Source organism: Diabrotica undecimpunctata, chromosome 4 (genome assembly GCF_040954645.1).
Source record: "Diabrotica undecimpunctata isolate CICGRU chromosome 4, icDiaUnde3, whole genome shotgun sequence".
Lineage (NCBI taxonomy): Eukaryota > Metazoa > Arthropoda > Insecta > Coleoptera > Chrysomelidae > Diabrotica > Diabrotica undecimpunctata.
In genome coordinates, this window is record NC_092806.1 from 10855475 (window position 1) to 10927563 (window position 72089).

The following is a 72089-nucleotide window of genomic DNA, read 5'->3' on the forward strand; positions in this document are numbered from 1 at the left end:
TAAAATGATTTCGAAAATTCGAAACATAACTGTTAAATTGTAGAGGAGGAAGTGTAGATATGATTGATTAATTCTTCAAATTTATGAAAATATGCAAAAGAACTTTTTCATATATAATGCATATTTTTTTCAATTTTTATATTTGTATCAAGCTTTAGGTACCTATTTCTTACTTTTAAGAGTGTCTTTAGTATTGACGCCAGTTAAATCTACGATTTTCTATTTTATAACAGTTTTCTTCTCTGTATCTGATTGTTTTAATTTCATTTTGTGTTTATATTTGTCAAGTGCTTACATCCTAATTTGACATCTTATTTGTCAAATATCTAATATATTGTTAACTTCAAAGGGTGCTTTAAGAAATTATTCTGCATTTATTTTGTTCAAATAAAAACTTGCTTAAAAGTAGGCAACCCAATCTACAATCAATTATTTTCTTACATGATACGTACAATACAAAATACAATCAAAGAAAAGGATAAGCTAAAGGCAAAGACAAGCCAAAAGGGGTATAAAAATTAAAAACATTGTAAAAAGCTGCAGAAAATTTGAACAATAAGAAATGAATTTGTCGTGACTGTTAGACAAATATAACAATATTTGTCGTGTAGTGAAACATAAAACACAACACTCTCTTTTAATTTCCAAAGAATATTTTAAGTGGAAATTAAAAAACAGTATTCTACAGAAGATATTGTGTAGAAATAAACAAACTGTTGTGTTTTTGTATTATTATTGAACATGAATTTCCATCAAGTAAACTTCAATTCAATAAATAAAATCTCTTGTATATAAAAAGCGGATGACATTTTATGAAATAGGTATTACCTAGGTGATAAAAAATAAAACTTTATTCATCAAAGCTTATAATAAATAGCCAAATTATATTTGAAAAACGTGTTTCAAAGGGCATACATATGAAAAAGATAAAACAGTTCTTTTCATTACTGTTGCAAATGCAATACATAAAAATTAGATTTAATTATTATTTTAATATCCTTTTGAGCAAACATGATCATACTGTAAGCACCTTTCTGCTAAACGGAGACGGCTTAGGAAGGGATAATAATTTAATGAAACCCGGTTACGGAGAACAGACCAAAATGATTGTAATTTTTACTATTCCTATAATATCTTCTATTTACTTACTAAGTTCGTGTAAGTCTATCTCTTTCCCCAAGTCATTGTGTTTGTTTAAGTCAGATTTAATCGATTGGAATTTTCATATATGTATCTTTTTTTACTTTTTATGATTGTTGTATTTTCCTCCTCTCTCTCTAAGCAAAGCACTGATAGAACCTGTCAAAATATTTACCTGTAAATTAATTTTTTTTATGCATTTTTTAAAAACTAACTGACATCAACACTTTACAAATATATTCTTTTGTTAACTTTTTGTTGTATTATTATTTAAATATGTCATAATCTAATATAAATAATTTTTTAAACTATTCTAAATCTTAAATGATACATCTGAAGCTGCCTTTAGAGTAAAATACTTTAGAAAAAAGGTTATATTAATTGGCAACACTGTATAAATGTTAAGTGCGCATGTTCTTTTTCTAGTGCGCATACTCCAAGGGTTTAATAGTCGTTCTCTTTCATTCCATTGGGCGGCTATTGCAGTTCCGATAAGTTCGCGTAATTCACTACACTGTTCTTTGGTAAGTTAAAGTTTTCTAATTCCAAAGTTTTTTCTTAATTTAAGTGTCATCGGTGTCGAAAAAGTAGGTATTTGTAACAATATGTGCAATGTTTATATCTTCCTGTTAAAATTTTCATAAAAATTACTCTAATTTAGTTATTTTCTTGGATTTACCTCTTACGTAAATCCAATTCGACTTTGTACAACCCGGCCATTTCCAGTTCTTAGTATACCTACTTTTTCATAACAAATAAGTTATTAAAGGCAATTATAAAGCATTTAATAACTAATTATTGTACTGTTAATGTTTATTTCACTTAGTTTTTAAGTATACTTTCTGCTTAATCCTTAATATGAGTTACGTAATGCTGAACTTTACGTATCTCCTATGACTTTGACAGATGTACTCGGCTGCCATTTTCTTAAATATACTTCTTTTTAGGCTTGTAGATAGCGGACGTAATATAAAATACAAAAATGTTTGCCTGTGCTAGACTGATTGCCCCTGCCACCAGAAGCGCAGTAAGTATAAATTATATTAATTAATATAACTCATACACTTTTAACATAAAGTATTATGTAACTCCATGGGCTGTATATTGGATTAAGTTTTAGTCAATTTTCTCTAGTACTACTCATATTAAATGCTTAATTTACAACTAGAAATGTTCCTTGGTGCTTTTGAATAGTTTTTGTATTGTTTTTCTGTAAAAGTTTTTGCTTTTGCACATTTTCTGTAATTGTGTGATCTTGAAGTAACTTATTACACAATGGAGTACTTACTCCCTTGAGTTGTTAATGAATCAAATTGTTTCATTCCTCTTTATTTTTTCATTCATATTTTCATATTTTGTTAATTTATGATCTAAGTGCTGACTCAAAGGAGAACTTTAAATGTTATAATTCATATCAGCATTGAATTCTAGTTCTTTTATGCTATGATAATTTCTTGTTTTTGGTGATATTTAAAAATGTGAGTCAAAAACCGGGATTATGTAAGAGTGATTTAATAATCAGCTTCAGAGATAAAAACAGTAACCTTTACTTTGATATAAGTGAAAAATGCCAAATCTTTATAAGTCTTAACTGAGAAGTTTTCCTAATTTTTTTTATTGTTCATATCTAGTACTATACTTAATCTGTGTATGGGATTACATAATTTGAAATAACTAATTTTTGTGTATTTCATTTTTTAAAATATACTAGCTTGTGAATATTATTCTTCAATCCTAGTATTATTTGAATTAATATTTTGTATGGCTGAATGTATTAAGAAATAAGGCAGAGAAAGAATCTGGTCAGACTTTTTAATAAAATTGATGTCTTTCAAAGCTATTGGAAATAATTAAGGATAACTTGAAAAGCTCTATATAAAGGTTTTAAAGATAATTAAAGAGAATAATAGTAATATTTCTTTTCATTTCTTCTTGTGTCTATATGATCTTCCTGTACAACTTTACCATGAATATTGTAATGTTAACATTCTTTTATATTTCTGACCCCATTGTGCAATATGGATGAAGTTTGTGCTGTTTTCGTTCAATCACGATTTTCCTACTTATTATTTTCAGCATATCTATCAATATCTTTTCTTCTATTCAATATATTCTTTGAAGTTTTTCTAAGACTCCATGTCTTCTATTCTTAGGCATTTTCATATATGCATTATCATCATCTTTGCTATATTTCTATTGCTTTTATGATGTGATGTTACCCTAATAATTAATAAGCTTATGGCCTATGTGAAATATTAATTTTTTTTTTGAGACTGCAAGACCTATTTTAAAAAAAAATTAGTGAAAATGAACTTTTCACAGCATATTGCTCATTTGTTTTAATTTTCTTATTTTTTATTTCATTACAAAGTATAAAACATAGTTTTAAGGATGTTTTCCAATAATATTCTAACCTAATCTTTTTATTGCAAAATTGGTAAATTATTTTTTTTGTTGCAGCTCGTTGCCAACACAAAACAATACTTGAGGCCACTGAGCAGTGTAGTAAACCAAAGTCAAATACAGGTACAGAATGTGCAACAACACAAGCAACCTACCCTCCTCCCCGCTATCCGCAGTTTCCAAACTACACCAGTCAGCAGAGACATTGACTCTGCGGCTAAATTCATTGGTGCTGGAGCTGCCACAGTTGGAGTAGCTGGATCAGGTATGTAAAATGGAAAAGATGGTGCAATTGTTAAGTTGTAATACCATATTTTTAATCATAAGGATATTTATCAGTTGTTTGTCATCTTTACGTTACTATTTTATATTTCATCAACATCTATTCATGGTAAGCAATAAAATGCAAGGTTTTGGTATAGTTGGATCTGTTAAAGAGGAAATCACAAATAGAAGAAATTCCCAAGGAAACTGTAAAGAGACATATTGAAGATTTGGGTCACATGGGCATAATAACATGTCAAAAAATATAATGGAACAATGCACAGTCATTGCTGAAAAGGTTAAAATCAAAAGAAAAGAGAAAAATACAAAATGTTTATAAAAAAAATTAAATTATATATTCAACTCTCCCCGTGATGCCTAAGTGAACAGTTAATGTTTTAATCAATACATGTCAGTTTTAAAAACAAACCAGTTTCCAATTATAACATAAATAACAAGATGAAAACGTTAAAAGACAGAAACACTTGTCAGTGATTATAAAAATAATTTCATAAACAAAAACATATTAGTTCAGAGAGAGCGAGAGAGAGAGAGAGAAGTTAAAAAACAATAAAAATCCAGTGAATAGAGAATTAATAAGAATCATTAAAGGCACATTTTTCTGAAAAAAAGTAAAACTCCATTAAGATTACATTACACATTCCCAAATGAGTTTTAAAACCTATATATTCATTTCCTTCTACTACTTTTAAAAAATCAGCTATTAGCTACATGTATTTGCTTTCCAACTTTTGTTTTTGCAAAGAATTTCTTTTTGCAATATAAATTCATTAGAAAACAAAAAAATATTCCTGTTGTGTATTCCTGACAGATGTCAATAGAAGTCACAATTTATGTAGACAGACTTGGAAAACATTTTTAGGGTACATCCACAATGAATGCTGGTTTCTAGAGTCAGACAGTCAGTGCCCATCATATCTGAGCTATTGTACGATTAATTCTTCACATTTAGGCGGGCGTAAATATGAAGTATGCTGTTAGTCTGACTCATATTTAGCTGAATAAATCTTCCATTCTAGTTTCATGTATCAGATGTTGCTCCCCGTAAATTGCCTTACTAATTCGTTTTAATATTAAAATATTGTCATTAGACTGCAAGAGCTGTTCTCTTATAAATTAAATGCTACACTGATCAATCCTCTAGGGGCCAGCAAAGTTTTTTGGACGGCTTGTTATTTTTAAAATAAAATGTTTTATGCAGGCCATACATTCAAATGTAACTTAAAAAGATCTATTGACTCCAAATTCAAATTAATTAATTTATGAGAAATGAAAAAGATCAATAAACAAGCAGGCAATTAATTTATATGAATAAATTATCAGTGTGCTGTATGGTTTATGTCAAATGTATGCAACATACAATATTAACTGATTAACTAATGCTAACACAAAGTTGAGTTGTTTCGACAGAAATCTGAATTCAAAAATTGTTCAAAATCAAAAAACCTTTGAAATCTTTGCAAAATACAAGAACCGATTTAGTAATATGTAACAGTCTTAAACAACTTAAAAGACTAATTTACTTTTTGTAGCATACAACCTCTTAATTTAATAATTTTATTTCTTACATTCTTACATTTTTTTTAACTGCTTATAGAGGTGTTTAATTTTTTGATAATATTTATTATTTTAAAAGAGTGGAATGCTTTTAGGTATTGGTATTGGAGCTGTGTTTGGTTGTTTAATTATCGGATATGCTAGAAACCCCTCCCTGAAACAACAACTATTTTCCTATGCCATCCTTGGATTTGCCCTTTCCGAAGCCATGGGCTTATTTTGCCTAATGATAGCTTTCTTAATGTTATTCGCCCTTTAGATTTACTAATTTTAAGAAATAAATTTACTAGTTTTTTTTATTAAATCGATGTTTAATAAAGTATTGATAGACTGAGTTGTTTAAACAATTAATAAGTTTCTACACAATACAGTTTAATGAAATTTGTGTTGAAAGCCAATAGAGTTGATAAATAAGTCTAAATATATATAAATTAAAATAAATAATCTTAACATGGTCAATTGTTTAAAACCACCAAAATAGTCAAGATCAAACCAAAATTATGGAAGAAGTGACAATTGAAGATCACAAATATGGAAAAGAAAGTTATTTAAGTAAAATCATGGAGAAAAGAATTAAAAACATGAACACACCATATGTAAAACAAATCTTAATGATCTGGTCTTTCATATAAAAAGTGTTGTTACTTACACTGTAGCAGATATCTATAAGGTATACCCAAAACTTACCCAATTTTGATCTATAACAATATTCTTAGTGACTCAATGATAAAGTAATCCCCATTTTACCTAAAAATGTGCCAAGAACTGTTGCACAAGGACCAGTGAATGTGCTGGCACATTAACGTGATGAAGAAACCAGTCACCACATGTCCAAACATGGAGCCATTTACTTCCCACTGCTTTTCACATTCTTGGTTGAAAAGTTAAAAACATTTTTCTTTCCTTTTGTGAGCAGTTTTCGTTTAATTGTCATCTAGAATTCCCGAAAACACATAAGTTCTATTATGTCAATATTAACGAACACAAAAACAAATATTACAAACTTAACACTTCCTATTGTTAGCTGAGTTACATGGCAAGTTCATGATTAGTCAGTCAATATGTTTGTATCCCATAGAGTGTGCTGAAACGTTATGGCATACAGTTGTGAATGAATATCATATACTTTATAGACAAACCTTGGATACATAAATATATTCCCATAAATAACTACAAAATAATTTTTTGTAAACCTCAATTTCTTTTATTTCCCTTTTTTTGGCCTTCCTTTGTAACATACCTCAGTAATGTCTCAATTATTTCTTTTATATTGTCCATTTTCTTTTACTTTTACCTATCTATGATCTTAGCAGCTAAAAATCTCTTATATTTTTGCAGTAATCAGAAATTTTCTTATCTAGCAGAAAATATCAAATGTTTAACACTATTTGTGATATTTTTACCTTAGCAAGGTTCTGAAACCACTTGTGGCATGTTTAAGTTAATATTATATTTTTTTATGGGATTAAGCCACACTTATTGGTTGTGATTGTGATGAAAATCACATTTTTAATTAACTAATATTTGACACTTTATTTTCACTTTATTTGTGGTAAAGTTCATTCCTTTAGCAAATTCCCATCTGTAAACATGAGCATGTGTTGATATTCGCCTTCTCATTCGTCAAGAGGCTATTAAATATAATTTATTGCCTTAAGCCAGACATATTCCCATGTTACAGATCCAAACTTGCCAGCATGTTTAAATTCAAATTGTATCCTGTTGATTTTTAAGTTAATATATTGTGTTATATTTTTGTTATAGTCATTGTTATTTACTGGTCGTGTTATTTTTTAGAGTTTAGTTTAATTGTGATTTAATGATTAAATTTCAAGAAATTCTTACACTAATAGTTTCAAAAGTAAATATTTTTAAAAATCATATGATACAAATCAGTACGACCCTGTTTGGCTTTCACGTGCTTCTGTTGACAATTGGGAATATGTATAGTGAATGAAGTTTAGATCGTGAATACCACTTTCTAAGACTATAGAGCCAGGAAATGCTTCACCTGTCTAAACCTTTTCTGTCATCACCTCTCTGTATCAGAATGTCTTGGATCAGTTGGTTGTCTCTCTTGATTTTTGCTGTTTGGCCATAATACAGATTGCTGATTATTCTAAAAATCTTTGTCATCTGCTGTCATGTTTATCATGTTTTAAGGGCTTTCCCACCAGCACAATGAATTGCCCATCTATTTGTTTACATTAACTATGGCTTATCAACTGTTTTGTGTTCTGTCAAGTGGGTATGCTGGCAATAAACACTAATACACTCAGTTTGTTTCCTAAATATATGCCACCAAAGGGTTTTTGAAAGGTAGGCATTGTACGATATTATTGCAATTGTGTTACTGTGTTAACATTTCCTGTTATTTTGTCATAGTGTGTGAATGTTGTTTAATTTGAGATTTTAGTGTTTGATTATTGTTTGCGACTATAAAAATGCCACTCGTTCCAATATTATGCAGCTAGAGCAGTGGCTTTAGCTGATGCTGGGTACATCCAATGTCCTATCACTCATACACTCTATGTACCCAGAACTACGGTATGGGATGCTATCATACGAGTTAGGGAGACAGTTTCATACACCCACAGGTCAGGTAAAGGCAGACATCGATGCAATGCAATTCAAAATGTCCACTTTATTGTCAGCAATGTGTTGAGAAATCGCTTTTGCACTGCTCCTGAAGCTCATACGCGTCTTTTTGAGGTGAGGAATGTTTAGTGTGAGTGAACATACCATTAGAAAAATACTAACAGAAAGAAAATGGTTTTCCTTCTAGCTCGTGCCCCACAACATGCTATAGAGCTAGACTTGCGCGAGTATGTTCTGACTGGACTGTGGCGGAATGGAAGAACATACTGTCAGCCTGTCTACAGGCGTCAGAATGAAAGGTTTGCTTCATGCACTATAACCGAAACAGTGACTTACCGAGGAGGGTCAATAATGATTTGGGGAGGTATCTCTTATGAAGCTCATACTAATCTTGTTGTAGATTAGTGAAAACTTTAGGTTAATGCAGGACAATCAACGTTGTCATACCGCAAGATCCACCCGTGAGTACCTTAATGAGATCGGGATTCAAATTTTACCATGACCGGCACGCAGTCCCTATCTTAACCCAATTGAATACATTTGGAACAATCTCAAAAGTAAGGTAAATCCTTCGTAGAGATTCATGGATTCGCTCTAACAAGTCCCAAGGGCCAGAGGCGGCAACACCCATTATTAATACTCATTATTTTTTTAAACTAGACTATAATTTTCAAAAAATTGTTTGTTTGAATTTTCTGCAAAGATTTCTAAACATTGGATTTTTGCTAAGCGTCGATTGATTAACGACTTTTTTTCTATAATTTATATTTTATATATATTTTTTCAATAATTTTATTACTGAAAATTGATTTTAAATTAACTTGGACTGTATAAATCCACTGATACTGTTTGGACTATCTTGTGTAGATCTCAATATTTATAAGTGTCCCAAAAATGTAAGTGATTGAATCTAAAATGTGTAGTAAAATAAGAAAAGGAGGCCCTAGGAAAAATGAGTAGACCAGATCATATGAGTATAGTTAGAAAAACGAAAAACATGTCAATAAGTGAAAGTATTATCGAAACTACATTTATAAATAATGTAGTTCTTAGTTTATTTTATTTTTAATGTTATTTTTTAAAGACTTATTTTTATTTTATTTCATTTTAATATGAAACTGATTGTTCTTCATGTAATTAAAATCTGTAAAATATCTAAATTGTTTTTTATTGTTTCAGGAGCTGGTATTGGAACAGTGTTCGGTTCACTCATCATCGGTTACGCCAGAAACCCCAGCCTAAAACAACAACTCTTCTCATACGCCATCTTAGGGTTCGCCTTGTCCGAAGCTATGGGTCTTTTCTGTCTTATGATGGCGTTCTTGTTATTGTTCGCCTTCTAAATAATCTGCCTTTACCGGCAACATCATCTTATTCCACCATTCGTTACGTCAACACCATGTAACTCATATTTTTAACTTAAATAAAATTCAATAGGACTTTTATTAATTTAATGTGCGCGCTCTGGATGAATATATGTCCAATTTTTTTTAATTCTACTACCATCGAGAGAATTTGGGCTTACTTTCAAAGAAGATTGGCATGTATTTATTAGAGTCATGTGTTTTCTAGGAAAATGGAAGCAGTAAAACTATTGTACATTGTTAGAAATTTTATTATACAATCCTTAGTCCTCTTTAAGCATTATTCTTCTTTTTTTTTTATAAAACTCCGTTATATACGAACAGAGCTGTTATCAATTATTTTTAAGGATAATAAATTGTTTTCATTTTATTTATACTTTTTACTATACTGGATTCAATTTAAATAGCAATAAAGATCAATCCTTAAAATTTAATATTTTTTAACCACTTTTACTAATTGCTTAAAATATATTTGATTTTAGGGTTAGTATGATTGAAAGAGAATTAAAAATAACGATTTTGCTAAAAATGACATTTTGTAAAACAAAAATATCTAGTACCTCTTCAAAATGAGCCGCCGATGGCGACGTTAGTACTAAACAGTTAGTGACTGTAAAGAGGAGGTAACATGCAAACAGCCTGAAGTCACACAAAATTCAAAGTTGAGTTAGATGTGCCAATGCATTGTTCTGTTGCAGCCAAAGTAGTTTATTTTATCTGATTCATGCAAAAAATATTACCTATGGTAAAAGCATGTTGAGCACCACGTTTACATGTAAAACAACTTATTTTCACTATACTGGTCTGTGCTAACCAGCTTATTTCCAACCAGCCAATAAAAACTCGGCAACTGCCACTCGGATGACTCAGTGAGTCTTACAAGTTTAAGGTAATTGTTGGTGAAGGAAATAAAAGGACTAGAAAGAGAAGAGTTACAGGAGGAAAAAGCTCCTAAGTCCTAGTTTTTGTACCGTTTAAGAACACTAAACGTTTCACGTACGTAAAAATAAGGCCTATTTACATCAACGCTTTCAAAGAAGAGTTCCAGACACGAAAAGACAAGACAATATATTTGTCAGTCTGATTCGTACAACACAAATCAAAATACATAGGCCAAGGTCAGTAAACAAAAAGAAAAGAACCTGGACCTGAGCGAAAGTACTCGATACACTTATTTTTCAACTGTCTAAACTTCTGTATAACTGTGTTAAAACTTGTATATTTAAAGCTTTTTTGCACTGTTATTGGTATTGAAGAAACATAGCCAAAGTGCATTTTGGATTTGCTGTTAAAGAGAAAACTATCTGAAGAACGAAACTTGGAGTACATAAGAAAGCTCAGAGGAACTGAATCACATTATACAAGATAGGAGTCCAAAAGATTATAAAATATGTTAGTGCGTTAAGTATTAGTAAACTAAGAAAAATATTGGCATAGGTTTTAATTCACCTGTCTTCGATACTTACAATGTGCTGCCTTTTCAAAGAACAAATTAAAAGTGCACCAACACAAAAGCGGATTCATTCAACAAGAGCAAAGGTGTTTTATGAGTACATGGAAATGGATGTTTCTCATTGTGTTAGCCGTTGCTTTGATCTTCAACAAATTCAGTCACAACCGAAAAGCCCAATTCAAGAAGCTTATTACGCGAGACAACTTTGACCTTTCGTATTACGGATCTAAAAACTCAAAACCACGTTCTACACTTGGACAGAGAAGCAGGAAGGAAAAGGCAGTGTGGAAATATCTGCTCTCTTTTAATTATTTAAAAGAAGCTGATTTTTAGGGTTGTTAAGTGATGGTTGTGTTTCTCAAAATAAAAATAATATTGTCCTGAGAACACCGATTCATTTTTTGGAAACACACAAAACAGCAATCCAAAGAATTTTATTGTATTTCGCTGTATGCGGACATAGTTTTTTACCCACCGACCGTGTTTTTTGAAGATCATAAAAGCAGTTGCAAAAAAAAACAAATACCATGACGTTTAAGACAAGGTAAGAGCACTAGAAGATTGGCCACTTCTTGGTACTAAGAAGCCAAGTGAATACTATAAGGACATCGAATCAATTAGTGAACTGAAGAGAATTGAAATGTGCTACCGGACACAAGAAGAAATTGAACACCGAGAAAAGAGGAAAAGGAAAGTCTTACAAAAATATATTGTTAATAAGAGGCTTGAAAAACTACAAGTATGAAGGAAAAGAGTCTTTTATATATTTGAGAAATAAAGGGAAAAAGAATCTTAGGCGAGTGAGACTGGAAGAACTCACACTTCCTCATGTGTTAACCAAAGAAAAGACAAATATATTCACAAACTTTTGAAAAAAATGTTTTTTTGACCCACGTCTTGGTTGGTACAAGATTTTGATTTTTGATGAACCCACTACAGTAGTTGCTAGTGAACAACAGGAAGTAATAAGTGACTGTCTCGACGATGAGGACTGCACTATGAAAATGTTTGTCGTTTCGGTAAGGCCTATATTATTATTTTACAAAAATGAAGTTCATTCAGAAAACCATTGTTTCTTTACTTGATTGCTATTTTACTTTATTTACATGCAAATCATCATATGACCACAACATTTTACATGCAAAACGACTATTTTCACTGAGTTCGTGCAAAAGGTCTTACTGGCAAAACAAAATCAATTTTTTAAACTATTTTTTAGCTACCCGCTACACTAACTGATATGTTTGGAACCAATACTATTGCATAACATTGATTAGAACTCGTTATCCTTTTTCAGAGCAAAGCTAAAAGTTTTTCACTCTCCCTGAAAAATTACTTATTTGTGACTTAAGCGTGTTTGCATTTTATCTCATTAAATACGGTATATGAGACATTCTTCTAAATAAATGTCACTGCTCTGAAGATGTTTAAGTACTTAAAACTGTATTATAATCAATTTTGGTAGTATTAAAAACAGACAATCAGGCTTCGCTGCGCTCTAGATACAATGACTATTAAATGTTGTTTAACACTTTCGCTGGACTGCTATAGCATGGACTAGTCCAGAAGCGGCTGTTTTTTTTGTGAAATACTAGTATTTGAATAAAATAATTAGATTTTGGACTGACCCAATTGGGGCCACGCACACCTAGGTAAGAATGTGTTGGTCAGAGTTGAACGAGCCATGCTAATGGTAGTGTTTTTACTGAAAAATTATAAAACGAAAAAAACAACTGCAAGAAACACATTTGCGTACTAAAAACAAAATAAAAAATTTTAACAAATAGTATGTATCTGCAAAAATATAAAATAAAAAAACAAACTCTGAAGAACTAAGTCTAATCAGAAGAAAAATAAAAATATATGCAGTAAAACAAAAAAAAAACGAGCAAGTTACTGTTGTTCATCCAGGTGTGAGCAGACTCGAAACACTCAAGACATTTTTCGCAATGATTTATTTATTTTTAAACAAACTTTTGCACCGCTTTCGGCTAATTCTTTCGTTGTCCATCGCTAGTATTGTGATGTTGGAAACTAGTTCGTTAGGATGGACCGGCGCGGCGTCATGGTTTGATTCCTAACGTTTATTTACATTCTAATGTAATACAAAAACTTGGTGAGCAGGTCCGGGACCTGACTGACTCGACAAATCTAAGTGTACTCGTCATCCAATGCAAATGTTTAATTTATATCTTCTAACTGGCTCAGATTCTCGGTCATATTGTTTTGATGAGATTTGATTATCTTCTTATCGCTTAAAAGTCGAGCCGGTTTCCTAATTAGTGTTGTATTTAACTCTTTATTTACATATGTAGGTATTTATAAAGAAAACAGTGGTTTTAAAAATTGTTTTCTCCTAAATGGGGAATGAAAGAGAATTAGAGACGAGACGATAAACAGCCGGCGAGATGGGACATTAAACAATTCAGTTTACTTTCAGATAAGTACAATCTTGAAAACTTATATTGAAAGGACTGGGGATGAAAACTTAGGTAAGCTGCATCCGATGGCAATCGGTCGTCTCATTTTTAAATTTATATATATTATAGTATGGTCCATTCGCTCAGCTCGAGCGTATTTTGACAGATTCATAGCTGGAAACCTACAACACGAAAGTTCCTAACTCACAGTATTGCCAGCTTAAATAAACTTTTATTACCAGACTTCTTTAATTGAAAAAGTGTATACTAAACCATAAAATTTTGGGTTGTATATATTTAAATAATATATTTCAGTTGTTATAATTTAACATAAATATTTATTATATGGTGCAAATAAATAAATATTAATTGTCGGCAATTCGTAAAGTTCTATTTTATTCACTATTTAGTTTGTTTACTATTAATATAGGCTATGAGTACGTGTGCTTGGTTTTCCAATTTCCAGCCACTTCCAGTCTGTCAAAAAGTAACTAACTTCGCAAAAAAATAATTAATAAATTCACTAGACAGTTAGGACTGGGAATAGCGAACCCACTATATTCGGGAAATCAATTGTATAGGTAGGAACAGTTTTAAAGGTAGGTACATCTTCAACAATTATTTCTGGCTCACACTCTGTTCTTTTTGTTATTCAAACTATGGATTTTCCTGATAACAATTCAAACAATTATATCCTGTTAATTAAGAAAATCACTTTTGAAATTCATAAAAATACAAGAAGAGTAAATTATTTATGGCCCATACAGAACTAACGCATAATAAATATGTTGATGGTTTGGCTAAAAAAGCCATTAAATATGGTATTTCAAATGACCATAGTTGTATCCCTGATTTAATTGATACCATTAAGCACAGTGTTAAAAATCAATGGAGTCAATCATGACGAGATCTTTGCAAACAATCAATTCTCTGTATTTACTGATTCAACCTTCAGTTCCTACAGTACTGGACCCACTAAAGTTCAATATTTCTAGCATTTATGTTTCACCAGACGAAATTCTAACTAAACCCGAATTACTTAACCTTCTCCAACAAATTCCATCACCTCGAATAATTACGTGAGATTTTAATGGCCATAACATTACATGGGAATAAAATCAAACAACACAGTGGGGAAATATGTTATTAAACGTTTTTAATACTATTCTGTTCAATGGCAGAACATCTTCTGCCATTGATCTCTCCATATGCGAACCCTCATTGCTCACAACTCCATTGGACAGCACTAAAAGATTTATATAGTAGTGAACACTTCCCAATGTTAATAAAACATACAAATACAATACCAACTTACATAAGGAAACTAAAAAAGGCAGATTGGATTGAAATTTCCGACGAATTTAACCCTATCAATACAGCTCTTAGTTATGGGAAGTTTCAAGAAGCACTTAATAGCATGAAAGATACTTCACCAGGTTCAGACGACATACCAATACAATTTATTAAAAAACTTCACATACAAGCAAAATATTTCTACTCCAAATTTTTAATATTATTTGGTCACAAAAATCATTTCCAAAAATCTGGAAAAATGCCATTGTTATTCCTATTAAACCAAATAAAGATAAATTACAACCCGAATCATATCGTCCTATATCATTAACATGTTCTTCATGTAAAAGTATGGAAAAAATAGTCAACAAAAGATTAATGTGGAACCTAGAACCATTCTAGAATATAATGATCAACTTACCACGAACAAGCTTTATTTATACCAGGTAGATCTACAAACGACATTAGATCTAGAAAACGCTATTCACGAAGCTTTGTAAAAATATGTAATCAAAAATTGATGGTAATTTGCTCCGTAACTAAACATTTGATACAGTATGGAAATACCGTATATTGAATATTCTAAAAAATATATGGGATATTAAGGAAGTATTTTGGCCTACATAAACAATTTTTTAAGTCAAAGAACAAGTCCGAGCAAGTGGTGCTATATCTTATCTTAGAGAACAACAAAACGGAATCCTATAAGGATCGATTATCAGTCCTACTCTATTTTTATTAGCAGTAAACGATATAATAAAAATCATTGCGAAACCTGTTTAGACAAGACTATATGCTGATGACCTAATTATTTACATCAAAGTGAAGAACGTTAATCGTATGGCGTCAATATTACAAGAACACTTAAATAAACTAGTAAATTGGTTCCTTAAGTACCGGTTTCAGCTTTTGCTCTAATAAAACAAAATGTATAATATTTTCAAAAAGACATCGAGGATAAACCGAACCTAATGCTTTAAAACCAAAATCTTTTCTATACAAACGAAATAAAATTCCTAGGAGTGATATTTGATAAACAGTTAAATTGGAAAAGTCATATCCAGCAGTTAGTTCTTTTATGTCGAAATGGATTTGTTAAAGTACTTAGGTCACAAAACTTGGGGTGCATTTGGTAAAACACTACTCATGTTATACAGATCCATAATTAGTTTCAAAATTGATTACGGATGTGTTGCATATGCATCTGCTAGCACAACAACGTTAAAACATGTGGATACGTTACATAACATCGTCCTAAGGATTATACTTGGAACGTGCAGAACAACTCCGATAAATTGCATACAAGCTGAAATAGGTGAACCCACGCTAGAGCTTCGTAGACCGCTATTAACCCTTAATTACACTTCTAGCATAACTCTAAATAAAAGAATTCCAATAAATAACATTTTAGACATATCCATGGCTAACGATTCTTCAAAGTTCAATCCCACATATTCCCGCAGAATTTATCATGAAATGAACCTACTTAACTGGAAGCAATTTCCACCCTTATATTAATATAAAAATATATCTTCATCTTGGGTTATAAAAATTCCAACAATCAATAGCACCAAATCTAATCTTATCATACAACTCTTACGAAATGTAATTAACTCTCATTCCGATTACATGGTATACTATACAAACGTGTCTAAAACTGAAAATGAAGTCCGAGTGGCAATAATTAACAGCACAGAAATTCTCAAATATAGAGTTCCAGATACTGCAACTATATTAACAGGAGAACTCTATTCAATTTACCACGTGATACTACACACAAATACAAATCTGTGGCTGGAAGGCAAAAGGGAATAAGTCGATTTTTTGAAAAATAGTGTTATGTATACCATTCGACAACATTTTTGATTGTGCACAATCTTGGTAAAGAGAGTTAAGTGAAAGTTTACTAATTAAAATATTATTATTGATCAAAAAGGGGTAACTTGCCTACAATTTAATCGTTACGACTGTTTTAAGGATATAACTCAAGATATCTTCTGGAGAGCAAAATAGTAATTACTAGTAAAATGGTATATGTGCACATATTTTCTAACATTATGAAATTAACTGAGAAGCAAAACGATTTAAGTCATGTTAACTTGAGAATTATTCGAAATGTGTGCTAGTAAAAGGCATTAAATCAAGATATCCCCTTTTGCCGGAATGTGATAGAAGAAATATATATGAAAGTATTGCTAGGATATACAAAGTTATCCCTTTTTGCAAGAATGCGGTGTCCACGCAAATCATATTCGTATCAGTTTCTTGTCAGTACTTGTCTAGATTGTGAAGAGAGCACACGCAAATTTTATCAAGGAACGTTCACTATGATGGCAACTCGAAATAACAATTATTATTCTTCCACGTGTGGTATAATTGTTGATTATTGATCACTACATTCCATATTTTGTTTTAGTAAAAGAAAATGTACAGCAAGATTTTGACTCAGACGACAGCGTAAAAGACCCGGCCTATGATCACATTCAAGAAGACCACCATAGTGATTCTGACACAGAACAGGAGAAAAATGGCTCAGATGAACCAAATTTTGAAAACAATGCAGAACATGGCCAACCAATGCACAAAATATTGAAACGAAAAGTAGGAAAAAGAAAAAATAGACAGGCTTTACGAAATACGGGTAAAGGATATGAAACAAACAAAGGAAACGCAATAAAGCTAGGCAGTCACGGTCATTGCGAGATTGTAGAAGAAAGTGTAAAGAAAAAATATTTGATGAACATAGATTATCTGTTTCAAAATTACTTGGAAATGGGCAACTACGATAGAAGGGTAAGTTGTATTGCCTCATTAATTCAAATTTCTGACAAGAAGATTACTACTAATAGAAGTGATACTGATAAACCTTTAAAAAATAGGGTAAAGTGTTTTACATATTTTATAAAAATTCAAGGAGGAAGAATCCAATGCTGCAAGGTATGTTTTTGTGCTATTTTTGACGAAAGTAATAAATTTATAGATACTGTTACAAAAAAGAAAATGTCATCCAACTGTGGTATTCCTATGGCTGATGGCAGAGGCAGGCATGAACCAAAAAACAAAATTTCCGAATCTAGAATGGAACTCGTCTATAGCCACATATCAAAATTTTCTGCCTACAGAAAACATACTAGTAAAAAGTATCTAGTAGCAGAATTAACAAAAGCTAAGATGTATCAATTGTATACTCAGGACATAACATCTGAACCGGTTTCTTATAAAGTTTACTCTCAATCAATAAACAATCGATAAATTAGGCTTAAAGTTTAAAAAACCAAGCAATGATACCTGTAACAATTGTGATATTTTTTACAATCATATTAATATCAGTAAGACAGCTGATGCAAGGAAAAAGTATGAGAATTTATTAGCAGATCATCATATATAGAAGCTGAAACTGCTTACGAGTCAAAGAGATTAGACAAATTAAAATGTATAAACAGCAAAAGTCAAAAAATATTTGTATTTGACTTACAACAGGTTTTTCCTACTCCTTACTTACAAACTTATACCGTGTTTTACAAACGACAATTAAATACGTATAACTTAACAATTAATGATTGTTCTGCAAAGGTCTCCACTCATTATATGGCATGAAGGTATCGCGGGACGAGGTGCCAACGAAATTGCTTCTTGTTTATTTAAGAGTTTTGCTAATTTACCTTATGAAATAGAGCACGTCATTTTATACAGTGATACTTGTGGCGGACAAAATAAAAACTCAATTGTGGCTGCAATGTTTACGCTTTTCTTAAGTCAAAATAATAACTTAAAGGTAATTAATCATAAATTTGTAGTGCCTGGTCATACTCACATGGAGTGTGACGTAGATCACGCAACAATAGAAAGATTTAGAGGAAACAAACCAAACAGAAAACAATAAGTTTACGGTAGTTGAAATGACCCCAATTCTTTTTTTTTAATTTTAAAAATTTATTCAAAGGAATGTTAATAAAGAGAAAGAAGAGAGACAATAAGACTGAAATTTGCTGGAGAAATACGAAATGGCTAAAATACACCAAGGAATTTGGTATTATAAATAAGTGAAAAAAAAGTAAGCGATCTTTCAGACCTTATTGAGTTAGTTGATGAGAGTGCAAAAGAGTTTTATCGTGGACTTGCCCAAATCACACGAAATTCACAAGATCTGGATAATACTGCTGACACAGATCCAGACATAGATAATTATTTTAGTGATGACGATTTTTAATAAAATATTCTAAAACAAATATTTGTGGAATTTATTATTTTAAAGAAACAGCTTACGAAAAATATTTGTGTTCATCAAAATTTTTTTTTCTTCCTGCGAAAGCTATTCTGTTCGTATTATATAGAATATGTGTTTTTATTTTGTGTTTAGAATGCGTCTTTAATTCTCTTTCTAAGTATCATCTTGATCAATTGTTAATTTGTAAACGTATCATCAGATTGTTGTAGAAACCTCCATGTTTAATAATCTTTTTGAAAAAATTTACGTTTTATTTCTTGTTCTGTCAATGGTATATCCAGAACAAAATATTTTCTTTGCTTTATTGTGGTTGTCCGTTGTAAGTAGAAATAACTGCAGTTAACACTACAGTGCACATATAATGTTAGCCAAGTTACTACCGAGCATAAGGGTATAAATCTACATAACCCCCTTTACCAAGATGATTTTATGTCCATTTCAACTATAACTTGACTTATCTCCTTATGCTTTCTTGAAATAATTAAAAATAATAAATATCCTAAAATATTTTTTTTAATTTATCAAAATATTGGACACATAGATATTATTTTAAGAAAAAACACTTAAATATATCTAACAGAATGTAAGTCGGATCTAGAAATATACAAACGTTACTAATATTACGTCTATAAGGTAACAAAAAGACCATATGAACTAAAAATGTCTGTACTGAAAAACTTCCAAACGAGAGTTATCCCCTTTTGCCTTCTAGCCACAGAAATAAGAAGAACAAAATATTAATCGTGACAGATTCTATGTTATCACTACAAATAATCAGGAAAATATACACGCAGCATCCATTCGCTTTACTAATAAAGGAACAACTAAATAAATTGCATACTAAAGATACAAGCATCAAGTTTCTCTGGGTCCCATCACAAGTTGGAATAGCAGGTAACGAAGCAGCAGGTAAAAATGCCAAAGAAGCTATAAACGACAACAGTATCCCCATATCACCCCAATCTGTAAGTACGGATCTAAAAAGCTACTTCATAAAGTTCTTCACTACTTCACCAGTTCGGAACTGGAACAATAAATGGAAATCCACACCATCAAAGATTCAGGAGATAAAAAATATGATTGGACCATGGCAAAAAATAATTAATAATAAAATGCCTATTACATTGTATACCATCCAGGAAAAAGTGCATCTTGTAACATGGTACTTTCAGGGTCATTCGATACAGTTAAAAATACCATTAAACATTTTCAAACTTCGGGATGTGTAAACAGTTGTAAAAAGTGTCATGAAGGTAATGAACAACGCGTTAGATCTGTCGATGGGGAGCGTCAAAACAGGGATATTGATATTTGTGCTTTTGTGGAAGCTACTAAACCCTGCAATAATGTACAAATTGCTAGGGAAGTTAACGTGAATGCTCGAACTGTCCAGCGAGTTCTCAAAAGGAATGGCTATCAGTGTTTTAAGATACAACCAACACAAGAACTGTTTCCGGAAGATAACTTTAGGCGGATGGGGTTTTGTGAATTTATGTTACATAAACAGAATGAAAATGTATGATGATTGTTATTCTGATTTTTTTTCTTCTTTCTTGTCTTATTGTTACAAGCTTTGTCCATAAAATTTGTACAATTTTCAGTAACAATAAAGCATATTACTTATTTACTTATTTATTTGTATTGCTATTAAGGCTAAAAAATAACCAAAAAATTAGTTTTAGGGCATTATAATAAATATACTCTATGCAATAAATCTTAATTCATATGGTCAACAAAACAATGTCGTTATCTGTATACGTTTCCCTCGACATCTAGCGAGAATTAAAGTTTTTGATTCAAATTTCTGTACAGAAAGTCAGAAAGACTTAAATCACATTTTTTAGTGCACAAAATATATTCCACATACCTATAATTTATTTTTATTTTAATTTTATTGAAATAATACTCCATTTCTTCTTTCCCTTAAAGAAATTGTTCAGACTGGCTATGCGGCTGACGCCTATGCCAAGAAAAAAATGTCATTGTCGTAATCCTTTCTTGTGTCTTGCTTTGCATTTTTTTAAAATCGGATTAAATGTTGATATTATCGGAGAATGATTCCTGTTGTATACATTTTATTAAATAACCCCACCAAATGTTTGTCATTGATTATCTATTTACAGAGATTAAAAGTTGTAAATTTATTCATATTTTCCAATGATCCAAAACAAAGCAATTATTAGATATTACCCTGTATATAAATCGTGTATTTATGCACCCTCCACCGTATCCGCTCCTCCTGTCTTTGAACCCGACGTTCTGATTATTGTTTCCAAGCCGCAAACAAATAAATCAATTCTCCACCCTGTTATCGTCATCTGCCACCCCCGACGGTCCAGAGAATGATTCAATGTACAAAATCGAATTTGACCATTTGCGCAGTAGCGAACATGGCAAAATATGCGCTCTGGAATGCAAAAATTTCCAATTCTTCGGATGACAGTGGTTTCCGACCCAATTGTGTCGGCAAACGCTGGAAGAAAGACTGAGAAAAGCTTGTAATAACCCCAATTTTAGTGTCTTAATGTGAACGTGACAAGCATTTCAACATGATTTTTGATGGGATACGATTTTTTGCTGGAATTTTTGTCATTTGCTGCTTGTTTAGAGGTGAGTACAAAAGTCCGGCTTGACATTCTTGGAATTCTTGTAGGTTTTTCATACTTGCTCGGAAAGCATGGGCGTGGGGTAACGTAAGTTTTATATTTTTTTATAAGAAACCATGTGATTTCAGCGAGAGTTGAATGGCAGATTAAAATACTAAATTAATTTCAAAAATTATTACTAATTATTAAAATATAACAATACAAATATGTTTAAAACATAAAATTATACAAGTTCGTTGTTAGATAAACAAACCTGTACAAAGTGCAAATTTCTGTTGATAATATAATATACAATAATAAAATACATGATAAAACTTTTTAAAAATAATTTTTACGAAACTTCGACCATTATATCGTCATCATCGCGGCAAAAGTCACCAAGTCCAAAATAACAGATATAAGAAAACGAACATGTTAGTTGTAATTCTTGTCTAAAATTCATATCCATATAAATTTCAATTAAATTACCGATGCAATTGTACAAGTCTAGTAATGCTTTGAGATGTGAATACACTATGTTATTTGAAATCAATGTTAGTTGGTCATACAGCTTTAGGTAGGTATATCGGTTGTGACAAATTATTATACTAGTAGGTAGTTAAAATTAAAAATATAATCTAATTTCCATACTGTTTGCAACTTAAAGTTAAATGTGACAGTTGTACACTGAATATCGTAGAATCAAAGAATATAGACGCTTGGTAGAATTCTGTGAGTACAAAACTGCATTATTAATAACCTTAAACTCAGAAGTTTAAAGGGCAAAATATTTTATCGATTTCAATTCAACTTCGATTATCGACAACAACTTTTTGCTGGTTCTTGCTTCTAACAAGTAATTAGGCTACGCTGCTGTTCAATTTTTTTAAGTGGCCAGGTCCGGCTTCAGATCCTCTGTGCCAATGTACGTAAATTCTCAGCGGGAAGATGAATGAACCGGAATCAGCTACTACCTCACGAAATATACCCACTACGTCACATATATCTTACTCCAATGCATTAAACAGTTTCAAATATCCTTCAAAAGACCAAGGTATTATACTTTCAACCATACAAGGAATAAAAGTTTTCGAATATGTAAAAGCTGTTGGATCAATAGTACAGCCCAAAAATGTTGTTTGGTCATCCAAAATAGCAAACAACCACGTCTGCATCTACCTCTCCTCTAAATATGTAGTTGATCAATTTCTTAGCTTCCACAAATATATAAATATTGATGGTAACCAGATTGAAATAAGAAGACTTATAACCCCTGCCCAGAGACTCATCATATCTAATGTATGTCCTACTATACCTAATAGCATAATTGAAGAGCACTTAAAAACTATGGGTATAAAATCCGCCTCCAACATGACGTTTCTACGAGTAGGCATGCAAGACTCAGAATACAGCCACGTACTCAGCTTTAGGAGGCAAACGTTCATAAGTCCTTTAGAAAATGCATCAATTCCTGACTCATTTCTAATCTCATTCGACAATACATCATATCGACTATACATTTCCATAGATGGTTTAAACTGCTCCAAGATTGTCGGACATCACGATTCTGACTGTCCTTCTTTATCATCATCAAGCAACTCAATTAATCAAATGGAAACTGACCACCACGTGAATATACATAACTCTACCAATGAAAAATATAATCAGCTACAAGATCAACCACGAAACCAATACCAAGAAAATACCGAAACATAAATGGAACCAGAACCCAATACCATACAAAATCACGCATCAGCTACAAAGGACCAAACCACTTCCTCACAAACAAACAATGAATTACAAATTTTGAATCAACCCAAAAAAAATATTCCAAGATAATTCCTTAGTAATTGAAAGCGATAGAAAAACCACTGAAATTACTCCTGCAACTAAAAGACAAATATCCTCTCCTGAAATTCTTGAAAATTACCTACCTCCTCCCGATACTCAAAAACCTAAGAAAAAGCCTAAAATCCAAGAAGATATTCCAATTATTCTAAATTAAAGAAAAAATTGAAAATAGAAACCCTCCCTTTACACTTACTTTTCATGAAATATGTGATTTTCTGGCAAATTCCCTTCACTCAAAACATCCTGAACGCATTGTTAAAAATTATTCAAATGAAAGCCAAGAAATAAAAGAAATTTTAAACTTTATATATTCTCAAATACAAAATAAAACTTTAAAAAACAATATCACCAGATTGAAGAAGAAACTGCTTCTCAACAGTCCTTCTTCTACTGACGAAACTGACTAAGAATCAAGTTCTCAACAATAAATAGTTAACACATAAAGAGTTAATGGCCAGCACATTCATATTACAGTGGAACCCCAAGGAGGCTGCTCCGATGTGTACCAAGTGCAACACTGAGTTGTCAGTGAAACTTATAATTGTTGAGTGTCCAGTGTACCAGAACGAAAGAATCGCGTGTGCCCTTAGTGATAATTTAAAAAGTATACTAACGTCAAATTTACAGTCTTTATTAAGTTATCTTAGAATGACTAAACTATATACCAGATTGTAAAAAATATTTTTTTTTATGTAACAATATGTATCTTACTATTTGTGTATGTCCCCCCCCTAATAACCCTTAGTGGTTGATGCGGGTATATTCGTTTAAATAAAAAAAAAGTTAGTTGGTCAAAAACAATATTTAATGGACTTAGTGATTTCTGGCAGGTTGGCTAAAGGTAAATTTGGTGAATTAGTTAAACACATTATGAACATTATTTATTACTTAAATTAAAGTAACTCACTAAAATAAACATATTTATAGAAATGAAAACAAAAATTCGAATACCAAGCATAAAACTCCGAAGGGATAGCCTGTTGAAGTGATAGGCTTGTGTTGAAGGTCTTCCTCGTCAATAAATACTTAGTTCAAAGTAGGGACCGTAGTGCTCATAACGATATTTGATGATTCCTGGATATTCCCTCTCCACTCTGAAACATTTTAATTGCAACCACCTAAGTTTTTCACCAGATTTATTTAATTTTGTGTTTTTTAACATATCTTTCGCAAGTAGTTTCCAGTTAATAAAATCTTAATATTGTAGCTCATGCACTACATAATGGTCCTTCTTTTTGATGCCTCGTTTAGACCTAGCTTTTATTAAAATATTTTTCCAGTCATGAAGCGTGTGTACTGCTACATACCTCTTTTCCCTCTCGATGGCGCTATGCATACTGTCGCATTCCATCATCGTATGTCCTGACTCTAGAAACTTCTGCTCGAGAACAGAAATATTATGGCCAGATTACACACGAACAAAATAATACAGCATTGCGATGACAAACTGATTTCTATTTTTCCCCCATAAGTATCGGAAAACAATGATACTGCTGTGACTCTCGTAGGGAGGTTTTTTAAACAGCGATACAAACATGTTGCAATTTCTAAGCTCTCTCTTGCACCATTAAGTTCAGTCCAGGTAAAACAGTGTGCATTATTTGGAGGAGCTCCTTCATAAATGCATAAATTAAAGGAAGATAATTTTCTACTGTAGTCTCTATCTATCTATACAAGGATTTTTACAGCTGTCGCCGCCTTTCTTCTTTCAGCCAACGTCTCCAGTCATTTCTGTTCTGCCATTCTCCATCTCTAAGGTCTCGTCTTTCCATGGCCTCGTCCACTTCATCCCTCCATGATCTTCGGGGTCTCTTTTCCTCCTTCCTATTGGCTCCGATCCGAAATCTTTGCTATCCACCTTGTATGATCTGTTCTTCTCACATGTCCATACCAAATTAAACGTTTTTCTTCGATGTAGCTGAGTATGTCTTGTTCTACTGCCATTCTTCGTTTTATTTCCTCATTTCTGATGCGATCCATTTTTGTCACTCTGCAGCTTCTTCTCATGAACTCCATTTCAGTTGTTGTGATTTTGGACCTGTCTCGTTTATTTATTATCCAATTCTCTGCTCCATAGGTTATTATACTGCGTACCAAGGTGTTATAAATTCTCTTCTTTGTATTTCTGGTAATCTGTCTATCCCACAGTACCCCGTTCATTTTTTTAATACATGTTCTTGTCTGTGCTAATCTGCTGGTTATCTCTAGCTCGGTGGTTCCATTTTTTGAGAGTATGAATCCTAAATATTTGAATTTGTCAGTGCCGTTAATTTCCCTATTATCGTCCATTTCCAAGTTTCTCACTGGTTCTTGCTCTGTTAAATATTCTACTGTAGTATAAGTGTGATATATCACTACTTAGTAATTTCTGCACGCTATGAAGGTCAAAAGAAGCAGTGATAAAATCAGGATTTTCAGTTGCTCTTTTGTTATCACTGTCCTTAACAGCATTGTTCGTCATAGGCTTGCTGTAAATTTATTTTGTCTTCACCTATTCAGTTCAAATATTCTCTTGTACGTTGCCAAATTTTTTCCGATAGATAACGTAGCTTCCAAATACTTTCTTTTAGACGACTTTCTGCAATAGTGTGATTCTGTTAGTGGAAAACTTTCGATGTGATTTTTAATAAAGTTAATATCATCTTCGGTTGTTTTATTGGCAGGTACATGTCTACCTCTTTTATCATCGCCTTCAAATATGCCTGTTATTTTATTCTTACCCTCACATGCTTTGTTTAGAGGACCACTACTGATAGACAGAGTCTTTAGAAAAAAATTTTGACACTAATTTGGGCAGCATTTAAAAAATAATAAATCTCTTTGCTTATCGTTAGTGATTTGGAACATTCTTTTCGAGGCCGTTGTCTCCTTGGTTCATGTAATTTTACATTCTGTAAAATAAAATCTTTTTTTTTTTCGTCTGTACGATTCAAGTTCCCAGTACTTGGAATACAAGTTCATCCTTTCTTTTTCACTAAAATTGTCTGTGCAGTGAAATCTGCAACGAGAACAGTTTATACGTTTCGGATCTTTTTGTGGGAATTCTTCTTCTTTTGTAACATACAATTTACTCAGGTTCCTACGTTTTTTTTTTAAATGACGCTTACACTGAGACTTATCTCCTTAACTCCATCGACTTCTTTTCCTACATTTTTCTTGCATTTCTACAAAAAATTAAGTTAAGAATCTTTCATTTCATAAAGAATCATATAGCTACCGTTATCATTTGTAGAATCAGCGTTTTCCTCTTCAGTCAGTGGATTAAAATCTTTGTCATCGTCGCTGTTGTCATCAAATTGATACTCTTGTACATTGTCGACTTGATCAGCTTCTATAAATGTTGTTAGTTGATTCGATGGTACCTTCAATATAGAACAATAATCACAAAAGAGCATGATTAACAGTTGCACTACCTTTACACTGGTATGGTGTGTTACGCAGATGATGCAGCAATTATTGCCGAATCAGAAGATGATCTTCAAATATAGCTCTTTCAAATAAGCCGCCAACTAAATATGACCATTTCCACCAACAAAACTAAATGTATGACAATAGCAAAAGATCCGCTGAGATGTAAGTTAGTTCTCAAAATGTATTTTGAGAACGATTTCCGAAGTGGAAATTGAAACGTCAATAAACGTACTTTAACCTTTAATTGTGGCTTATTCCCATTTAAATAGTAAGTACAAGAAAAATATGGTGCGATCATTTAAACAATTTAGGAGACTAATATTGAAGAAGAAACAGGCTTTAAAGCTTATATACAAGAAGGAAGAAGAAGATTTTCTTTTTTCGATATTTAAATCCAACGTTTTAAATACAACGTTTTAAGTATCTGGGGGCCGTAATCACAGCTGACAACGATGTTACTGAAGAAATAAAAGACAGAATCCAATCTGCAAACCGCTGCCTATTCGCACTAAGCTCATAAAATCTGACAAGAAGTTCAAAGATAAAAATCTATAAATCCATCGTCAGACCTGTAATAACATACGGATGCGAAACGTGTACCATGACCAAAGCAAACGAAGAAAAGCTCAGACGCTTTGAACGAAAAATACTTAGAAAAATATTCTGACCTCACCAAGACATCACCACAAACCAGTATAAGATCACTATAAGAACCAATATCGAATTAAAAGCACTCTACAATGACGCCGATATTGTCCAAGAAATTAAATCACAGCGACTAAGATGGACAGGCCACGTGCACAGACTGCATAACGAGAGACTTGTAAAACTGGTATGGGAGGAGATTCCCACAGGCAAAAGACCACTCGGACGTCCCAGAATGCGATGGAGACATAACATCCAAGCAGATCTCCGGAAAATGAACATTCCATTTGACCCTAGGTTGATGGAAGACCGAACAAATTGGAAAAAAGTTGTATAGTCAGCCAAGACCCACCCAGGGTTGTAGCGATATGTGATGATGATGATATTTAAATCCATTTATATTTTTCATTGTTTTTCTCTTTATATTTTCTTCAGTCGTTCATACAATTTGAAATTTCTCTGGTCATCCACTTTTTCTTAGCAACTAGAATGTGGTTGTTCAAGATGTTAATGGTGCCTGATAGCTTTTTTAAGATTCCATCAACGTCTTTTATTACTGTTTCTTGTGTTACCGTTTTGTTATCTCATCTTTACTAACTTCTTGAATTCTAGACTATATGATTATTTAGGACACGATTCTTTCTAATAAATTTCATTGCAGTGTTTTAATCCAGTTGCAATTGACTTATACTTTACATATCGTTTTGGCAAATACAGCTCCGTTCCGGTATTTACTGTATACATAATTGCATATTCTTTCAAGTATGTGGATATTTGTGTCTGATAAAGACGAAATTTTCACATTAAGCCAAATCTGAGATTGAAGATTTGAGTGGCTTGTTGCCAAAATTGTAAAAATGGGTCAGGTCAGGGAAAATTCCTTTCCCTTTTTGAAAAAATGCCAAGTAGATGCGGAATATAGTTCAAAAGATTATCATATACAGGTTTTTATTTGGAAATTGTGTCTTGTTCAGAAGTATTGATAAAAAACATTAGTTTATAAAATAATTGTCATTATTAAACTTAGGTAAATATGCAAAAAAAATGTGAAAAATATGCGCATAAATATGCACTAATTTACCCAAAAATATGCTTTAAATATGCATTTCTTTTAGAAAATATGCATTCAATAGGCATTGTTTTAGAAAATATGCATACTGTCAATGAAAACATATATTTAATAATAAAAGGTCGTGGCATATTATCATGCACGTTGCGTTTCCAGCACGAAGCGTTTATTTTCCGAAAAATATAATTTAAATGTTGTTAAATATGAACAACCCACACTGTCCGGAACGTATCGTATCAGACACCTCACGTTTCCGTTCAGTATATTCGAAAACAATATTTTACTGATGCCGACGGCTACGTAACGAGTCGTAACCGGTTGGTACGGATAATGTGAATTAGATGTCCGTCCGATTTTGATACAGAGTATTTAAGAAAATAATTTTCGAGGCTATTTTGTCATTTATGCATGTGTTTTTATTATTTTGTGACAATTAATCACGGAAGTGATAAACAATTAGGACTTTTGCACGGAAGTGATACCTATTCTTTTTAAGAATACTTTTTGGTTTGGTATGTATGGCTCCGTTAAATGTAGTATTTTGTTTTTTAATTAAAGGTGTAATTAAATTTAAAATATATTCAAACTGAATCCTATTCATTCTAAAATATCCATAATATTTTTCATCGTCATCAATTAATTCTTTGTATAAAGTCCAGTATTCATTTTCCTTCTTCCTTTCTCTTAGCATTGGATGTACTTCAAACCTTCTTTTTACTACAGTTTTTCTTTCTTCATCGTTAAGTAGAAGAGCAATTCCACATAATTTTTGTCGAGAAAAGCGAGATAATATCTCCACCGAACCAAACTAAAACGTTCTATGTATGAAAATGTGAACGCGCAGTCCGATTGCTGGACTGGAAACGGTACGTGCCGGAAACTATACGTGCATGATAATATGCCGCGACCTTAATGGTACAGTCGACTCGAGTTAATTCGAACTTCTCTATAATTCAACTCATCGGCGTCCAACACTCGTCAATTCAAAGTTACAGAGAGAAAGAGACGGGAAGATTGTACGTATCAGAATAAAATTTTGTTAGTCATGAGCCCTAGAAAGGCTGAAAAGAAGAAGTTAATCCAAAAAGTAGAGTAAGGTGAGAAGAAAAGTGATGTTGCATAAGAATTTAAGATCCCTCTGAGTACTCTCTTAACCATAATAAAGCACAAGGAGAAAATTAATGCTGCTCAAACTGCTGGAGTAAGGAAAAGAACTACTAAAGGTGAATTTTCTCGTCTGGAAGAAAGTTTCTTCCTTTTTCTCAGACAGTGCAGAGGACAAAAAGTGTCTATTAGCGGAAACTTGTTGAAGGAAAAAGCAAAAGAGTTCGCGTCTACTCTAAGCATAAAAAACTTTGCAGCAAGTGAAGAGTGGCTTACAAATTTCAAAAAGGGAAATGGAGTTGTGTTTAAACAAGTTTGTGGAGAAAGTGGAAATATTGGTGTAGTTTGCTTAGATTGGCACGGTAGATTGAAGACCTTGATTGAAAAATATAATGTCCGAGACATTTTTAATACTGATGAAACTGGCCTATTTTTCAAATGTTTACCGGAAAATACGCTTACTTTTAAAGATGATAAATGTCACGGGGGAAAACATAGTAAAGAGAGGTTGACAGTTTTACTTGCAGTAAATATGGACGGATCGAAAAAACTTAAACTCTTAGTGATAGAAAAAACAATAAATCGTTTCCTACGTATTATCGTGCTAACAAAAAAGCTTGGATGACGACAGAACTTTTTAACAATTGGCTTTTAACAGTTAATAGGGACATGAAACGGCAAAAGCGGAAAATGTTACTATTTTTAGACAATTGCACTGTCCACAACAATCCTTCATGCATTGTCCAACGTGGAACTCTACTTCTTTCCGCCAAATACAACTTCCAAATTGCAACCTTTGGACCAAGGGATCATCCATAATTTTAAGACGTTGTAGTGGCGTCATGTAATTTCTTTGATTATTTCTGTCCAATTATCTCTCTCCTATCTATAATCAGAATAATTAATTTAAACAAAGTATGTATATATTTAGTCGTAAAATTCACATTTGTCCGTTCTAAGGAGGTGGAAACTTTTGGCCCCAACAGTAGTTTTGACTGGGATTTTAAGGTCCCATCAGTAATAAAAGAACAATGTTTATTAAAAAATAAGGTATAATTGAAACCCTCTTTTCAGTGGAATGTTAAAAAACACTTTTTGCACAATGGGCCATTTCATTTAACACATAAAGTTTTTGTACGGCTTTCCTTCTTCTTTTAAGAATAACTGAAACATCTTCTTTTACTGCTAGTTTGTTTTGGAATGTTTTGAAAAAAGTTTAATTTTGCCTTTGGATCTCCCCAAACTTATCAACTGCTCAGCTACAGGTACTAAATAATGAAGAAGAGGAACTTTCTTCTTTTTATTCTGAATTTCCGAAAATATTATCCATAAATTGATTACAGATGCCATTAACAATTTGTAGAAATCTTTACGCCATCATTTAGTAGATTTTCTGTCTAAATCATAGGTGGCAATCTTTTGATCAGCCAAATCAACCCCTCCCATATATTTATTGTAAAAGACTAACTTGTAAAAGATGGCGAGTGGCAGTTTCATAAAAGTAAAACTTCTTTAGTGTCCTGCCATCTAACTGCCATTACGCCTTTATCATTTACCACTGAATCAGATTCACCTCTAAATCATCAATCAGCCAATCGCGTCCACTGCTGGACAATTGCCTCCCTCAGTTTTTTCCAGTATTCTCTACACTGGGCCGCTTGTAGCCAGTTTCCGGCTACACGATTTATATCATCGGTCCATCTAGTCGGTGGTCGTCCTCGGCTTCTTTTATAGTTTCTGGGCCTCCATTTCGTAATAGGTCCACCGTCCATCTTGTGTTCTGGCTAAGTGCCCTGCGCAGGTCCACTTAAGCGTCGTGGTTCTTTCGATGACGTCTTGAACTCCTGATTTGTTGGTTTGTTATGGGGTCTTGAAGGCTCACGTTCAGCATTGCACGTTCCATGGCTCGTTGTGTAAATCTGAGTTTATTCGCAAATTTTTTTTCAGAATATGGCTTAATTTGCCAAATGCTGCCCATGTCAGGCCTATTCGCCTCTGTATTTCATGTGTTTGATTAAATTGACAATATTATTCTAAAAATATTAATTTCTGGGAGCAGTATAGTAAATTTGAAATTGATTAAGGCTATTTAGTCAATACAACTGTAAATTTTTTAATTGTAAAATTGTTTTTCATCATGCTCTGCTCTTTGTATTAATTTATAAAGTTTGTGAATATTTAGAATTTTGTTTTTAGACTGTATTTGCCTTAAAGAAGTTAAAATAGATGTTCCTCAAGCAGTACTTAAAGGCCATGAAGTGATTTTGCAGTGCTTATTTGACTTGGAGGGCGAGAAGTTATATTCTTTAAAATGGTACCATAATTCTTCGGAGTTTTATAGGTAAGGATGATATTTTATTAACAGAATCAGAATTTTACAGGTTCACGACTTTAAAATTTGTTATAGTACAAGTACAAGTACAAGTTATAATAACAAATTATAGAAAAAGGTATTTGTACGAAAGATATCCACGAATTTACTGTATTTTTAATACCAACCGCCTCTATCAACGTCTGGTACTCATAGTTTGCACTGTGTCGCCTACTTTACCAGAGGGAAATTTAAGATTTGAAACATTTTCTTTGCCTATGATTCTAAACCTTTTCTAGTACTGATTCTATATTATTTTCTCTCATGCTTAAACTATCTGTTTGGATTAAAGGGACCGCTGCTTCATTTTCTTTCTGAGTCTCAAGTAAAACTGGAGGATCGCATTTTGCGATGGATCGTTATTGAATATTCTTTTGTCAGAAAACCACTGTTCGCTTTCTTATTGTTCATAATGTTAACTAACTTTGAGTTAAAACGCTTAAGCATACCAGCCATACATTCCATATTTTATAAAATAGAAGGGAATTGCGAAAAAACGTATAGCCAGCACGGGGTTGGAAATACTACTGTAGGAGTCAGCGCTATAATCGACAATCAAAATTGTAGGCAGTAAATTCTTAGAAGTAATGGTCACGTTTCAACGCTATGTTAGATCTTCCAATGGCGTACGAAAGTTTTCATAAGAAGTTACTACAAAACTATTTGTATTGAAGAAATACCTGTTGATAATATGTATCACGTTAATGTAGGAATATGATTATTTTTGACAATTGGGTTAATTACAATAAATAATTTTAGGTTCGTAGGCAATAGTTAAACCTCCCTAAAACTGCGATCGTCGATGAAAGACGGTACCTCAGGGATTCAGTTGTTTTGCTATCGAAGTAAACAGGACACGACTTACATGAACACATTGTAAATATTTCACATTTTTTACACAGTAGTTTTTTTGACAGCGAAGACAGGAAGTTGTAAAATTTTATTACATCTTTCGGTGTGAGATAAACTTCTAAAATCGCATGCGACATCAATAGAGACGGCCAATAACGAATAGTAATGGACTTTGATATCAAGTATTGAAGAATGTATCACAATTACCAGTTTAGTGGTGATTATGTATAATAACCGATAATTATGTAATTAGTTATGATTAATCATATTCACCTTAACATATGTATATGCAAGGAACAATCTTAGTAGTGAGTTTAACATAAAGAGAGACATCATCAAATCCTGGAGATTTTTTACTATTAAAATCATATATTATTTCGTGTACATCAGTTTCAGTAACTGAATCATAAAAGAATGATCCGCAGGGTGTGTTTTTAGATTAGGTTTATGGAAGCACTTGATCTGGTTATGTTTACTGTAGTTGAAGCATTTTTATATGTTCTCCATGAGATCAGTATACCGTACAGATATGGTTAGTTCCTGCAACAAGAATGGAATGTAAGATTATGGTTAGCAAACAGATTAGAAAAGGTGCCTCAAATATTCACGATAGGATTAGTCTGTGCAAATAAACGAAGATATATCATTTAATTCAAAAATTAAAAATTGTGGCAGCTATAAAAATGTCATGAGAGCTTTCTTATGTTTTTAAGTAATGTTAATGTTTAATAAATTATTTTTGCAGGTATACTCTAACTGGTGAACATCATGCAAAGCCCTTCAAGCTGAAAGGTTTCCACGTAGTACCTGAACGTTCTAACGCTACAAGAGTAGTCTTAAAACATGCCACTAGAGCCATCAACGGAGGCTACAGTTGTGAGGTTACTGCAGATCAACCCAGTTTTTTTACTGATATGAAAACTGCAGATTTAGAAGTAAGTTCCTTAACTATTTCAAATTCTTCTCTAGTTTACTTCATCTATATATTTGCGCCTTCTTCTGAAATTTGCAATAACTTTTGTGTTTACGGAGCAATTTTAACTAAGCTGCTAGACTCTTTCATGTGTAGAAGATTACGAAAAAAGTGGGAGGATGAAATGGCAGCTGACGCGCAAAATTTTCTAGACGTGAGAACTTAGAGAAGAGCGGCGCGGAACCGGCAATGTTGGAGACATAGGTTGGAGGAGGCCAAAGCTCGATTTGGCCTGTAGCACAAATGGAAAGTCAGACACTGTTTTCTCACAATATCGCAACAAACAAAAAGTGACGACTTTTCAGTTAATTATTAAAAATTTAGTAATGGCAGTCAAATCACCTCCAGTAATTTTCATAATTTTTCAATGATTGTACAATATTATTGTTTATTGTTTATTTAAAAGTTGAACGCAAAGACAGCAATTTTTCCTTATGAAAATCTAAAGTTTTTTTTATGTGATGATTCCTTTTAAGGTTGTAGATCCTCCTACAACAGATCCCTTGATCACTGGAACGAAATCGAGATATAAACTAGGAGATTATGTCAAAGCAACTTGTTCGTCCGAAAAATCGGATCCAGCTGTTAATATAACGTGGTACGTCAACGGAAGGCCCATGGACGGACCCCATGTAAGAAAATATAGAAAGACAATCGAAGGTAATTACATAAGGTAAGTGGAAAGAATTTGAAAATCTGTCATTATAGGTGATTCCTCTATATCATATGCCTAATACCTATATCATCATCGTTCTGTTTACCTTTCTCTGTTGTATATTATGTATCTATCTTTGGCAACCGCTAATTCACAAGCCGTGATCTTAGAATTGGCAACGTTGCAACAGCGAAGTTGTAATAAGAGCATAAACATATATATTAACATGTTCCTTTTTCCAAATTTCCATTAAATGGTTTAAATGGTCTCTTAACGTTCTGACTCTTTTCTTGTAACCATAGTCATATTTTCTCTCAGTGCCTCCCATTGTTCTGGTTGTTGCAAAACATTCTGACTTACTACTTGCCTCAATAAAGCCAGATCATCGTTGGCGTTGAACCTAATTCTTTTGTTCATCTTCAATGGGCCCGTAATGGATAGGGCAAACACACCCCCTAAACTAGATAGGATGTGGCTAGAGGACAGAGAACTGACGCTAGCCACACAGAAGACGGAGGCCATAATCTTTCAGGGTCCAAGAGCGAGAGAGCATATCTCCTTCCCTCTGGCAGCAGAAAATATACTACCTGTCAAGAAAGTCAAATATCTGGACGTAATACTGGACACCAAAAAGAGCTTTGGTGAACACATAATATATGTTGCGAAAAAAAGACGATCAAAGAACACCAGCTCTAACAAAGATCATGCCAAACATAAGAGATCTGGGGACAGGTAGAAGGAAGATTCTCATGGAGGTAGTCCAGTCTACCATACTATACGCAGCACCAGTATAGCCGCAGGTAATGAATACAGAAAAATACAGAAGTATCTTGGAGAAAGCTCAGACAAAGGAAGGCCGCGCATTAAGACGACTTCACACAGTGATAGCAGTGATGCCACCAATTCACCTACTAGTGAGAGAAAGGGCAATCACGTATGGCATGAGTGAAAACGATAAAGCAGATGAGAAAGGGGTGACCAACGCGAAATGGCAAGAAGAGTGGAAAACGAGCATAGAGCTGAATGGACAATCATACCGGACGTGAGAGACTGGGCACGGTAATAAGGAGACTAACTACTTCAAACTGTTCCTTACGGGGCACAGCTCTTTGAGAGCCTACTGATAAGGATAGGAAAGCAAGAATACGGCAACTGCGTTCAACGAAACAGCGGAACACTGTGTGTTCGATTGTAAAAGGTACTATACGAAAGAGTGAGCTATCAAAATGTTGTGAAGCGATATTATTTTGATTTTCATATTAGTAAACGGCGTATTTGATTGGTATTTCTTACAATTAGTATATCATGTTACATTTATGAGTCACCCTCCCCGATTTCTTGTCAGAGTATAATCATTTATTCTAATTCTTATCATTTAACCCATACAATCTCATTTTTTGTTTTTTTATTTTATTTCTCATCTTTTCCTTCTGTCTTGCCTTCTTTGTTCCATAAGATTAGTATTTTTCCTTCATCCGTTCTTGTTTCTTCTTACTCTATGTTTATTTGTTATTCTATGTTCGTCTAGTATCTTGGTAATATGTTCATAAAATTATTTCCATGTTTCGTCGACACTTTCGAAAAATGAACTATATGCATAAAAGTAGGATAAAAGACTCTGATCTTGCACAGAAGCGGTTCAATGTAATATAGGATAAAGGACATCAAAAAAGTTTTAGATTGTATGCCAAAACGAGCTTGACGACGGCATTCAAAAACGTATATACCACAACAACGAATAGCTTGAAAGAAAACGTCTCTTTCAAGGACAAAATAAAAAAAAAACACAAATGACCACAGCCGACAGCAAACATCTTTGCTGAGTTTACTATTGTTTAACTTAAAAGTTATTGTAGGACTGTTCATCTTGTATTTTGTGCAAATATTATATTTTGACAGTGATAAATGTGAAGTAGAAAGTGATCTGTCAATTTGGTTTTAACAATACATTTGGTACAGCAAACGAGAATTTTTTTTTTATTTTGTACATGTAAGCTTTCTTGTAGTTCCTATTCTACAGTCCAGTTCAGAGTATCTGAACAACTTCTAGATGAAGGCAAGCTCAAGCTTCGTTGCTCAGCTAACATATACAACGTCTGGCACAGAAGCCACGAAAAATCCATCGAACTGAAAAGGAGTAGGCACGACGAGGATGAATTTGCTCCTGCGTTTGTGCCTACGATTACCAGCACTGAGTTTGCACACGAGAAGTTTTGGCTGTACGTAGCGAGAGATAATCCAGAAGCTACAGGTAAGTTAATTGATATTTTGAAATTAAAACATTAAGGGCCGACTGTTGGAACGCTAATCAAAACTTAATTGTAATCAAATATTTAATTGAAATCAAATATTCACATTTTCAGGTTATGTTGACTGATTTATTTTATTCAATTTTATTATTTTACGTTTTAATTTAAAATAAACCATAATTAAACTCTTTTTGATGTTAATTTCATGTTTTTATATACAAATCAATAATAATAATAAGCAATTTTTAATAAATTTGACAGCTGCTGTGACGTATTTGATTGTAATTAAATATTTGATTACAATCAAGTTTTGATTAGCGTTCGAACAATCGACCCTCAGTCTGTGGTGGTCAAATATTTGATCAAATTAATTTGAGCAAATCGACAAATTGATAGTATATGACATCATCATCTTTGGCTCGACAATCCTCTGTGAATACTTGCCTGTTCTAAGATTAGTCGCCATTCTGTTCGGTTTCTGGCAGCGTGTTGCCATCTTCTGGTCTCTAGTATCCCTAAGCTGGTCTCAACTCCATCTAACCACTTAATTCGCGGTCGACCTATGCTTCTTCTTTCTATAGGTGTTTTGGTCGTTAGCTTCTTAGCAATCATGTTGTCAGGCATTCGCATTATGTGTCCGGCCCATCTAAGTCGCTGTGTTTTAATGAACGTTGCGACATCTGGTTCATTAAAGAGTTGGTGTAATTCGAAATTAAATCTTTTGCGCCACTGCTCTGGATCGTTAAAAGCTCCAAATATTTTGCGGAGTATCTTATGCTGGAATATTCCCAGAAATCTTTGGTCCTTCTGCGTCAGAGTCCATGTTTCCGCCCCGTATAGGAGGACCTGCCTCAGCAGTGTTTTGTATATAATAATTTTAGTTTTCTTTGGATATTTCTTTAGTGAATTGTTTTTGGAATCCATAGTATGCTCTATTTGTAAGGTTTATTCGTCTTTTAATTTCTTCGCTTGTTTTATTGGTAGTAATCATTAGTGAGCCAAGGGATGAGAAGCTGTCAACACGTTCAAAGATATGACTTCCAAATGCTGTTTCCAGTTCCTCATTTGCTGTAGGATCCTTAGTAACCAACATGTACTTGGTTTTGTCTTCGTTGATGACTAAATTGACCTGTTTAGCCGCCGTTTCCAATTCTAGGAAATATTGCTCAGCATCTCTCTTTCTAGGCTCAGCCCTATTATGTCAATGTCATCAGCTTATGCTAAGATTTGTATCGATCTATTGTAAATAGTACCGCCGTCTCTAATTCGTGTGTCTCGGACTACCTTTTCCAAGGCAATGTTAAATAGGAAGCAAGCCAGGGCATCCCCTTGTCTGAGTCCATCCTTTATCTCAAAGGATCGAGAATTTTCTCTCTGTATCCTAACGCTGGCTTTTAAGTTAGACATCTCGCTAAACGGATAAGTTTTTCTGGTATACTAAACTCACGAATTGATTGGTACAGTACTGTTCTCTTGACGCTGTCAAGAGAACAGTACTGTATTGAATATGAAAGTCAATCTCTTTGTTTGACAGTGTGTGATTTGCGTTTGTCTTCCTATTTTGTTATAAAATAAAAGTTTACAATGTCTTATAGCCAGGAACAAGTTTCTACATTAATTGATTTATATCCAGTAAGAAGCTGTTTATAGGAACATGTTATTCCAAAACAACAACATGCATTTGTCTCGCTCTACTCTAACCAATCTCCTACATTGTGTTACCGACTGGACGTCATCCCTTATCAGTTCGCAGCCGGCTACGTTGTTTATCTAGATTTCTCTAAAGCCTTTGACCGTGTACGTAAGCGCAAGTAAAATATTCTATGCTGATGACATAAAAATATATGCTAATTCAATCACAAACCAGCTAACCCTTCAAATGGGGTTAACCCTCCTTGGACTCTATTATAACTTGGTGTTCCCAATGGCTGCTATCCTTAAATGCTGAAAAATGTGTAGAGCTTCGAATTGGTAAAAATAACCCACTTGTGCTGTACTTTGTTAACAGGCAACCATTAGATTCTCGTATAACGACCTTGGTGTTATTGTAAACAGCAGCCTAACTTGGTCCGACCATATTACTTCTGTTTGTAAACGTGCGAACTCCAGACTATATCTTATTCGGAGGTGTTTTTCGAGAGTTTCAAAATGCAGTCATTCTGTAAACTTTACACTCTTTATGTAAGACCCATTCTTGAATACGCTGGACCAACAAGGTATTCTAATTTGGTTCGAGACAAAACTTTGTTGGAAAACGTTCAAAGAAAAGCCATTCGAATTCCTTCGGGACCGAGAAGACCTGCTTACGCAGAAAGACTGAGTATGGCTAATCTAACTTCTTTTGAACTTCGCCGACAACGTGGAGACTTAATAACCACATTCAAAATATTAAAATTCAATTTTGGAAATCTCGATGAAATGTTTACCATAAATCAAGATGAACGCCTCAGAGGTCACCAGTTTAAATTTAAAAAAATAACTTTTCTACAAGATCAAGACAGAACTTTCTACCAAATAGAGTTTTTGAATGCTGGAATAACCTTAGTGATAACATTGTCTCTGTTTCCTCTACCAACGCGTTCAAAAACAGACTTGACTTGATCACTCGTGCATTCTGCTTACACATCGATATTTCTACCAAAGACTTAGCTGCAGTTGTAGTGTTATTGCTCGTAGCTAAGCGTAAACGTAAACAAATACGTCGGTGGTCGAAAGATATATCATTTAATTCTACAAGACATTTAATTCTACATTGCTACAAGAAAAGGAAATTTTTTTTTGTAATTTACTAGTACTTTACTACTGTAATTTCTTTGTTTTTGGATATAATAGGGACTTGTCCCTATGCCCTTGCTAATGTATAATAATAATTATATTATGTTATTAAAACAAAAACTCTCCGTTTATTCAGGTATCCTAATGAGATACAAAGTTAGTAACAACCGTAAATGCAACAATATACTTTTTGAGCATGCAGAGAAGGCTTTCTATAGGAAATTGAATTCTACTGTAGAAAATGTAAATAAATCCTACCCAAGCCAAGAAATAATTCATGAGTTTTGGGGAAACCAACTTTCGACGCCAGCTACTCATAACAACAACGCTGGATGGATTGAAAACACGACGAACAACTGTTAACACTACAGGAATATTCGTTATGAACCTTTCACCACTGAAGAAGTCTCGAACATTATCAAAGAGCTTCATAACTGGAAATCTCCTGGACCAGACGGAGTTCAAAACTTCTGGCTAAAGAAGTTTTGGAGTGTTCATGAGCTTTTAACAGTGTTTGTTAATAATATTATTTCTAATTCACAGGAAATACCATCATTTCTTACTCAGGGAACCACTTATCTAATACCGAAGGATCAAAATAACACCCAAGATGCAGGCAAGTACCGCCCAATTACTTGGGTCTTGCAGGCGTCTTTTGTACAAATTGGTCACATTCTGTGTGGCCCGGCGTACCTACCAACACTGTGCTCTGAATAATATCATAGAGCCTCAACAGAAAGTATGCGCTAAGGGCTCCATGGGCTGCAAAGAACAACTTATTATCGACTCAGTCATTTCTAACCAGGCATATACAAAAAAAAGAAACCTTTTTACTGCCTTCATTGACTACAAGAAGGCTTTTGATTCAGTGCCGCATGAATGGCTTATAGATATATTGAAAATATATAAAGTCGATGATAATCTCGTGACCTTTTTGAAGCATATAATGGCAGAGTGGAAGACTAAAATTCACCGTCAAATACCTGGTGAAACCAATATCGAAACTGAAAATATCCCTATTAACCGGGGTCTTTTCCAGGGAGACTCGTTGAGTCCACTTTGGTTCTGCCTAGCGATGAACCCACTATCTCAGCTGCTGAACTCCACTGACTCAGGATTTAGCATCAAAAATAACAACACTGTTGTGGCGAAGCTTAATCATCTGTTGTATATGGATGATTTAAAATTAATGGCTTCCACTCGAAACCACCTAGATAAACAAAAAAAAACCTTTAATTGTGGCTTATTCCCATTTAAATAGTAATTACTTTAAAATGCCACAAGAAAATAGCTTCAGAACAATGCTAAGAAACACCTAGATCAGATGCTAAAAATGTAGAAACTTTCTCAAATGATATCAGTATGCATTTTGGACTAGACAAGTGCCGTATACTAAATATAGTCAGAGGAAAGGTTCAGCCCGGAGGTTTCGATATGCAAGATGGCCAAAACATCGAGGCAATGGGTGAAAATGATATGTACAAATATCTTGGAGTACAGCAAACGCGAAAAATTGACCATAAACTAATGAAAACCGAACTAACTTCCGAGTTCGTACGAAGAGCAAGACAACTAAATCGGTCATATCTTAATAGCAAAAATTTGTTTAAGACATTAAATACATACGCCTGTTCCGCGCTGAGCTACTTATTTGGTATTATAAAGTGGTCAAAAACGGATATAGAGTCTTCAGCGAAAAGTAAAAACACTTCTCACAAAGGCGCAAAAACACCATCCACGCAGTGCAGTAAAGAGGACAACATTACCGCAATATCAAGGGGGAAGAGGACTTATGGACATAGGTGAACAATTGGATAAACAGATTGCTAATTTAAAAACTTATTTTCAGGTGCAGGCTGAGACATCTACCTTACATCGAGCAATTTGCGCAGTAGATGATACAACGCCGCTAAAACTGAGGGAACAAGAAATGCGCATAAACCATCTGACTAAGCAAGAAAAAATGCGCACCTGGATGAGTAAACCTCTGCATGGGCGACATCTCAATGAGACCAGCCAAGAATATATCGACAATACAGCGTCGAACTATTGGTTGACACCAGGAAAGATGTTTCCCGAGACTGACGGCTTTCTACTTGCCATTCAGGATCAAGTTATTCCAACTAAAAATTACCTGAAATATATTGTTAAAGATACTCAAGTCCAAGATGACAAATGCCGATATGGATGCCAATCCCAAGAAACCATCCAACATCTTACCGGAGGCTGCCAGGCGTTTGTCGGAACTGATTATAAAGAACGCCATGACTCAGTAGAAAAGATTATCCACCAAGAACTAGCTGACAAACTGGGACTTCTCCAAACCGACCATCTTCCTTATTATCAATATGTCCCTGACAGAATGCTTGAAAATGACAACTACAAGCTATACTGGGACCGCACTGTGCTCACAGACCAACCAGTGGCACATAATAGACCGGATCTCCTACTAGTTAATAAACTTACCAGGCAAACGACACTTATTGATGTGGCGATACCTAACACCAATAATTTGAGTGTTAAATACATCGAAAAGATCGTCAAGTATAGAGATCTAGAAATACAAATCAGGAGACAATGGAGAATGGAAAGTACCCAGACAGTACCTATTATTCTATCTACTACTGGTGTTATTTCCAAAAACCTAGCGAACACAAAACAGCTGGGTCTAAATGAACATCTTTAAGCTGTACTCCTCGCGACGTCCAGATGTGTAGGTCACCTAGGGCTCGATAACACGGCCACCAGAGCTCAATTCTTTTAATACCGTAGGTATCTGGGATGAGTGAATTTTCCCCTTAGAGGGAGTGTGAGCCGTATGGCTAAATCTGGATATAATATCAAGCATCTATATTATTTAACCTTAACAAACTGTAATTATGACGTCAGTTTGATCGAATATTTGACCGTGTGACACGGACTTTATTTTTTTGTTCAGGAAATTTCATCTGAATGTATAATACAAATGTTTCTTTTTTTTATTTTATGTTAAATGTTATAAACATATTGGATGGACGCTAATATTGAGTTCACTTCTTCCTTTCTTTTTGATGAATGTTATTATTTTTAGTTCTTGTTCTACCTTTTTGTGCATGTGTTTAAAAATAAGTAAGAAATACCTAACCTACGTATTTATTTCAGAATGGTCTTCTGCAGGCAACAATAGTTCAACAAGTACGACTAGACTGAATCACGCAATAATTTTTGTTTCTGTTGTCGTTTATATGAGGTGATGTTTATAAATTAATCTAATATGTTTGTTCGTCATGTTTTTAGTATTCACCATTCGTTCGAAGGTGTCCAAATAATGTTTTCTTACTATGTAAATCTTATTTATTTTTAAGATGCGGTGATGTCATAATTTAAAGAATATATTTAGCCGGTTTTTAGGGTTTATGTACAGAAACATACTTTATCTCTAATAGCACATGATATTTAAAACGGTCAAAAAGAAATTCAAAAGCGTTTTTGAATTTTTCGTTTTGTTAGTTTCGTTATTCGAAAATGAAAGTTGTTAATGTTTGTGTATGCCACAATTTAAAGCAAAGTCCTGGACAAAGAGCTGGCTTTTCAACACAAGTTTTGCACTTACAGCTGGTTTCTCTTTTCCTTTGAGCATTATTTGCATCATAAAAATACTTGTTTCTTCTATATACATTGGAAAATTGTATAAACCTTCTTGGATGATTTATTTTTGGATAAAGTTCTATCAGACTTTGGACTAACATGTCTCTAAAATCTGTAAATCAAATAATTTCCAGAATTTATAATTTTTTGTAAAAAAAATATGTGTTCCAGGCAGTTATATCTAGTACCTAGTAGTATCCAGTTGCATCTATAGCACGTTTCGCAGTCACTTTGGCAGTCAGCAGCAGCATAGGGCTATGTAAATCTTATGGAACCTTGGAGCTCAGTGTTGTTAGTTTTAAGTAGGCAGAAACACTTCAAGTCCATCTAAATAGAATATTCCAAGTCCTAAAAAACTTGATTTGAAAATCTGCGATTGGGTTTTATTCTTCTTCTTAAAGTTCCATCTCCTATCGGAGGTTGGATATCATAACGGCTATGGTCACTTTGTTGGCTGCTGCTCTGAAAAGTTGTAGTGAACTACAGTTAAACCATTCTCTAAGGTTCCTCAGCCAGGAGATGCGTCTTCTTCTTATGCTTCTTCTTCCTTGGATCCTTCCTTGCATAATAATTCTCAGCAGCTCATATTTTTCTCCTCTGGTTATGTGACCCAAATACTCTAGTTTTCTTCTTTTTATGCTGTTCATAATTTCTAACTCCTTATTTAGACGTCGTAGTACCTCAGCATTGGTAATCCTCTGAACCCACTGAATTTTTAATATTCTTCTGTAACACCACATTTCGAACGCTTCTATTTTTCTTATGTGTTGTTTCTTCAATGTCCAAGCTTCCATTCCGTATAGTAAGATAGAAAATAGGTAACATCTTAGAGCCCTCAATCTGAGATGCAACTGAAGGTCTCTGTTAGTAAGCATTGTCTTCATTTTCACATATGCTTGCCTTGCAGTTTCAATTCGGACTTTGATTTCTCTGCTTTGGTCATTTTTGTCATCAACCCAGGTTCCCAGATATTTGTATGTCTCTACTTTTTCTATTTGGGTTTGCTCTATCATTAATCTTTCATTTCCATGTTGCGTTTTTGAGACAATCATAAATTTAGTTTTTCTCTTATTTATTTTTAGTCCGTATCTAATGCAATAATCGTTAATTCTATTTACCAATTCTTGTAGCGATTCCAGGGTGTCTGCCATTATAACGGTGTCATCAGCGAATCTTATGTTATTTACTATTCTTCCTTGGGTTTTATTATTTTCAACTAATTCATAGAAGCTATGAAAGGTATTTATACGATATTAACAATATAGCATTTGAATATTATAATTAGCTTGTGATTAATATTTAACTAAATATCCATTCTCTAATTTTCTTTGCTTATTCACGTAAAATACTCTGATAATTAGTGCGATTTAGGTGCATGCGTTGTTTTCACCTAAATCGCTGTTTAATTATTACGACTATTAGTGTAACTACCTTTATACAGCCTAGTGTTGATTGGAGAGAATATTAGTTAGTGGGGACAAGAAAAATAAAATTTAAAAGAGAGGCCATGGTAAGGTTTCGATGTTGTTATTCTGAAGCCACTGGTTTATTATATTTGCAGCCTGAACAGGACAATTATCTTGTTGGAGGATAAAATTGTTTTCTGGATACAACTGTTCTATACTGAGAAACATGATGTTTTCTAGAATATTCAGATAAGTCTGCCCAACAAACCTCTCATCAATACGCCATACCATTCCCATTCCTCTAGATGAAATCCATCTCCATACATTGGCGCTAAAATGACCAGCTGCTCGATATCTATCAACATATAGAGGATTAAATCTATTATTATATGGTCTATACACCTCAATTTTGCCCTTTTTAGAAGATTAAAAAATTTTCTCATCTGTAAATATTACCCTGTCCCAAAAATCTTGATTTTGTAGCTGATGGTTTAAAGCAAATATAAATCTTGATTTGTTTATCTTGTCTTGTTTTTTGCTGCAGTTCGGTAGATAAGACGCGATGCTTTAATTCTGCAACAAGTTGTTGTCTTTCTTCCCGGAAACTGTGACATAATTCTTGCAGTTTTCGCATCTTTAAAAGGATTCTCTTCTAATGTCTCCAAAAGCGTACGATCTTCATAAGCGGTAGATATTTTTGGTCTTCCAGAACCTCATTTTCTTTCGAGAGTTTCTTGTTGTCTCCATCTTTTATTAATATTATAAACTCTTGGTCTGCTTACCTTAAAATGGTTCGCTACGGCAGATAGTGACCAACCATCTTCTAATTTCGTTACAATTCTTGCTTTTAGTTCTTTGCTAGTATGTGGAGCTAGTATTTTTTGAGGTTAATCAGTGATAGTATGTAAATAATAAGTATTTATCCTTCAAAATACACTGCTCAATTTTTTACAAAATACGCTTAAGAGTCGTATCAGATTTTTTGGAACCAGCTGTACATCAAATAAAGCGGGCGTTGAATATTCTCGGTTATATTCGTGAACTGTGACGTCAGTAAATTACGTCACCGCTTGTTTATAATAAATAAGGTATACTAAATAAATGTTTTTTAATGTTTTGAAGTTCGGATTTGAAACCTTTGTTAATGTACCTACACTGTTAATTTTAGCACAAATGAGATTGCTTTGTCTATTTTTATAGCATAAAGTGTTTTACCGGAAAAATATTGCGAGAAGCACTTGGCAGCTGCTAAAATATATTCAAATAAACCTGCAAAATGGAAATAAAACTATGAAAGTTAGAAAATCTAGGGGTATAGTTGTAGAAAAATGCTAAAATTAGGGAAAAGAATTTAAATAAATGTGCCTTAGATATATATAATATTGAAAATGCTGTCTTGAGACTCTTTTCGATAATATTTTTCTGAGTAACAGGCTGAATATTTTTATATAATTTTTCTAGTTGCTACTAATCATACATGTTAATATGAATAATGTTTTCTCTCATATTTAACCCAAACTTGAACTTAATACTGAAAGTATACAAATTGATCAGGTAAACAAAGCTTGGAACGTTTTGAGTATTTTATCGAAACAAGCTGATATGATTTCATTGAACTTACAGTGTTGCCAAGCTATATAAGTGAATTTTAGAACTACAGTATTATTTTTGTTCCATACTCGTCTGAGCAGATTCTGGAGCTACCAGAATTCACTAGACTCCAGAGACTTCGTTTGAATGGTCATATACTGACAATAGATTACCAAGAAGGCGCAATAAAATAAATAAAGTGCAGCAGACCAAAAGAGAGGCATAAAAATTTCGAAGGATCTTTATTTCCAGATGCGATTCGTACGATTTTGGTACGATCAGGTTTCTGAACTGTAGGTGAGCACTGATCTGATCAGGGTTTTACTGACCCTGTATTGAGTTTTCTCTGCTACATATAGGTACCTATCTAATTTCAGATGTCTCGAAAGTCTATTGTATACCCGATTTGTTACATATATTCTGGCTTAATTTCCGTCTTTGTCTTTTTATATTTTTCTCCCTGTTGTGAACATCGACGTGTTCTCATAGTTAAGCAATATACCAAAATGATTAGTACACAATATCATTAAAAAAATGAAGATTTATCCAATTATAGGTCCGCTTGTATGGAAATTTCATAGGACTTGTTTTCTAGGATCAACATTTTTCTACAGTCATTCGGGTAACTTTGATCCACTTTTTAAATATTTTCTTGATTTATTTTTACACTGACCTCCTTAGTTGTCCTTTTATATTATATTATGACACTATATCTACATTTATAAGGAAAATCCTATATATTTGGTGTTTTAAACTATCAGGACAACTTTGCAAGAGTGCATTGGGTTACTTCGGAGGTACAAAAATTACACAGTTGTTACACAGCACAAAATGTTTAGCCCAGGCCTGGTTACCATTATGTTTTATATGACTGTTCATGGGTTGATTCAACAATATGTACTCTAAAACTTAAAAATATTTATTAGGAAACTAAAGTCCTCCAAACAATACTAAATAAAGATTCTTCGTTAGTTTACCAACAGAAATATTAAATTTTTCACTCGATAGGTGAATCACAGTTTCTTTAAACAAGTGGCACAAATAAACATATTGGAATTTGATTTGTGAAGTTTGTTATTTTCAATGCACCTCAAATGAAATATTCTTATGCACTTCTTACATTTTATACCTAATGAATGCATAGAAACATTGAAAGTACAAAAATAACACAATCCAGAAGATATTTCTTGATTTTTAAAATTAATAGCTTCTGCCAGATCCTTCTTGCTCTGAATTTCACCCAAGGAAAATGATTGAGGGGAATGCGAAGTCCTTTTCTGCTGATTTTCTAGTTTATTCTGTTCTGTCTTGCGTTCCTTGTTTACTTCACTGCAATTTTTAACTTTATTTTCCTTCATTCTACTTACAATGTGTTCATCTTCATTACTGATGATTTGATCCTGTTCTGTCCTTTCTGTCAGTACAATATCTACTGGCATATTGTCAATGTCGAAATTGTAGCCAATTGAGTCCTCGACTATAATATCAGTCATATTGGTTTCTTCCAAAATTTGCTGACCGTGCAGATCTCCATAATCCAGCATCTGTTCTTGATTTACCTCGTCAACGCCTTCATTTTCTTGCACATTGTCCTCAACTGCAGGTATGTATTCTGCTTCTTCAACAGTTCTGTTGGTCGTAATAGATCCTTGCGATCTATGACCCCCTTGTATTTTTGGTCCACCTCGTGGTTTTATTACATCTTGTGGATTCGGTCCACCTCTTGGTGTAGATTTTCTAGCATTGCTAATAGTTGAACTCCTGTTTTGGTAATACTGGTTTACTTCTTCGACTGAAACACTTTTGCCAGCAGTTATTGAAAGACAGAATTTTTTTGCCCTCATAACGTTTTGCAAATCATTTTCACGAATCTTTTCTACGTATAATTTAAATTCTTTTCCAATATCTTCATTTATTTCACCCATTGGTCGAGCATACAACGGAAGTTTTAGCAATGCCTTGTTTATGTCAGTGAGATGCAGTATCCTTTCCGAGGTCTAGGGTTGCTTTGAGAAGTTGGCAAAATACTGATTTTGGCATAGCTACTGTCTTTCTTCCTCCCTTGGTCGCTCTCCACTGGGTTAAAATTTGGCGCCAATATGTTTTAAGACTGGCAAAATCCCCACATCCAGCGGTTGCAGTAAGTGGGTAGAATTTGGACGGAAAAATATTAAACGAACATTATGTTCCCTTGCAAGTGTTAATGTCTTTATTGAAATATGTGCTGACAAGTTGTCGCCTATCAAGATCTTTCTACCTTCGTTTTTGTTGGCGTACGGTAGAAAATGTGTCTCAAACCAGTCATCAAATACAGAATTTTTAATCCAGTCTGACTTTGAGGTGTTCAACTTCGTACCATTAGGTGAACCAAAAATCCAATCCGACCACTTCAGACTACCTTTCATTATTACATATGGAGGTAGAAACTCTCAATCTGCATTTGCACAACACAAAGTGGTAAAACAAGATTTCGTTGAATTTATGATTCTCTCTGGATTCCTGCACCCTCTTCTGAATAAAAGTTTTCTTTTTGTTGGAACGTCATGGAACCCTGTTTCATTGTAATTGTATCTAATCTAATTTCTATCTCCAAGTTATCAAAAAACTTACTTATTATTTCTTCATTTACTTGGGTCCTCCTTCTCGAAATATTCGTTTGAAACCGTTGAGCAAGTTCTGTGCGGTTTTTATCCAAAAATAATTGGCTCCAATCACAGCATGGTAAACTTTCCTTAAACTGTAATACTTTTCTCTCTTGAGAATTTAGGTAACTTTATGCAATGCATCTCACATCAAACAAAGATATTTTAATTCCATTATCACTTAAAGAAATAACATTCTTGGCTATCGACTTTTTTTCTTCTTGAGAAAATACTCTAGGTCTTCCTACGTTTTTTAAATGAATTCGTTTTAATTCATTTCGAATTGTATTACGCGGGATATCGTATTGTTTTGAGGCCTGACTTTCACTCAGCATTCCACTTTTAACCTATTCTAGTACTGTTTGTAGGTGTTGCTCTGTATATCGGCTTTTAGTTCCATACCGACGGACCCCAGTCTGTAGACTCCCCATGTAGAATGCGTATCTGTTTTCTCGGCATTTCGGGAAATCCTCAATTACAAAATTAAAGTTAATAAATAAATTTTCCCGCAATTTTAAATCGTCAGGGTAACTTTGGATCAATTTCAGTGTGGTGCAAAGTTAGCCTGAAATCATAATAATTATCATGCCGGCCAGTTCTTGCTGCAATTCCGGGTTATTTTAATGAAACTTGAAGCTCTGATGTACCGAAAGTGATCCTAAAGCATTAATAAAATAATTAAAACACCCTGTATACTTACTTTTTCGACAGAATCGCTATAAGTAATCACTTTGAATTATTGTTTACAACATAGCACTTTACAGACCGTATAAAAACTCAAGGTTGACACAATACAACATATCAGACGCCTTCAAACTAAACGGAAATTTATCCACATTAAACAGTTTTAACAGCAAGAATACTATCTATAACGTACACAAATATAAAAAAAAAGTAAATGGTGCATGCAAAGTTAGACCCTGTGGATCAAAGTTACCCCGAATAACTGTACTTGAGTCAAGCAAGTTATTCCAATTTTAATAACATTTTTAAATAATTTGTTCGACCACCTATGAGCAACTCTAAGTCCAGTTTTAGCTAATATTATAATGAATGCATTCTTAAAAATTTATGTTAACGATACTGTTTTGGCAATTCCATTGAACAGGGTGAATATAAGTCTTAATATATTTAATAACTACCAGTAAAGGTTCTAAAACTGTTTACTTGTGGCATGTCAAGTTAAAAATTATGTTTATATGGCACATTTGATTATAATGGAAATATATATACACCTATGTATATATATATATATATATATATATATATATATATATATATATATATATATATATATATATATATATATATATACCTATATATATATGTGTGTGTGTGTCTTAAACATTCTTGTGCCAAGCTTTTGTGTTGCTGTTTATATTTTCGGACGAATGGTTCCTTCAAAATATATTATAAATGTTATAAAATAATTCCAAAGTTCTATTGTGATAATGTTCTACCATAATATTGTATTCCAATATTGAAATATGCCAAAGCTTGAGTATTGACAATATTTATGTACGTTTAGAATAATTGTGAAATTCCTATATTGATACAGTCCATAATTTAATAAAGAATTATAAAATTGTGTTGTTTTTTCATAGTTACCTTTTTCTCCTTATGATCCTGCTGATCTATTAAGACGATTTAAAAGAAGATCAAAAGTACGGCCAAATAGTTTCTCATTTAAGAGTCGTTCAAGACATAGGTATTATTATAGATGACCGTTAAAAACAATTTTTAGAGGAATTTACTAAAAGGGTTTCAATTAAATATGTCAAAGTCACACGTTGATCGTGCTCATCGAGTTAGAATCTATGGAGAAGCTATGAGCATATTAACGTGTGTATTAAAAACGGCGTAGGTAGGCGTGGCTAACGATGATACCAATATGGCGGTGGGATCATGGCCGGACTCAATAATATTAAAACTACTATAAAAATATGACGAAAATATTTATCCCGCGGTAAACACTAAAAACACGATATATTATACATAAAGATAAATTAATACAGTCAAATACTATTAATTTATTCTCTGAAGTACGGGCCATTACTTTGTTTACATATTTGTATACTAACCTGTAGAATGTTATTCCTGAATATTTTTTATTAACATTGCTTCTGCTACTGCAACTACGTTGAGAACAAGAAACCATTATTATGCACTATCACAATATATTACAGTTTTTATAAAAGTATTATAAAACTAAAAATATTCGAAAAACAACAAACGTAAACAAACATATACGAACTGTCAAAAGTGTCAAAACAATCTTAACAACTAAGCCGAAGTGAGGTCGTTTTTAGTCACTTGATGCCCTCTCCATAGATTCTAACTCGATGATCGTGCTTAACCTACTTTTAACCTAAAAATTGACTATCGGAGGCCAAAAAACTTAAGTTTAATAACTAGAAATTATTTATTATATATATTTAAAATAGAATATATTTAAAAATTATTTCAGTAACTTCATCAATGCAAAATATGTAGTATCCTTGTCCAGAGCCAAAAAATTCGAAGTTGCTAAAATCTTTTAGTTCTTTATTAATTGCAGATATTCTTTGCCCTTTTTGCACAGGTATATGGACTAATCATATCAATGATGATCCTTGCAAAATCTTTATTAAAGGGAACAAGTTTTCTAAATGTTGAAGTGGTTAGCTGGAAAGAATCGCTTGTATCTCGGATTCTCCTTTGATGTAATCTGAATTCATCTCTGCAAAAAGAAACAAAAATTTGAATTTTGTTACAGTTGTAGTATGTCGATTGTAAAATAAACTGAGACTTACCTTTCATTAATATTTATTTCTTCAACTAAAGTTTCGCCAAATATATCATAATAATCCATTGTCTTTTGTCAACTTTTATATTGTTTACCTACATTATAATATGTGTCGTTCATTGTAAAAGTGGTGTAACTCCATCAAATTGAATTTGTAGATATTTTGACATTTGCAAATTGATGTACAGGAAAAAAAAATAAAAGTCGTTATTGAGTTATTTACATTATTTATTGTTCACTACAAGACCAAGTTTCTAATCATAAGTATAAAACGAAAAAAATATATTGAATTCTGTGATAAAAATAGGAAAAAAAATTTTTTTGGAGTTACTTCACTGTTATTGTGAGCTAATCGTACATAATTTCATCATCAGATTGTCGTTCACTAGAATTACCGCTGTTTGACCGCGTTGGTACATCGGTAGGAAGATTTTTATAATATGAGTGATAAATCGGTGGAATATACGGTAAGAGGTCTTTCATATATTTCTTTTTTGCGCTGGTTATGGGACGTTTTGAGGTATACAGTGGCATTTGTATAATATTGTTTAACTGAACCTCAGGTCCTTGCTTCTTTTTAGTTAAATCTACAACGTAAAATGGGGTGTCAGGATTAAGGGTTTCTTTAAATTTAAACTGTAATGGATGATTTCGTTCAAATCTTATCCATCTAATATTAAGCCAGCTGAACTCATAACCACATGTCGTTTTCTTTCTATTTGTAATGGAATTTTCCAAGGTAACTGTACTAAAAAAATCACAGTTTTTTATTTTCGTCACGCAAAAATGTGGCTGTTTGCGTTTTGCGTTTTTTATGATGTCTATCCATTGATCTGCACTGAAAATTTGTTGTTGATGACGACTAGCGGTTTCAATGACTCCAAATTCCCCATCGTTGGGTAAAAACGAATGTCCTGACACTAAAAATTTATGGTCTATTGTGTTTATACTGAGAATAGGTTCTTGTACAAGCTTTAAAAGAGAAAGGGCCATCTTGATGTTTCTATTCTGTGCGGTACAAGAATCAGAGTACATTATGACATGGTTTTGTGTAGCTGCATGAGTTTTTAAAAGCTTTAAAGGCTTTTAAAAGACATGATGAAATGTCTTGAGAGCTCCTTCCGCCTTCAATTTCATCCCAGACAAACATGTAGCCTACATCGTCATTGAAACAATGTATACCGAAGTTATAAACATAAAGATTTCTTTTATAGTATGCTACAGAAGTACTAAGTTTGGGGAAGGGTAAGGCTTTCTGTAGATCAAAAGTTAGAATGTATGCTTCATTAGTTCTTTTTGAATCATTTTTCAGACTTTCTCTTGCTGCTTCTGCCTTTCGTTGGTGAACTTCTCTTTGTATTTCAAATCCCTTTCCTAGCATTTTCATCGCCAGCTCCCTGTATCTTTAAATTAAGGTCATCACAAGTTTTGCAAGTGTCTTGGTGTGGCATTTTAAAATGTAAATTAAATTTTGTGTTGAAAACTTTATTATAATATTTTAATTTCTTAGGTTCTGTCATATTAATATCACATTTTTCTTTGTAAAGATCATACATTTTTCGTATTGTTAGTCCTGGATTTAAATACTTTCTACAGGGGTTATTTTTCCTCGTGTAATGGCTTTGATAGGAAGGAAAACTTTCGATGTGAGCTACAATGTCAGAATCATCAAGTTTTCTGGAACTTGTTGTGCCTCGTTTATCAGTACATTGGAACACATTATCTTTTGAAAGGCAACGATACAGTCTGCCATCACTGATTTGAAATGTTTTTAAAAAATATTTCTTACACACAGATCGGGTTTCATTACTTGACTTAACAAAATATTTGAAATGAAAATTTTTTCCTGCTCGTGAACTATTTAGTGGACGTTTTCTTTTGACTGCTGATTTTTGTACCAATGCATACAGATATGAATTTTGAAGATCATAATTTTTTAAATTCCAAAAAGAGTCAAATATTTCTTTTCTTTCATCCTCTGTCAACAGCGTTAAACATTTCTTTGGACATCCACAATCAATATTTTCAAATTTTTTCTGATTTTTTATTATACCTCTTTTAGTTAAATACTCTTTACCGCTATTTCTTAACATTTTTCTTTTGTTGACTGCCCAATTTTCTTTATTGAGTGATCTTTTTCTAGCCTTAGCTGGTACAGGGTCTGCTTGAAGATTTTGCTGGTCATTATTATCATTTATATTTTCGTCATGACTTGAATCTGTACCTAAAACAAGGAGAAAACACATTTAAAAGGTTGAGCAAGTATAGTTAGTTATAAAACTCAAAAAATAAACAAAATAGTTCCGTATTAGGCAATCCAGACCACGTGACCTCTGGTTGGCAAACAAAGGTTATTTTTGTGATTTTCCTAATAACTATACGTTATTTATCCTGTATGAATATTATTCGCTTCATTTTTGGAATTTTTATTGTATGTAGTTCAATAATATGCTTAAACCAAATGCTAAGGAAATTATTATTAGAAGCACCAGATGTTGGACAAAAACAAGCAAAATAATATTTGTTTATTGTTTCTTTTCAAACAATGAATAAAACATATCTTTAAAACACTAAAAAACATTAACAAAAACAAGTAGATAAAGTTACGGACAGTTTTGTTGGTTTTGTGTGCCAACCAAATACAATGTTTAACAGGTCAATGGATTGCCTAATTCTTATTAATAACTTATATTTTAAGGTTATAAAAATAACTAAATGAACAACGAAACTTACCGGAAGTACTATTATTTTCTTCATTTGAAGGGTGATATTCGGAATCAGAATTACTAAAATCATCTGTATCCATCATAATATGCTATTATAATTCGTTTTGAAACAGTAAACATAAATTAATCAACGAAATGATACAATATGTAACATAACCTCTTGCAATTTTGCCACAATAAAAGTGAAGTATCTCCGGACTTACTTCATTATTATTGCGACTTGGGATTTACTTCACTTTTATAATGACATATTTACAGTTTAAGCTCTCGAACAAAACTAGTAACCCCATCTACATGTTGAAGGAGTAAGTTTTGGAGATGATTCGCTTTTATATTGAAAGATTATACTAAACGTGGTTGAATGATACAATAAAACAGTAAATAACAAAATATGGAGTTACACCACTTTTACAATGAACGACACATATATAAATAACCAACTACTAATCATATAAACATAACCAAACAAAAATATTCAAACCAAATTTAACGAAATGCTGAAAATAAGATGACAAGTTTTGACATCCTTCAAAATTTCTGTTTATAGCGAACTTTAAAGGTTCAGGTTATGATTTTAACTGATGCATAAATGACAGAATCCAAAAATATTTTTAGCGGACTCTGAAATTTTAGAGGCCTCTAAAATTCAACACAAGTGTTACTGCATACACCCCGTAGCCGTCTTGTTAATAATCCGGATCTTTATAATAAAACTACTATTTTATATATATATATATATATATATATATATATATGTATAAAAAAAATAACTACTTTAATAAAACCAAAAATACTTCAACTATTTTAAAAACTTTTCATGTGACCCTCGTATTTCAGTTTTAACTGCTTTTACGACACAAAATTTTGTAGAAGTGTATGAAATACTTTTTATATGAAGTGATAAGATTTTTTAGCTTTTTTGTGTCACGAATGAATTCTTGGAGGCAATGTTTACATAAAAAAACCCATCTGTACATTCTTATGTCAAAAACTTTTCATATTCGTATTTTTGAAGGGATATTTTAGGCAATGTTACATGAAAAATACATTACATTAGGTCAAAAATGTCTCATATAACTCTCGTATTTTTCTAGACTAACAGAAGGGATTTTGGAAATAATATGGGAGAGAATTTTTGGCTAAAAACCCATTTTTCACTATTAGATCGAGAACTTAACATGTAACCCATGTATTTTAGTTTTTGCTTCTTTTATGCCTCAAAATTTGTTGTAGAATAGAAATTTGGTTTCGTAGGATGTGGGAAGGAGACCATGACGTTTAGATAAAAATTAAGTATTTTCACTATTAGGCTAAGAACATTTTTGCCCTCATAAGCTAAAAAGCCCTATCTCTAAAGAACAAAATTTTACAGGAGACAAGGAAAACCAATTTTTTCTCCAGCATCACAGTTGTGATATTTTTAAATGAATTTAATGTGTAAATAGTTTTGTTTTAATGTTAAAATTATGGTTTTAACGTTAACATAAGAATATTTTAATTTTTTTAGGAGAAAAATGGATTTAGGACTTTTTATTTTAAAGTTGGATGCTGACATATCAGATTCTAAGAAGCCCTAACTCCCTCGTATAGGCAGTTAAAGCTTTTTACTTTAAAAATTAACTAATGTTATACATACTGAACATAAAAGGTTTATTGAAAATACAACTTATGTTTTTAAGAACTGTGTAATATCTAAAAATGAATAGACATAAAAATTTGAAGTTATGAAATAATTTAAAATAAGTAACATAAGGGAAAAATTGGTTTTATGACTCATTCGGCGTCAGTCAGTGTTTAATAAATCTGGCTCCTCTGACTCTTCAATGGTTAACCAAAATCCACGGCGATTAGATGGCATAAGAGGGCACAATTGTTCAACTATTTCTTTTTTCTTAGCTTTATTACATCCTCTTACTCCTTTAGTTTTCTCAGGCATTGGAAAGTTCTTAATATATTTAGCTTGTAAAAAATTTAGCACTTTTGGTATTAGATTCTTGGTAATCAGTAGAATATAGTAGATTTGTATTGCCTCGCTTAGCTATTATTTTTACAATGTCTGTAACCTATCCGGAACGCTATCGTTGCCACTATGCTTAAGTTTTGGCTTGGAAATGTATTCTTTCCAAGCGAAAATATCCTCACCACTAAGCTCCTTTGTTTCCACTTTCCCTAAGTTTGCTTCCTGAACACACTTAACAAAATCTTGGAAATCGTATACTTTTCCACTATGCTGCATAGCTAATTCTACCTGATGGTGAAAGGAGTTAGCAGCCATAAAAGTGTGACCTGGTTCGAAATAAAAAATACCAATGGCGTCGACAGAAATCTCCGGGCAATAATTAACAATATACACCAAAAAGGTAAAGAAAGTCCAGTTCTTATTTTGTGCTGAGCAATTGTCCAGCCAAACACAAATATGTTTTACATCTCTGAAATGGTAAAAAAACGAGTAAAAGGAATTTAGGATGTCTTCATTTTTTCTTCCACTTATTGCCTCACGGCACAATACCGCGAGAGGTTTGGTCTTACGTTTAGTACCAATAGGTACAAAACTTTCATTAAATACTACCATTCTTCGAGTAAACACGACCTAGTTAGTTTTTCCCACTATTTTTTAACTGTAATTTTAGAAGTTTCATTTTCTGTTTTTACTATCCTACACTCGCGATCATAAAATCCGGGTCACCTTGAAAATTTCAAGTTTTTGGAATATTTTTGCCTCTGGTGCAGTAATAACCTTTTTTTAGGCTAACGTATTTTTTATTTGTCATCAATGTTTGTTTTGAAAGAAAAAAAAAACGGTTTTTTATTGTTTTTATTGAAAAAGCAGAAAACAAACCAAATTGTTGATAAAACAGGCATACGAAAAAAAAATGGAAAATACAGAACGTGGTAAAATGTCAGTGAAATTTCAATGACTAATATCGTGTATTGCCTCCACTTGCTCTAATGACCTCTTGCAGACGACGGGGCATACTCTCAATTTTTCTTCGGATTACATGTTGTGGTATGTTATTCCACTCTCTCACTAACAGATTCTTAAGCTCCTGTCCGTTGTTAGGAGATGTTAGGGGTTGAATACGCTTTTTCAAATCGTCCCAGATATGTTCGATGGGATTCAGGTCCGGAGACCTAGCTGGCCATGGTAACCTCGTAATTCCAACCTCGTCCAAGTATTGCATACTGATCGTGGCAACGTGCGTTCGCGCGTTGTTCTGCATAAAAACGACGTTTTCTCCAAGCCTTGCCATGGTATGCATAACATGTTCTTCCAGAATCTCCGTAATGTCCCTTCGTGCAGTTAAGGACCCATTTTCGATGAAGGGTAATTCTGTGCGGAAGTCGAAAGATACACCTCACCAAGCCATGACCGAGCCTCCACCAAATGGCATTCTTGGAGCAATGCAAGCTTGTGAAAATCATTCACCGGTTCTCCTCCAAACTCTTACACGTCCATCGGATCCAGTTAGGCAGAAACGGGATTCATCTGAGAATAACTCTTTGCTCCAATCGTTAATTCCCAAATGCGCATATTGTCGAGCAAAAGTTAGTCGTGCAACTCAATGCGCCAGGCGAGGTGGCGGTCCTGTAGCCATTACCCGAGAAGATTGACCAAAAGAACTCAATCTTCTCCTGACTGTTGCAACGCTAACATTGTTGGTCACCGTGGTCATTGTTCTTCGTCCAAAGCCAGGTCGTCTGGATAGCAAACCCTTCTCCTGAAAGCGTTGAAGCACTCGTTGAACCGCAGAAAGGGTTACGCCAACAGTTCTTGCGATTTGCCGTTGAGTGTGACCGTATTTCACAAGCGCAACAATTTGTGCCGTTTCAACAACAATCAAGGGTATTTTTGGCAAAAAATAAACATTAATAATGGCATTAATAAACACTAATGGTGGCAATAGTGAAAGTTTGTTCGTTGCGTTTGAACAGAAAGTCGAAGCACAAATGAGACATTTAAAACAAGCGGCAGTTACAGGTACCGTTCATTTTGGGAAGTGTGCGCTTTCCCGCGAAATCGGCACTACTGAAATTCTTTGTTGCAAAGGAAACCGCTAAGCCGACAACAATTCCCAGAAACATGCATTAGTTTGTATTTGTGTTATTATTATTTACGATAAAGCTCGTTAAAAATGAAATATCGGTGATTTTCAAGGTGACCCGGATTTTATGATCGCGAGTGTATATTATGTTTTCAATTTTTGGGCAAGCAACTTTTAAACTGTGTCCAAATTGGTAATATTAGTTAAGCAACAATGTTGGTCAATCAAAATTAGATTCAAGAACCTAGACTATTACATTTTGAGGTTAACCTAAGTACAACTTTACTGATAACTGGATATCTTTAAATACGTAATATGAATGCACTTACCTGATTAAATGATGCGGAAAATAAAATGGATATTATATCTTCTTGGAAAAACGGGATCTTAAAATTACAACTAAACAAAATTAAATTCACAAACCAAAGAAGTAGTACTCGTCAGCGTCAAACAATTAATGACAATGAAACTGGCAAATGCCACGTCAAAACAGCCAATCACGCCATAACATTTGATGAAAGAATACCCTAACTCCAAAAACTATTCCGCGTATTTCACAGAGGACGGCCTTAATTCCGTATTCATAGGCGTAATTTGAAGAAAAAAGGCTCTAAATACAAATGGGCTTTTAGTTCTTTTTCGCTACATAGGGCTTTTTTTAAACAAAAATGACACTAAACTGGATTTAGGGCCAATATATATTTCACAATAATTCGTCATTTTGATGGATTTAAGGCTTCCTAAAGACATTTATAGGTGTATTTCTATACGCCGATTCTTAAATGCCCATAAAAGACATTTACAAAAATGTTGGAGTTAGGGCCTTTTAGCTTATGAGGGCAGATTTGATATGAACCGCGTATTTTAGTTGTAACTTTTTTGTCTAAAATTTTTCGAGAATATACGTAGAAACTTTAGTAAAGGATATTAAAGGCAAATAATCCTCGTATTTTAGTTTTAGCTTATTTTATGTTCCACAAATTTTTCTAAAATAGAACACATTTTTAAATAAAATACAGTATTACGTCGCAAACTTGTCATATAGTCCCTATATTCTAGTTTAGGATGCTATTTTTACAACAAAAACCATTTTTTTCAGTATTAAGTTAAGAACTTAGCATGCGAATCTCGAATTTTAGTTTTAGCGCCTTTATGCGTAAAGAATGTAATCTCAACTAAAAGCAGGTCCTTTTGGGTAACGATTCGGAATGGAATTTTTAGATAAAAAACTTATTTTCTCACTATCACATTGAAAAATTTTCATGCGACTCTCGTATTTAAGTTTTAGCTTTCGACTCACAAAATTTTGTACACAAAAAATGGAGACTTGAAAACAGTAAGATGAGCCGCTTACATAAAAAAATTTTTCGCTATTAGGTCAGGTACTTTTTATATGAAGTTAACGTTTTAGGTTTTTTATGTCACGACTGGAATTTGTTTTCCAGAATGAATAGCGAGTTTTTAAAAGGCTATGCAAGAAAATGTTTTCATGTTTATATATGCAAAGCCATCTTTCCACTATTAGGTCAAACATCTTTTATATGAACCTCATATTCTAGCTTTTTTTGTGTCACTAATATTTCTAGAATAAAAGTAGTGATTTTTTGGAGGCCATATTTACATAAAAGTTTGTTGACTATTGGGCCAAAAACTTATCATATGACCTCGTATTTTTCTTATTTTGTAGGATAGAGGGAGGGGATATTTTGCTTATTACAACAGCAGGTAGAGGGTCATGAGTGCACACCCAACATCGATTGGTGTATTTCAATGTTTGTCGCTATTGCCTCTATAAATATAATTTTTTAGTAGCTTCACCAGAGGGCGCATTATTCAAAGTATCGGATCCATTAGTAAATAAAGTCTAATAGTTAATTTTAAAAAATCCAGAAATAACACTGAATTTTTTTAAAAATTACTGAAACGGGGATCACGAGTTGCAATTTCGACGTCGACATGAGGATGGACTTCGACTGTAAACGACGAAGGGTAGAGGGGGTATTAAACAGGCTAAAAATTTTACGACGTGGTTTATGGATCTTTCCTTAAAGGATCGTTTACATAAAAAATACAGTTTTACTATTAGGTCAAGAATTTTAGATCAAGTATCGTACTTTTTAGACTAACAGTATGTATTGAGGAAACCGTATGGGAAAGAATTTTTACCCAAAAACCACTTTTTAACTATTAGATCGAGGAATTTATATATTATCCAAGTATCTTAGTTTTTGCTTCTTTTATGTATCACAATATGTTCTAGAATACAAAAGAGTTTCCTCGGGAAGGAAATGAGAGGTGATGTTTACATAACAATGCAGTCTTTTCATTTTTATGAGACTAAATTTTGGTATGAACCTCGTATTTTAGTTTTAACTTTTTTTTCGAGAATAGAAGTAGGGACTTGTGTATATTAGAGGCAATCTTTACATGAAAAGCCCATTTTTTCACTAGTAGGTCAGGACCTTTCCGTAGGAAACCTAGTCTTTTGGTTTTAACTTATTTTGTCAATAATTTTCCTAGAATAGACGTAGGTAATTTGAGAAATTACATGGTATGCGACTTTTAAATAATAAAAAACTAATTTTTACCTATTAAATCAAGCTTTTTATGCCTCACGAAATCTTTTATTAATCAATCAATAGTTGTGGAATTTTTGGAAATAATAGTTGATTCAATTTATCACTACTTGATCGAACACTTTTTATTCTTCCTCGTATTCTAATTTCTGAGGACGCAATTTTTCTAGAATAAACGTAAGGATTTCTGGAAAGATATTTTTCAAATTTTTTCAATATTAGATGAAGAACTTTTCTAAATCTTTTGGAAAAAGTCGTAAAATTTTGGAAAGGACTTTTCCAAATTTCCAATTAGGTCAAGAACTTTTCATATGAACCTAATATTTTACTTGTAGCTTTTTTATTTGTCGAAAAGTCTTCGATAATAGAAGTCAGTACTTTTGGAAAGGATATTAGAGGAATTCTTTGATAAAAAAAAACATTTTTTCACTATAAGGTCAAGAGATTTTCATCAGAAAACTTATATTTTAATTTTATCTTCTTTTGTGCCACAATATTTGGTACGATAGGTGTAGTCAATTTTGGAAATGATATAGGATGCAATTTTTAAATAAAATATTAACTTTTTTCGCTATTATTAGGTCAAAAAAGTTTCATTTTGTTCCTCGTATTTTGGTTTTAGTTTCTTCCATGCTTCACTAAATCTTCTATAATAGAAATAGTCATTTTTGGAAATTAAAAAGGATTCAATTGTTACATAAAAAACAATTTTTTCACTATTACATCAAGAATTTTTCATATGAGGAACCTAATACTTTTAGTTTTAGCTTATTTTATGTAAGGATATTTTCAAAAATAAACTTAAGGTTTGTAAACCACATAATATGTCACTTTTAAATCAAAACACTCATGTTTTCACTATTAGAACGACGACTTTACATGCGATACTCTTATTTTATTTTAATATTTTTTACGCCTCAAGAAATCTTCCATAATAGATGTAGGGTTATTGGAAAAGATGTGAGACACCATCACTATTAGAAAATTCTAAAACTTTATATGTAACCCCCGTATCTTAATTTTAGCTTCATTTATATCACGAATCGTTCTAAAATAGTAGTAAGCAACTTTGGAAAGGATGTGGAATGCAAAATATAGCTTTTTTATGTGCCACGAATTGTTCGACAATAGAAGCAAGGCCTTGTGGAAACTATATTAGAGGTAATGTTTATATAGAAACCTCAATTTTACCATAAGGTTCTTTAACATAAGAACTTTTCATAAGAACCCTCGTATTTCAGTTTTAGCTTCTTTTGTATCACGAATCTTTTTAAAATAGAAGTAGAGATTCAATTTTTACATCTATACAAAACTATCTTTTCACTATTAGGTCAAGAACTTTTCATGTAACCCTCGTATTTTCTTTTATCTCTCACGAATGATTCTATATTGGAACGATGGATATTTGTAGAGGATATAGAATGCAATTTTTATAAAAAAAAACTCATTCTTTCACTATTAGATCAAGGAATTTTCGTGCAACCCTCGTATTTTAGTTGTATTTTCTTTTGTTTCCTATAAATGTTTCTAGAATTAACCGATGGATATTTGTAAAGAATATAGAATGGAATTTTTCAATAAAAACCCAATTTTTCCACTATTAGATCGAGAATTTTTAAACTTTACCCACATATTTTAGTTTATACCATTCCGGAAACATATTTTCATTTCCTAAACGATCCTGTTGCATATTTCCATGCCAACCCCTCACTGTAGGCAGCGTTTTCTTTGGTTTTTACAACGAACTTGAAGAAGATTCTATATAAATATATTTACAAATTTCTATATACATCTGAATTGCAATAAAATATTACAATCAATTTACAATCGTCTTAAAAAAATGTGACTCTGGCCTATTCGCTTGATAATCCAGAAATAAAAAAAGAAACGACCAAGAAAACTAACAATAACAATTATGTACAGACAAAAATAGATACATTGAATGATAATTTTTAATTTTATAACATTGTAATTTAATTTACACTTACATCTGATCGTCGACGGCATCATTTCAGACATTTTGGACACTTTTTTTCATATTTTATATAAATTTTGTCAATAAAATAAAAAGATATAATAATTGATATAAAAATAATTACACGAAAAATGAGTTTAGAAAAATTAACCTAAAATGATTAGGGAACAAAGTTTTGTTTGTAGAAACTAATAACCATAATAACATTAGCAAATTTTTGAGGTTAGATCGAGTTTTCCACTAACCAAATTGGGCATGACTAAACGGATGTAAAGTATTTGAGGCCATCTTTATTAATTATTTCATCTAAAAGTTTGTTATGTAAGAGATAACAGTTTAAGATAAATAAATGCAAAGTAGGAACTGGGAACATCTTGATATAAATGTAATATTACATAAAATACAGTATAATAAGCCTCTTTAAACATTAAGGTTAGGTTAGGTGACCATAGACATATAATACAAATAGACTGACTGTTGCAATACAGGCCCATTCCCCCAGTGTGGCAGAGAAAACTGATGCAAAGCAGTCCCTCATTTCTTTCTAATGGACCGAGTTTATCTACCACGTGACCTTCCCATTGGACATTTAGGTCACGTGGTCGATAAACTCGGCCCATTAGAAAGAGAAGCAGGCACTGCTTCTATGGCAATAGAATATAGGTATGGCATCTATAGGTATGGCAACATTCAGTCTATTTTTATTATATGTCTATGGGTGACACCTCACATTTCCACCATAATTTTGTCTCTTAAGAAGAGATATAGCGTTACGTAAGTATAACCTCGACGTAAAAATAAACAATTAAAGAATTCAAAAATTCTCTGGAAAACTTTAGAATGAATTTATGTGCAAATAGTACAGTCAATTTAGTTTAACTTGTAAGAAAACATTCAGACATCAACTCAAATAATGTCCATAAACACTTATAATATAAATCGCGTACAAAAATTGAGAATCGCAGTTGATGAGAAAAAAAATTGTTGGAATAAACAGAGGAGGTTCCTTTAAGGGATTTAAGGAGTAAGTAAATGCTACCTCGACATAAAAATAAACTATTAAATCATTTGAAAAGTCCTTGCAAAGCTTTAATAGTACACTCAATTTAGTTTAATTAGTATGAAAACATTGACAGAATCTCAAATAATGTCTATCACCGTTGTTAGGGAAAAAATATTTATGAAATATACCATAAATAACAAGTTTGAAAACTCTCTGTGAATACATATTTGAATATATCATTATTGGGGGAGGTGCAATACCAAAAACTCAAGCAGAAATTATAGGAAAACTGCTCTGTCTGTGAACATATTACCTCAAAGATAAAAAGTAGGCGCCAAATAATAATAAACCATGGCACCACAAAATGAAAGAAAAATGTATATGAAAAAACAAAAATTTATTCATTTAAATATATCATTATGACTTTCTAAAGGTCAACACTGATTTTAGGAAAGGTGGTTGTTAAACGACATCAGTAGAATTTCCCAGGTCTGTACCGGCCCGTTGGGACAGATTTTGAAATTTAGAAAATTTCGTTATTTTTACCTAAGAATGGAAAGTTATTAAATAAAAATTAAGAAGAAACTTAGAGTGGAGACAGGCATTACAGGGAGAAAAATATCAAACAATTGAATACCACAGAAGCAGAAATTGACGAATGAATATCAAAGGTGAATGAAGTAAGCAATGGAGTGTGTCTCCAAATCAGCACATCAAAGAGTAAAATGATGGATAATTAGTAGATCAAATGAAAGGTATCCTGTCCTGGCAAGTACTAGTGGAATTGAGATCGTGATGGAATTTACATACCTGGGTGCAAGAATCACCAACAATGGTAATCGTGAGGAAGAAATAAGAAGAACGGCTATGGCCAAAACTCAATAGAGTATGGAATACTTCACATATAAATATATACCTACATCTAGACTAGCTGATTGGATTGATTTTCTATTAATTGTACTGCAGGTGATACAAGAGGCTATAAACGGTGAAGAGGTTGTTAAACGTCATGGGTACAATCTTGCACCACTTTAGATACTGTACCGTCCTGTTGAGACAGGGTTTGGATTAACATTTTATGTTAACTAAACATAGAGAAGGCATTAAAGAAAAATTGGGAAAATTATTGTGAGGTTCTTGTGCCTTTGGTAGAAATATCTTTTGCAAATATATAGCTATTACTCTATGTTTGAACATTGATAAATGAATATTTTGAATAAATTATTTACCTATGATATGTGACCTGTTTTTATTGATTTTTCTATATAAACCTATTGTGATAGATTAACTTAGAAAAGAAAATACTATAGAGAGTTCTACTTTTTAAATTGGGCAAAAATATACGGCGAATCTAATAAAATGGAACGAAAAAAAATATATATACAGGAAAATATGTCCACCAAAAATTATAATTTCTAATATTTCTTAATATACTCTTCGCAAATATCACATAACACCTGAAAAAGCAGCGTATAGTCTTGCTATACCACTTGGGAATTATTTAACCCTCAACCGCCACCTAACGATATAAATTATAATAAAAAAACTTTCAAGCCTGTCAATTACTTAAAATTTGGTCTGCAATGAAGATGACTGCCATAGTAATGGATCATTATAGAAAGGTGAATCAACAAATTCAACAATTGTGTATTAAAAAGTGCAAAATATTGTTTTATGCTGTGTTTACTGCTGAAAGTAATAATGTAGAAAGGGTTTGGTAGACAAACAATGTGCTTGTGATGTGAACAACAGACTTAAGTCCCAGAGCAATATAAAATCATGAAGATGACTCCAATAACGAAGTCGACCCTGTTTAACTCAAAGGCAGAGTAAAAATTGATAACTTACACTCCTAATTTTAACAGAAAGAATTCACTAAGCGGTTGAGGGTTAAATCTAGTTACGATACATGTAATAAATCATTTAGTATAGATGATTCAATTCAATTTTTTATATGAAACTCTCGGCTATGCATTCGGCATCTTCTGGCCAAAGAGAAGTCCAAAATATCTGAAAGGATCGTTGCGAAAACTATCAAGTGCGTTTAACAACTTCGAAGGTACTTATAGATGGTTTCTTTCTTTCATGTTATTGCCCTAGGTTGTGATGGGAGGCAGAGGCAGTGTTTTCTTCACTTCGGCAATCGTGTCGCCTCCACAGCAACGGGAAGGCATAGTGATAGGGTAAGCGATTTGCACGTAAACGACTTGCTTCCGTCAATCGCTGTCCGACATTACTTTTTTCCTTTTCTTCGCTTGTTTTGGTTTTACGATTTCTTCCTCCTACAAATATACAAACTGTTAACAAATACTTTGAGCCACAATAGACCTCCTATGTCGAGTGTAATTGTAGTTAATCACCTACTCATGTTGAACTTAACCTAACAAGTACTTTGAGCCACAATAGCAAGAAGAAACAGAAAAATGAAGTTGATTATAGACAAACAAAACTTTTAATTACACCTAACTTCTTGTTCTCTATCTTTTGCCTTTCTATATGTCTCCTCTCTATCCCTCATTTGTCATTCCCTGTTTTATAGTTATATTCTCTCTCCCTTTCATTCGCTCATCTTCCCACCCCTTTTCCCACACATATTCCCTGTTTATCTTAAACATATTTGGGAAACATAGTTTGCATAATGAAACCAGTCAAAATGGACATAGGGTTGCACAATTTGCAACAGCAAATAATTATGTAATTGTCAACTAACTTTCAGAGAAAAGATATCCATAAAGGAACTACAGATAACATATTCATACTTAGAACAATACAAGAGAAAGCTTATGAATACGACATAGAACTATATAATATATATATATATATATATATATATATATATATATATATATATATATATATATATATATATATATAAACTTTAAACATGCTTTTGATAGTGTGAAAAGAGACAAAATGCTGGAAGACCTCCGAAATCTAGGAGGTCTAGGTATACCAAACAAATATATCAGCCTCATAAAAATGATGTTTCGGGGTTCACAAGCTTAGATGGAGAATGGGTTAAAGTAGATGGAGAACTGTCTCCCCTGTTTGACATCAATATAGGGGTGAGACAGGGACATTCACTTTCAACCATGCTGTTCAACCTAGTTCTTGAAGTAGTCATCAGAAAAACCAATGTAACCGGCCATATAAACACCAAATAGTACAAATTACTGTATATGCAGATGATGTCGCCATTATTAGCAGAAGCAAGACACGACTATATAATACAACTACAAAATAATATAGCAATAGACAACTATACTATTGAACGTGTGGATGCCTTCACATATCTGGGCACAGAAATCAATCAGAAGAATTACGTAAGTAGGCAAATTAATGCACATATTTCCAGTGGAAATCATACATACTATGCTATCTACAGAACTTTGATTAGACTCGTAGTAACCTATGGTTGTGAAACCTGGCTAATGACGAAACTTGGAAGCACAACTCAGGTCATTCGAAAGAAAGATACTGAGAAAAGTATATGGCCCGGTGCAAGAGGAAGACGGCACATGGAGAATCAGGAGAAATGACGAGGTTAATGAACTGAATGAAGGGTATGAAATTGTAAGATTTGTGAAAAGTCAAAGACTGTCATGGCTGGGACATGTTCAGCGACAAGAAAACACAAAAATGACAAAGAAGATGTTAGAGTGGAAGCTGGTAGGAAGGCGGAAAAAAGGAAGGCCCAGTATGAGATGGTTGCATGACATGGAAGATGACCTGAAAACCATGAATATAAGACAATGGAGAAGAAGGGTCCAAGAAACATCTGAATGGAAGCTCATAGCCAGACAGGCAAAGACCCATCCAGGGTTATGATCACAAAAGATGAAGAAGAAGAATTCCCTGTTTATTTAATATTTTTACCTTTTATTTATTCCCTCCTCGATTTATTTGCATGTCATCCATATATTTTTCTCTTTGTCTCTGTTTCACTTACAACTTTTCACTCTTCCTCACATTCTATTTCCATCATACATCTTCTTTCTCACTCTTTCTCTCTAGCACTCTTTTCTTATTGTTTGTTATCTCTTACTAGCAAAACAATTTAAGAAAAGTTAATTATTCAAATGTATTTAAATAAATATTTATACATACATACAAAGATGAAAAAACAGTATATTTTTTATTTTTAAAAAAACCTGTCATAGTTTTTTTGTTTTTTTCTTTCATAAATACTCAGTCATGTCTTTGTCTTGAGAGGTAGAGAGAGAAATATATTTTATTGATACTAAGTACCAAAAAGCTATTGACTGAGGTCTTTCAGCCAATTTATATAATTATTATGGATACATTAAATTATTTGTTAAGGCTAAATATAATACAATAATTAAAAAAAAATAGTGCTAATTATAATACTCTCAGACTAATAAGTTTAAACCATGAAAGGAAAGACACTAAAAGAAAGTTGTTCCTTATTTTGATATGTAGAGGATTTCTTCTCTCTGGATATTGCCGTTTTAAAGTGTTTTCATTCAAGTATCTTCAAAATGTTAGGCTCAATCAATTGCATGTTTTTTTTCTTTAATTAATATAGAAAAAATTTGTCAAACTCTGGCTGTTTCATCAACTTTTATATTATTTTTAGCAGGACCTTTACAATCATAGAAAACTGTAGAATCATATTTCACCACGAGTCTGCAAATCATTTTATAAATATTGGCAGCAGCTTCAATCATAATTCCCTCATTCTTGTATGTTAAGCTTATATTAAGATTGGCTATCACTGTAATAAATTATTCCTAGAAACTAGAAATAAAACATGGTGGATATCTGAAATAAAATTTTTTGGATCTGATGAATGAAGATACAAATATGAGTAGTTTAGTTTAGTATGACAAGGTCATGAAACCAAATGCTTGTAGATTGTCCCCAATTTAAAAAATATGCCACATGCAAATGTCAAGAGGCTGAGGGTGGTGCAAAACAAAAGAAAAAACTAAAGCTATTTCACATAAATATAGGTACATTCAATGAGAAATGAAGCAAATGAATTTGAAATGTTCTTAGCTGACAAAAACTGTGACATCGTTTGTCACAGTTTGTCACAGAGCATTGGCACACAAATGGATAACAAATATATAACAGATTATAGATTGGCTGCAGCGAGTTTCCAAGACAGCTTAGTGGGAGGTTCAGCTATTTTTCTTAAGTCCATGTATAATTTTAAATTAGTAAATGCCATGAATGTTAAATTATATATAATTTCAATTTACAGGCAACCATTTGTTTCTTTGGATATTTTTCTGGAAGTAATGGACAAGCTTTTACTATTGTTCATGGTAATCTATGGTTGTAAGGGACTTCAATGTGAACTTTCTTTCTGTGACTAGAGAATGTGTTGAAGTATGTAGCTTGTTTTCCTCTTTTGGACTAGCTCAAATGGTCTTTGAACCCACAAGGAAGAAGAATTGTTTGGACAATATATTTCTGAGTTTGGATCATTGTAACTGTAATGTGAATGTTATTGAGACTGCACTCTCTGATAACTGTGACCATCTTATTGATTTCCTTGTGCCTACTAGTGGCAATGATCCAACATTTGTTAGGCCCATTTTTAGACAAATTAGACAAAAGGGTAAAAGGCTCTTTTTCTCACATGTCGAAGGTTTAAAAATAAATTCTTTGCATTTCATAATGGACTAAGTGGGGCTTTCTTTTTCTGAAAAATCCTGTAAAAACATAGAGATCAAAGAAGATCAATAAACTGGTTCAATAATGATTTGAAGTCTATGAGAAAAACTTTGTACTTGATAAAGGAGCAATATGATAAGTTTCCTATATTGGCTCAGAAAAATCTATTAAAAGATAGCAAAAAGCATTACAAATCAGCAATCTGCTAAACAAAAGCACAATGATAACCTTATTACAACAGCTTCTTCTTCTTCTTCCTACTTTATAAATAGGCTTAATGTCTGTTTTTTTAGCCTCAATTGACGTTGTCTAACCATCTTTTCCTCGGTCGTCCCAATGCTCTTCTTCCATTTGGCGATTTGTCTCTTGTTATTCATACTATTTTATTTTCTGTCATTCTTTCGATGTGTTGATTCCATTCCACTTTTCTTCTTTTGGTCCACGCATTTATTTCCTCTATACCACATCTCACTCGTATTTCCTCACTTCTTACTCTGTCTCTTAGAGTTTGGTTTGTTATTTTTCGTAAGACTTTAATTTCTGTTGTTTCCAGTAGTCTTTGTGTTTTCGCCGTATCTGCTCTTGTTTCCGCTGTGTATGTCATTATCGGTCTTATTGTTGATTTATATATCCTGGTTTTCATTTCAGTTGTGAGGTTTTTGTTTCTCCAGATTGTGTTGTTGAGACATCCTGCTGCTCTGTTTGCCATGTTCACTTGTTTTTGTACTTCTTCTTCCACTTTTCCGTAGCTTGACAGTTTTATTCCCAAGTATTCAGTTTCCATCACTTGTTCTATTATTTTGTTATTTACGACTAGTTTACATTGTCTCGGTTCCGCTGATATCACTATCGTTTTAGTTTTCTAATCCAATTAATTGTATGTGGGATATTATCAATGAGTACAGAAACAAGTTTAGGAATAAATTTTAAATAAAGAATTCACCTAACGAATTTAATGATTTCTTTACTAATGTTGCTTGTAACTTGCAGACTCGCATTCAACCCTCCTTCTTCAATCACTTAGATTTTTAAGATATCCCAGAATATGGTGAACAAGTAAAGTATAGATAACTTCAGATTTTGTTTACAAATAGTCAGTTTGGTTTTAGAAAGGGGTCTAAATACAAAAAAAGCCATCATATAACAAGTGATGAAGAACCAAGAGGTTTTAAGCAGAGCTGTTTCTGTTTGCTACATTCTGTAACCTGAGTAAAGCATCTGATTGTGTTTTGCATGAACTGCTTCTCAGAAAATTGGAGAGATATGGGTTTGGGGGTACTAGCATTGCAATGATCTCAAGCTGATAGTCTATATTAATGATTTTCCACAAACCTCACCAGTTCATTTACTATTTTTGCTAATGACACTATTATTACCTGAACAATGGTTTGTAGCAAATAAATTGCTTCTAAACCTCAATAAAACCCAAACTTTGATTTTTTCAACAAGGCTCCTTCCCAAGATACTGACAAACAAATAAAACTTTTGGGGGTTTACTTGGATGTAGGACTGTGTTGGAAAGCTCATACAAGGTTTCTTGTTGCTTAATTAGGATCTGCAACTTTTCTGATGAGAAGACTTTCTGAATGTGTATCTCAATCCACTCTAAAACAGGCCTATTTTGCACTATATCATTCACAGATAAGCTATGTAATTTTCAGAGAAGAGTCCCTTCACTATTTATTCTAGAGAGTATTGTTCATTTAAAACAAAATATAGATTGTCATCAAAGACATGAGGATGTACACCAATATAAAACCAGGAATAAGCATCCCTTAATGCTGTCCTACACCAGGCTCCAAAGAAGTAGAGACGGATCAAACTCTTATGGTAAACAATTTCCAACAAGCTGCCTTCTGCAATTACTGAATTACCAAATTTACAATTTAAAAAAACAATCAAGAATTTTCTCATCAGTCAGGCATTTTATAGCACTTAATGAATATTTAAATTATAACTTTAATGTGAGGAACTGGGTTGTGAATTGATGAATCCTATTCTGTACAACATCACTACTCATATTTTTGTGAACCAATATTGTATATTAACATGAATAAATAACTATAGACTATATTTTTCGTGGTAATTAAGTATTTTCTTTCTTTTTTCTTGTATTAGTTAATTAAGTATAAGTTATTTAATTGTTCAGAAATATATAGAGAAAGTAATGGCATTACATAGAAGAGGTGACTTACATTATAAAGAAAAGATGGTGATAAACTAATTTAAGCAAACAACTGAACAAAGAGGCTAATTGCAGAAGAAGGCAAAAATATCTCAATGATACTACTCAAATATCTTCCTCTACAGACATCATTTTTTATTTTATAATTATCTTTAATGCATTTTTAAATAATATTTTTTAGAGAAAAACATATTTGTTTTATTTTTTGTTGCTCTTTATCATCTTCTCTAAGTATTCTTTTTATATCATGTCAACAACAGTAAGAACTTCCTTATATATCCTATTTATTCTAAATAAAGATAATAATAAATAGCGCCCCTGCATTTCAGTTTAATGCACAACAAACTAAACAAACTGCATATTTTTATACCATTGTGTGAAGACTAAAGGACATTGTTTATTCCTAACAAAAAAGGTACACAAAAGGTAAATGGAATACCAAAGTTACTGACTATGTATATCCAGTTATTAACACATGTAATTTTAAAATTCAACAAGAAATGCAGGGTTTTAAGAGTGTTTTCCTATACTAGGTTCGCTCCTCAAAGTACTTTTCTTTTGATTTTTGTATTTTATTTCAAAAGTAACCATTTTTTTTTAATATCCA

General features: G+C 32.8%; 3 protein-coding genes across 4 annotated transcripts in view; 2 read left to right on the forward strand and 1 right to left on the reverse strand.

The window, feature by feature from the left end:
• Positions 1–1511: 1511 nt before the first annotated feature.
• Positions 1512–9717, forward strand: ATPsynC (ATP synthase, subunit C). The gene is made up of 4 exons (XM_072528884.1): positions 1512–1664; positions 2088–2167; positions 3601–3808; positions 9163–9717. The coding sequence occupies exons 2-4, from the start codon at positions 2123–2125 to the stop codon at positions 9324–9326; spliced, it is 417 nt and encodes a 138-aa protein (XP_072384985.1). The 5' UTR covers positions 1512–1664; positions 2088–2122; the 3' UTR covers positions 9327–9717.
• An 11444-nt stretch (positions 9718–21161) lies between these two features.
• Positions 21162–42560, forward strand: LOC140439157 (uncharacterized). 2 transcript variants are annotated; one of them, XM_072528885.1, is made up of 6 exons: positions 21162–21351; positions 31603–31747; positions 33375–33564; positions 34079–34275; positions 36264–36508; positions 42423–42560. In XM_072528885.1, exons 1-6 carry the CDS (start codon positions 21291–21293, stop codon positions 42512–42514), a joined length of 930 nt encoding a protein of 309 aa, XP_072384986.1. In that variant the 5' UTR covers positions 21162–21290; the 3' UTR covers positions 42515–42560. The 2 variants fall into 2 exon arrangements, with proteins under 2 accessions (XP_072384986.1, XP_072384987.1); XM_072528886.1 differs by lacking the exon at positions 21162–21351 and adding an exon at positions 21787–21903.
• Positions 42561–62428: 19868 nt separating this feature from the next.
• IntS3 (integrator complex subunit 3) overlaps positions 62429–72089 on the reverse strand; it is a 13126-nt gene continuing 3465 nt past the window's right edge. The window contains exon 3 of the mRNA XM_072528887.1: positions 62429–65936. Within this exon, the coding sequence (XP_072384988.1) occupies positions 65871–65936 (66 nt within the window). The 3' untranslated portion in view covers positions 62429–65870. The remainder of the gene's footprint in view (positions 65937–72089) is intronic.

Coding starts and splice junctions, on each gene's coding strand:
- ATPsynC (XM_072528884.1), top strand. CDS start 2,123: ATGTTTGCCTGTGCTAGACTGATTGCCCCTGCCACCAGAAGCGCA. Junction 2,168..3,600: donor CCCCTGCCACCAGAAGCGCA/GTAAGTATAAAT, acceptor TTTTTGTTGCAG/CTCGTTGCCAACACAAAACA. Junction 3,809..9,162: donor AGTTGGAGTAGCTGGATCAG/GTATGTAAAATG, acceptor TTATTGTTTCAG/GAGCTGGTATTGGAACAGTG.
- LOC140439157 (XM_072528885.1), top strand. CDS start 21,291: ATGATTTTTGATGGGATACGATTTTTTGCTGGAATTTTTGTCATTTGC. Junction 33,565..34,078: donor TGAAAACTGCAGATTTAGAA/GTAAGTTCCTTA, acceptor ATTCCTTTTAAG/GTTGTAGATCCTCCTACAAC. Junction 34,276..36,263: donor ATCGAAGGTAATTACATAAG/GTAAGTGGAAAG, acceptor GCTTTCTTGTAG/TTCCTATTCTACAGTCCAGT.